This window comes from Drosophila suzukii (assembly GCF_043229965.1).
Source record: "Drosophila suzukii chromosome 2 unlocalized genomic scaffold, CBGP_Dsuzu_IsoJpt1.0 scf_2c, whole genome shotgun sequence".
Taxonomy (NCBI): domain Eukaryota; kingdom Metazoa; phylum Arthropoda; class Insecta; order Diptera; family Drosophilidae; genus Drosophila; species Drosophila suzukii.
In genome coordinates, this window is record NW_027255896.1 from 23,146,312 (window position 1) to 23,218,400 (window position 72,089).

General features: G+C 41.5%; 1 protein-coding gene across 1 annotated transcript; it reads left to right on the forward strand.

Moving 5' to 3' along the window:
- The first annotated feature begins 43,486 nt into the window (after positions 1-43,486).
- LOC139354363 (uncharacterized) lies at positions 43,487-44,584 on the forward strand. Its single transcript, XM_070998586.1, has one exon. The coding sequence runs from the start codon at positions 43,487-43,489 to the stop codon at positions 44,582-44,584; it is 1,098 nt and encodes a 365-aa protein (XP_070854687.1).
- The last annotated feature ends 27,505 nt before the right edge of the window (positions 44,585-72,089 follow it).

Sequence of the window (72,089 nt, forward strand, 5' to 3'; positions counted from 1 at the left end):
CTTCCTTCGGCAAACTGCTGATGCGTGATTTCTCCCATTCGAGTCTTTGGACGCTTTGGTTCGCACCCCTCCGAGTTCTTGTCGTTCTCATGTTGTCTTTGACGTGTTTCCTTGTACCTTTGTACACCCAAAAAAAAATCTTCGAGTGTCAATTTGATAAGTGTGAGTGAAAATGACACTACACCTAGGATCACATTTTTGGGATCAATTTGATCCTAAATGAGTGTCAAAAGTATACTACATTGTATGAAAAATCTTTTTTGGTCCTAATTAGTGTCATTTTGACCAAATCCAGGGTCTCGTCGATACCAATAATTATATTTTTTTTTATCTATTTTCGAAATTCGAAGTGCGCCTATCGTGCAGGCTCGTAGTTATCGATAAATCATTGTGAGCTCGACATTGTGTAAAAGACGACCAATATTTCAGTGCAAGGTGCTAGTGTTTATTGAATCAGGTAAGTATATTCCTAATAATATAATATGATACTAAATACATATTTTAAATGTGAGCGTGAGTGTGCAATTAAAAAAAGTGTAGGCAAAGTGCGCAAAAGAAAAAAAATATTAGATCGATATTTACATATGCACAATACATTATAAACAATACAGATTTAATGGGCCTGTTATGCTTAGTTTAAACTAATCTTATAGGAATTAATATTCATATTAATGGTTTAATGCCATTCTCATAAACAGCACATGTATATACATTTGTGTGTATATTTAAAACGCAGTTTTTAAGAATGCACAAGAATGTAGTTGGCGATTACATACATAAATAAATATTTACAAAGAATTTGTACCTATACGTTACTGCGATGAAATCGCTTGCAATTTTTATATGCAATTTGTTTTTTTTTCATTTAAGTTCATTATGGTGGACAACGTTGCTATGCAGAAAATGCTCAAATTTGTTAAAGAAACCAATTTGGACGAAAGAAGTCTAACAAATTTAAGTGGTTCGTTTGCCGTTACACAATTAATTCTACAATATTATAATAATAATATTTATTTAACTATATTTTTTAAATATTATTTATTTATTTATTTTACTATTTAGAAATAACTAAAGTCGATATATTTACTGGCCGGCCTATCCACGTACACCTGGCCGAAGGCAGGAAATGTATAAGATTAAAAATAATATAAAATCAATTTAAACTTCAATTAAAAAAAAACTTTTTATAAAAAAATGCAAAATAAATGTTGGTCCTACTTTTATTTATTTATTCGTGTCATTTTGAACGGTACCACGATGCTTCGCGCAGGTACTGTCGGAGTTCTCTTACTGTGGATGGTGGTTCTAGTTCGGCGATGGCTGCTACCTCTTCCAGATCCATGCCTAATCCTAGTCACTCGATGGCCAAGATAAAACAATTCTCTCTTGAAAACATGGCATTTTTCCGGGCTTAGTCTCAGATTGGTTCCTTCAGCCGCCGGAACACTTCTTTAAAATTCGCTTTGCGTTCTTCCGTTCACTATGATGTCATCCGAGTAGGAAAATGCATGCGGTGACATTTCTGGACCAATCACACGGTCCAGCACCCGTTGAAAAAACGCAGACGCCGAGTGAAGTCTGAAATGGTACTTTCCACGGAAATAAGCCATATATTACCTGTTTCCCAGGTACCCAGTACCCATCCTTCAGGTCCCAACTGATGATGTACGGTGCGTCCCTTAGTTGGTCGGAAAAATAGTATTAACCGACATCATATCATATTATTATTAGCTGTCGAACCCAGATAAATAATTAAATTGGATTTACTGGCCATCGGCCAAGGCAAGAACTTTATTCATTGACTTCCAAAATTAGAGTGTCTTACAACTAGCTATTCGCGGCAACGCTGCCTGCAAGCATTGGCAGCGGCCGTCATGTCTATATGAATGTATATGCTCAAAAAACTTAAATCGTATCAAGATGACCGCGAATGAGTATTTCGAAAATATCAAAATGACACCAAAATATTGTCAATTAGATGTTCTTCGTACCAGAGTTTTTTTGACACTCAATAGTATCACATTGACACCTTAATAATGGCATATTGATGACGATTTTTTTTGGGTGTAGTTACCTTGTAGTATTCTTGAAGATTCTTTGGGGTTACCTTGTAGTATACTTCGAGTCATTTCGTAGTATCCTTGGAGTTATTTTTTAGTATCCTCGGAGAATCCTTGGAGTTATCCTTGGAGTTATTTTGTAGAATCCTTGGAGAACCTTTGGAGTTATATCGTAGTATCCTTGGAGAATCCTTGCAGTTATATTGAAGTGTCCTTGGGTAATCCCTGGAGTCATCTTGTAGAGTCTTGGAATAATCCCTAGAGTCATCATGTAGTGTCCTTGGATAGTCTATGGACTTTCCCTGTAGTGTTCTTGGAGCATCCTTGGAGTTACCCTGAAGTGTCCTTGGAGAAACCTTGGAGTTATATTGTAGTGTGTTACGTGGGCATATTAGTGCCCGAGCCCTGACAAGGACTTGGGCCGAGGGAGAGGCGTCCGATGTTCAGGCACCATTTGCCGGCATAAGCTACGTCGTATTCGGGTCGTGGGATCTTGGTAAGCCTCTCACCTCTCCAACATAACGAGAATAAATATTAAAAGTGCCTGGAAAAATAATAATAGTCATCAAGTTCGTCAGTCATCAGTCCACACTGCCCAACAAGCTTAGCTGTCGCTTGATCGCAATACGATCGGGCTGTGTTTTGGCCATATTCCCTCCCCTTCACACATTCGTGTGCCAATGGATCGTCGCGGGCCGCACAATATGATCCCCTATTGTCAAGGTTGTCCGTCGAAAGTTATGTCATTGTTCTTGACCTACTTCACTCCTCGCGTCAGCACACCCCCTTTGTTAGAGTTCTAGCACACCATGGTTTCCACTTCTTTTTCACATTATAAATTTATTAAATAATATTTATGTCGGCGTGTGCCGGTGTTGAGTAACATAATATTGGTTAATTCATATAGGGATTAAATTAATTGACAATTATTGTATTAGCGGAAAGTATCGAATTTATCACCTATGAAGGTGCACACATCAGCAAAATACTGACTATTCACCACTACAAACGTCGCTCAGAGGGCCCTTGCAATTATCATATAACTACAAGCCTGATACTCGCCGCTGAAAAAGTTTATAGTAGTCTATAAAACTGTAGGATACTGCACGAATATTTATATATGTATGTTTATAAGAAAGGAACCGTGTCCCGACAAACTTACCCCCTCTTTAAATCCTGGGCGATGAGATCTCGACGCTCCGGATCCTGGGCTTTGGGAAAATATTATATTGGATATATATACATAAGTATACGTGCACCAAAATACGGCTGTTCTTAAGTATACCAATTCACTTAAACACTAAATATATATATATTATGCCACAGGCATGCGACTTCTTCAACGGCTGGTGGAGAGATTCGTCCTCTCTAATTGTTTATCATGATTCGCACTTTGTCTATTGATTCGGTTGGTTTAAATATATTTCAGTGCATGTTTGAATGCTTGATTTTCACTTTATATCCAATTGTATTATTTGAGGATATTGGTCCTTGGTTATGCATGAGTTCACTTTAGCTTTGGTTGGCTCGATTAACACATTTATATTGCATCACTACTTTCTCCGACGTATGCTATTGGTCGCTACGCTCTGAACGGATGGTTCCTACAGCTGAACAAATTTCAGGAGCATGGAGATCACGGATACTGCGTCCACAAACATCGCAGTATGTCGGATGTCGTCCTTATTGTTGATCTTCTCCACGTTCTTTGATGGCAATAGCGGCGCTGGTTCGACACAAGATTATTTCGAGCTGCAATTGTGTTCTCCTCAAGAACTGTTGGATATGGTGGCTGGTCCTGGTGGCAGAAGACTCCATGGACGACTGCCCCAGGGAAAGTTGCCTTCGCTCGAAGCTGCCGGCTTCCGTCAGCAAGACACCCAAATGGATTCTCTCCCTTTCTCTATTTGTCTAAGGTCTTTTATACCAGACTAGAGCTTTTACTTGGCTGCGGGTACGGATCGGATAAACTAGGTGTTCCCACCTAGAATTACTGTTTCTTGATATCTGCTATCTTGGCAGTCAACGGCCGGCTGTTGCCCTTTGCCAGCTACCGGAGTATGGTTACCAATAGGTCGATGGTGGCCGTTGTTCTGGTCACGCGACACCCGAGAATTGCCGAATTGCTTTTTCTTCTGCCTTTACCAGTATGAGTCTGGTTAGTCACATGCGCTCCTCCCCCTGGCTAAAGATTCGTCGTTGTTTCTCTATGTGAATCTTTCTATGTGGAGGGCGTACGTAATAGGCTCGAAGTGATCGATGCGGACCGCATGGAATGACTTCGCAAAAGGAATCTGCGTACGACCATCGTTGTCTGTTCCGTGTTTCTTCTCCTTTTTAGGCGCCCATTCACGTGTGGCTTCGACCCACTCCTGTGATCAAGAGTCTCATGTTTTATCGGCTGAGCTGTCCGGGCTGATATCTTCACTGCTGTTGCTTTATGTTAAAGGCTATTCTGTGCATTATTATCTTTCTTAAACTTGGTGCATGGAATCTGTGTTTTAATGTTTCCTCTTTTGATCCAACTGACGATCGATTAAAGCACATTTATTAGAAATGTTTTGATTTATATGTTTATAAGGTGTAAGAACTTTGTACTATTAGAAAAGCTTTGTAGTGCTGGGCATGTTTTTCGCAGTATTTTTTAACCAGCGGTGCACTCGGAGACCCTCCTTTTTGAACTCCGCTAACGAAGTCAATGGGGATGTTAGCAACAAGCCGCCCATCCGGGAGTTCATGTTGTCTTTCAAAAGCTCAACAAATTCATCTTCATCGATTTTATGCTTTAGTTTGAAATGCAAGTTGTGCATATCGGAGACATAATCGCTGAAGGTTTCGTGCTGTCCTTGCTTGCGTTCCATTAATTCCTTGACTTTCATAAGGTCACTTCCGGTAGTGGAAAATGCCCGTCCCATTTCTTGGGTCAATGAGTAGTAGTCAAAGTCGTAATCTTCTGCCTTGTCCTCCATTAGCTGCCAATACCATTTCGTGGCTGCACCTGCCAGCAGAAGGTGGAATTCACGAAAGACTTGTTGACGGCTGAGGTCATACAATTCTTGCAGTCGGTCCACGCGGAACAGGAAACTCTCAACTGTCATGCCGCGTCCGCTTCCATCGAAACTGTAGGATACTACACGAATATTTATATATGTATGTTTATAAGAAAGGAACCGTGTCCCGACAAACTTACCCCCTCTTTAAATCCTGGGCGATGAGATCTCGACGCTCCGGATCCTGGGCTTTGGGAAAATATTATATTGGATATATATATATAAATATACGTGCACCAAAATACGGCTGTTCTTAAGTATACCAATTCACTTAAACACTAAATATATATATATTATGCCACAGGCATGCGACTTCTTCAACGGCTGGTGGAGAGATTCGTCCTCTCTAATTGTTTATCATGATTCGCACTTTGTCTATTGATTCGGTTGGTTTAAATATATTTCAGTGAATGTTTGAATGCTTGATTTTCACTTGTTATCCAATTGTATTATTTGAGGATATTGGTCCTTGGTTATGCATGAGTTCACTTTAGCTTTGGTTGGCTCGATTAACACATTTATATTGCATCACTACTTTCTCCGACGTATGCTATTGGTCGCTACGCTCTGAACGGATGGTTCCTACAGCTGAACAAATTTCAGGAGCATGGAGATCACGGATACTGCGTCCACAAACATCGCAGTATGTCGGATGTCGTCCTTATTGTTGATCTTCTCCACGTTCTTTGATGGCAATAGCGGCGCTGGTTCGACACAAGATTATTTCGAGCTGCAATTGTGTTCTCCTCAAGAACTGTTGGATATGGTGGCTGGTCCTGGTGGCAGAAGACTCCATGGACGACTGCCCCAGGGAAAGTTGCCTTCGCTCGAAGCTGCCGGCTTCCGTCAGCAAGACACCCAAATGGATTCTCTCCCTTTCTCTATTTGTCTAAGGTCTTTTATACCAGACTAGAGCTTTTACTTGGCTGCGGGTACGGATCGGATAAACTAGGTGTTCCCACCTAGAATTACTGTTTCTTGATATCTGCTATCTTGGCAGTCAACGGCCGGCTGTTGCCCTTTGCCAGCTACCGGAGTATGGTTACCAATAGGTCGATGGTGGCTGTTGTTCTGGTCACGCGACACCCGAGAATTGCCGAATTGCTTTTTCTTCTGCCTTTACCAGTATGAGTCTGGTTAGTCACATGCACTCCTCCCCCTGGCTAAAGATTCGTCGTTGTTTCTCTATGTGAATCTTTCTATGTGGAGGGCGTACACACCAGACACCAAGGAACAGTCGAAACAGTGGACTTCACCCGTCGAACCTGCTCAGAAGAAGTCGAAGACTGTCCCATCGGCCGGATTCACAAGGTGTGATCTGCATCGACTACCTGGAAAAGGGCACTACCCGTCACAGGTCTGTACTATGCCGAATTGCCCCATTTGGCAAGAAAAAAGTGCTCTTCCATCATGACAACGCACCGGCTCACACTTCCGCCCTCGCCAAGGCTAAATGGGTCGAATTGGGCTACGAACTGCTACCCCATCCACCATATTCTCCAGATTTGGCCCCGTGTGACTTCTTTTTTTCCAAACTTGAAAAGTCACTCGCTGGACAGAAATTTGCGTCGAATTTGGCAGACCTCGAGAAAACATATTTTTCAGACGGGTTAAAGAAGTTGGGTCAAGTGTATCGAGCTAAAAGGAAATTGTGTTGAGAAATAAATCGCCGCTTTTCCAAAATTTTCGTTTTTCTTTTGGGGGCTAAGTACTTATCAAACAAAAACACCTCTTAACGAGGTAAAAAGTAGTGGCGGACGCGCCTTTAACAAAAATTTCTGATATCAACAATTGTGACGAAAAATGATGTTACATTCAATAAAATAAATAAACTTTATTAAATTTATGATTTCGGCCCGCAACAGTAAATATTTATTTACCTACACGTAAATTTTCTGTTGTAGCGTGCCGAATACATATATGTAATATAGTTTATTTATTTTATCGAATGTAATACCACTACTTCTTACCTCGTTAAGAGGTGTTTTTGTTTGATATCAGAAGTTTTTATTTGCACAAGAGTTAAGTACCCCAATACCATGACTAGGAGTCGTCCCCATGAATAATAAACTTTTTTAGTTTTATCGCTTCAATTACCTATATTAATAGCACAAGCTTGGAATCTCAAGGGCTGTATAGTTTCAGATTCCAAGAGAAACCTGTCGTTTCTTATATTTTCCGCCGAACTAGCGGGTTTTTCCAAAGTGCTAGAACAAATAGATCAAGTTTCCTATTTCGATTAGCTTCATGTAAGTAAAGGACCCTAAAACCATAACCGATTTTCCGTTTGATTAAATCTAATAAGAATATTTTTCATCAAATTGGTTTTTTTCTTGTTTATTCCAATAAGTATGAAATATTTCGTATACGGAGCTGAAACGAGTTGCACTTTTTATAGCTTAATATCTTTCAAACGGTAATTTTTAGGGCAAAAAGTGTTATATATCAAAAGTTGAGGAGTCTTAAGGGCTATATGAAATAATATTTAAAAAGAAATCGTTTGATTCAATTTTGAGAAAATAATCAAAAAGTAGCTTTAAAAAATTACTTTTTGTCATAACTCGAAATCTTTTATAGTTAGACCACTTTACTATATGAAGGGTATTTAGCAAATTAAATTATCTTTTCAGAAATATATAGCACGTTTCTGTAGCATTAGTTGTTTAGATACTATAGGCATTTTAAATCTGTTTTTTTTTTTTGATTTCCCACTAAACTAGCGGGTTTTCCCAACAAAGGGACAAACATTTTCATTTTGGGAAGAAGAAGAAAATCGTGTTTTTTGAATTACTTTTGAACGGGAAATCGGATTTTATTCGACGCGTATTATCAGTAAGAATAAAACAAGGGAGAACGCTATAGTCGAGTACCTCGACTATCAGATACCCGTTACTCAGCTTAAGGGACCAAAGGGAAATGGAGATATGCAAGCATCAAAGCGAGATTTAAATGCGCCACCTACCGGCGGAAGACAGATTTAAGCGTTGTGGGCGTTAGGGTAGGCGTGAAAAATTCATTATTCAATAGAATAAGTTAGCCGCGCACTTTGCTCTCTCTGAGCGCCGGCAATGCTTTTTTCTTTGCCGCTAAGTTCGGCCGGCAACTATTTACATACACACACATACACGCGTAAAAACATTTCGCATTGTCTGGCTCTGACGTCATAGCTTTTTTCTTGGGAGGTTTGTGGGCGTTAGAGTGGGCGTAGCAAAATTTTTTTTGGGTCAATCGATAGGTATTGATGAGAACAATACATTTCAGTTAAAATTTTCTATCTAGCATCAAAACTGTAGGAGCCACCATTTTGGGCGGTTTGTGGGCGTTAGAGTGGGCGTGGCAGTCTACTTAAATAAACTTGCGCTGCGTAAGAGGCTCAGGAATCTGCACGCCAAATCTCAATAGCCTAGCTCTCATAGTTTCCGAGATCTCAGCGTTCATCCGGACAGACGGACAGACGGACAGACAGACAGACGGACATGGCTAGATCGACTCGGCTAGTGATCCTGATCAAGAATATATATACTTTATGGGGTCGGAAACGCTTCCTTCTGCCTGTTACATACTTTCCGACGAATCTAGTATACCCTTTTACTCTACGAGTAACGGGTATAACTAGCTAAACAGCCGGCGGCTTTTATCCCCACCGTATCCAGCAGCTCCAATTTTCTAAATTTTTACTTTTACCGCTTTTTCTCCCAAACAAATCTATATTTCGAAAGTCTTGGTATGCAGTCTTCTTAGTTAGTGCGATACCTTTCACTCTTTATGATCGGACCATAATTGCAGATTTTCAATTCTGCGGCTATATATAGTAGTTGTCTTCGCACGCTCTCTTGCGCGCTTCGCCACTACGTGTACTGCCACGGATTGGACCACCCTCGTCTGAACAACTCCCCACTAATCTAAGCAGCAGCAGCAACAGATGGCCGGCCGCTTACCAGATACGCTGCGAATTCGCGTGGTAACGACCCGGCGAGGAGCGGTTGGAAAAGAGAGTTTGGAGACCAAGGATGGAGGACAAGAGAGTTTGGAGACCAAGGATGAAGAACAAGAGGGTTTGGAGACCAAGGATGGAGGACAGGAGAGTTTTGAGACCAAGGTGCGGATAATGAAAGAGTGGAGACTTGGCGGGATGAGCAAGAGTGCCGTGTGCAAAAGGGGATAACGGAACTCCACCGGACTTTGGACTCTGCCGAGAACTTTGGACCGGGAGAAGAAGTGCGTTGGAAGCTGTGCGTAAAAGACAAGTGGGTCAAACAGGAGTCACGGACTTTGGACCCGGAGTGGAGAGATCCAGCGGGCCGTGCGCAAAGGAAAGGAAGGGAAATAACGGTTCTGGATCAGTCTGGATCAGTCAATCCCAAAGAGTCAAACCATAAAGATCAGTTAAAGTACCAAGTGAACAGTCAGTAAACCAAGTAATCTACGAGGGAGCCACACCAAGGCGAGTCTTCGGAAGCAGCGCCGTGGGAAGCATACAAGGACCATGATCGCCACGTCAAGACGTTCGGTATTGGGACATCAGGAATCTCCGAATTGAGACACAAGTGGCTGAGGTCCGGAAGGAATCACACGGGTAAGCCAAGGCGTTTTCCAACTTTGTCACGGCCACACCCAGGCGAATCGCACGGCGGGTCTGTCAGAGTGAAGCGAAAGAGGCCTTCGACGAAGAATCGTGAGCTCGGGGAGGAAAGTTGTCTAAGGTGGATCGATTTGCGGTTTCAAGAGGAGAGGCTGGAGAGCCCGATTATCGGCGAAGTTCCCGAACAGCAACCGCCTAAATCCCCGGGTGCCAGAACGCCAAGCTGCTTGTCAGGAAGGGCGGGCGAACGACCCGTTGAAGCAGTCAAGAGGCGTTGTCCTGGAGAAGCCCAGCGGCAAGACAGGAGACAGCGCAGAGGACATCGGCAGCGACGCCAGCACACAGCACAGGTAGCCACGTTACCATCACCGCGCGGAGCTCATTGGGGAACGCAGGAGCGTCGCGGGCGTCGAGCATTAGGGTGAAGCCGGGTGGAACGTTCGTCTTCGCTAGGCGTAAAGCAAAGTGAACTGCTAGGCAGCTTCCTGGCGATAGCCTTGACTGACAGCGCGATCTGAGCAAGAACCTAGCGGGACCGTCCGGGACAGAGCAAGGGACAGGTATTGCCTCGAAAGGCGTTGGCCTGGAGAGCAAGGCTTTTTCACCCTAGTCTGAGAACGGTGATGCTTCCCTAAGCCCACTAGGCCGAATTCTGTGCGAGTCTAAGGCGCGACAAGCGACCCCGAGGCAGCGCGACGGCAAGCAAGCAGAAGCGGCCACTACGAGCGTGCCAAGACACAGGAGCCAGCGCACGTCGAGTCAACGCGCCGACAACCCAGGACGAGGAGCAGCAGCAGCCGGCGGAACCAGAGCAAGGAGATATCAAGGCCAGCCCAGCCACACACCCGTTGTACTAATAATACGAGAATAAATCCCACTGTTACCATTCGAACCCTGTGTTTCTCACTGATCTATGGGGCAGTCACGTCTTATAAATTTGGTGGGACGAACACACAATCTTCTGAGCTAGCCGCACGAATCTCGTAGCGAGCACACCAACAAAATTATGTACACCCGTATCTTGTGAACTACTACAGCTACAGGCTTGTGCTGTAAGCCGTTAGAAACATAGTTCGTCTAAATAGCAAGGTTTAAAAATTATGGGCCAAAGTTGTTTCTTATTTATATATTTTTTAAGCTCTTTTTCTGATTCTTCAAAAACGGCTCTAACGACTTCAAATTAAATTTTAAAATGGCCAAATTTACCAGCTCAGAACATCTAACAGTGACTGAGCATTGATTTTTTGTGCGTATCCAAACTTTATTTGAAGGTCCTGGAAATTTAAGATGATACTTAAGAGCTTACTTTAAGAAACTTTGAAAACAGTTAGAAATAGCTATATTTAATTATTCTAAAGATTTCTACCTCATTGAGAGGTGTTTTTGTTTGATTTGTTCTTCTTTTTCTTTTCTGTTTTCATTATGTGTTTCTAACATTTTCTCTCGAATTTTTTTTAAATATTTGAGGAATATCATCGTGTTCAATTTTATTATAAAGAATATCAAAAGGTTGTAACGAACTGATTTTATATGTCTGATCGCTACGAGATTCGTGCGGCTAGCTCAGTAGATTGTGTGTGTTCGTCCCACAAAATTTATATAAACGTGACCATCAAGTAGCTCAGTGAGAAGGCACAGAATTTTTTTTTGCGGGTATAATACTACGCGGCTTGGTGGCTCGGCTGGCTTTATTATCACCACACGTGGCCTTCGGTATCTCCGACGGCTCCTGGTCGCCTCGATGATTTCTCGCCTCGTCGACTCGGCGACTTTGCGCTGACAGTCCAAGTTACGCAAGCAGGATGCCTAGAGCTTCACTTCTCTTCTCAGCCGAGTGTATACGAACGTTCCACCCTAGTCTTGCGTAGCTTTCGTGTTGTGGTGGCTGGCTTGCTGCTGACGATGTCCTGCGCACTGCTCCTGGATGTGCTTGCTGTGCGGCTGGACGTAGCCATACACCGATCCGGGACTTCACGAGTCGAATCCGTAGGGCTCTCCTGGACTACTTTACTTGAGACCGTGCGCGATCGACCGCTCTCCCTTCTGGCTCATTACACTCGAGGTCTCGGACACACGCCGTTGCGGGCTCTTCTGGACTACTCCACTTGAGACCTTACGCGATCGACCTCTCTCCCTTTCTGGCTGATCGCGCCAGGACCTGCTTATTTTCTACTTCACGTACTGGGCTTACACCGTGACACGCCAAAGTAGTGCTTGAGTCGAGGTACACTGTGTTTGGACAGGCTTCTCCCGGAGCTCATGATTTAATGTCACAGGCCTTCACTGCTCAGAGTCTGACTGCCTCTCAAGGCATTATGCGAGGATTTAGTTGTGATATGTTTAAACAGATCGCCTTAACCTAGCTGTGTGATGCCCTCTGGATCTTTGTAGGCTCCCTCGGCGCTGCTTCCGACGACTTGTTGTGGTTCACTTGTAGTTTACTTGGTTGACTGATTTGTTCAATTTGTTCAATCCTCGTGATCGACTGATGATCGAACTGCGAGCGCCCTGCACTTTATATTGGGCCTCCGGGAACCCTTCTTCCCTTTTTTGCACGGTCCGCTGAATCTCTCCACCCCGAATCCAAAGTACGTGGTTCCTGCTTGACCCACTTGCCCCTTACGCACAGCTTCAAGCTGGAGTCCTGCCTACTGCTTCCGTCCCGCTGGTTCCCGTGATGCTTGTGGCACGCCTGTGTGCCGCTATACTACCGAGATGTGGCACTTCTTTTCCAGTTCCGTTATCCCCTTTTGCACACGGCACTCTTGCTCTGCTCGCCAAGTCTCCACTCTCTGATAATCCGCTCCTTGGTCTCCAAACAGTTCTGTTCTCTATCCTTGGTCTCCAAACTCTCTTGTTCTCCACCATTGGTCTCCAAACTCTCTTATTCTCCAACCTTGGTCTCCAAACTCTCTTCGCCGCGCCGTTTCTACGCGAATTTGCCGCGTATCTGGTAAGCGGCTGGCCATCCGCTGTTACGGCTGTTGGAATTTGTGGGGAGTTATTCAACTCCTCACATTCCCCCCTTACTTCGGAAAACATTTAAAACCAGTTCCTACTCTCCGGCGTTTCCTTAAATATCCTAGCCTTGGAGTCCTTGCGATGATCCTGCTGATTCCTTCAGCGCTCCATCGTTGCTCCCTCAGCGCTTTTAACTCCATTGAATTCCTACAGCGCTGGTCGCCCTCCTTGTAGCAATTTCAAATCCCACGCGCCGATCCTCCATCTGATCCCACCGGGCACCGATACCCATCAGCTATCGATAACCCAGCCGGCCTCCGTTCAAGTTTTCCACGTCGATCTTCCATCTGTTCCCACTGTGCACAGATAATTTTCTAAACTCCTTTCTATCTCCTTTTTCGCCGTTCACTCGTCCTCAGCTGGTTGCACGTGGCTTTTCGCTGGCAACATTCGAGAGAGACTGCGGTGAGGACTCCGCATTTGCTTCGCAACAGGTGAGCAATGTGGTGTTTGTTCTTCTGCTTCCTGGATTAACCTTTTCTTTCATTTCAGGTTGCTGATGCTGCTATGTATGCCCCTTTTTTCGACCCCTGTTTCCAGCCGCATTTCCCCAGCCTTATGACGGTTTACGTGTTCGTGTTTTGTTTTCAAATTTTCTTTTCCTTACTAATTGTAGTTCCACGAACACTCTCATTCCCGCGAGCCATAACCTCACCAGGATGCGGGCCTCCTTCACCGCCGTCGCCTCCGCGATCCCCACGGGCCATTTGTGCTTCGCGATCTCTCGCCACCGCTGGTCTTCCGGCGCCGACATCATCCGCGTCAACTTCGGGCGAGCCACCACCTCGGACACTTCAGGCGCACAGTGCCCCCGTTTGAACTGGGCACAGCCACCGTCCACGGGTTTGCGCCACACCTGGGGCCCCCTTTCCAGCGGCTCGTCCGGTACCGGTGCTGCCGTCGTGCCGTCCGTTGCTGCTGGTGTCGTCGGACCGGTGTTTGGTGTCGGTGGGTCGCTGGCTCCGGTCTGCCGCGGGTCCTCGGGTCTAATGGGCTCACCCGTAGGACTCCCTCCTCCCAGACTCGAGGCTCCTCCGCCGCCGCCGTATCCTCCGCGGGTCCAACCGGGCACTTCCAGAGTGCTGCCGCCACCTCACCCCTACGGCTACAAACGTCCGGGTGCTGTGGCTTGGAGATCCGCCGCGGGGCTCGGGTAGGACATCCTTGCCCCGGGCTGGATGCTTCGGACGGATTGTGGGCAGTCATCATCCTGCGCGCTTCGCTCCTTGTCAGTCGAGTACTCACGTAAGAGACGGTTTTTTTTAATGTTAATTTGATTAATGTTCATTTATTCGCGACAGCTCCTCGAAAAGTGAAAGAAAGTTAATATATTAAATGCAAACAAAATACAAAAACTAAACTGGTTAATTTCAGATAAGCGAAAGGACGCCAAAACTCAACGAAATTCAGGTTTCAACTCACAAAATCGGTGTAATTACTTAAACTAGCACATAATTATTTTATCTTATAATAATAAATAAGTGCCATGCTAATAAAAGCTCAATGAGCTACGAACAAAATAAAGAGCGACTAAGCTCCGCGAGCCGAAGACACGGTTACTTTTCGTATGTCTCAACGTGTGATGGCAAAGTGCACAAAACGACCATACTGTCGGTCGATAGCCAAAGAGCACGATCCTGCTCACCATGCATACCTACGGCTACCCCTACTCCGACGGCGTGGAGTCAACAATGAAAAACCCCCCACCATCAGTTTCGACCCCTAGCGTACCAACAACATGCAACGGTAAAACTTCTGCTACGGCAAAAAAACCAGCAATAACCACAGCTACTGATATTATATCGGAATCGACTGCAACCGCAGCTCTAAATACAACGGCAACAAGAACCACGACAACAAATCAAAACCAAAACTAAATTCAGCAAGCGGGTCCGGCCATACAGACCGGACAAGATCGGTACATCCATATCAAGCGTAAGCTTAGCCGAACACCGCGGTAGGTAACAAGTCAAAAATAAACCGTGTCCAAATAGAAAATGAATTACCCGGGAGATCCAACAGCAATAGATTTTCGCTTTTAGCAGAAAATGAACCAGAACAGGCTCAGGAGACCCAACCGAGACCTAAGCCCCCACCAATTTACATTAGGGAGAAAATCTCGAACGCCCTGGTCAACAAAATTGTTGCGCTGACCGGGGACGGAAACTTTCATATTGTTCTGAAGATCATTTCCAAACAGTATCCAAATACCTTGAGAAAGCTTTCCTAGCTTTCTACTTCACGTACCAACTAAAAAGGAGCAAGAGCCCTCAAGTGGTACTAAAAGGAATCGAGCCCGATGTAACCACCAAGGAAGTTATCGATGCTGTCAAGGAAAGAGGGTTTTCTGCAAAGAATGTCAGTAACATTATAAACAGGAAAAAAGAGCCGCAACCACACTTCACGGTCAAGGTGGAGCCAGACAGCAGAGTCTTGATGAAAAATGAAGTGTACCCCATTTATAACCTGCAATACTTTTTGCACCGAAGAATTAACGTGGAAGAGCCACATAAAAGGAACGGCCCAGTGCAATGCACAAACTGTCAGGAGTATGGACACACCAGGGCATACTGTTTACTTCGAGCAGTCTGTGTAGCTTGTGGATACTTCCACAATTCGGCTAACTGCCCTGCCAACAAAAAAGACCCCAAATAGAAAAAATGCGTTTACTGCTAAGGTAACCAGACAGCAAACTACAGGGGCTGTCCGATCTACAAGGAGATGAAAGACCGCATGCGAAAAGTGACAGCAACGCGTCATCAGAATACCGAAAATGCGTACACTTAATCGCGTACGACACCGGAAGAATTTTTCGGCACGGCTGCAAGATTCTCATTTGGTCAACTAATTACCCAGAAGGGCTTCTCAGCCAAAACCCACTCCAGTTTAATCTAGGAAACGCTCTGCAGATCCAAGTACAGTCACAAAGCACTATGGAATCTATGATGGTCACCATGCAACAAAGTATGATGGAATTCATATCATTCATGGTAACGACAGTGTTACAGCTAATTTCAGCTAAGCAGTCCAAATAACAGATGGCAAATCTACGATTAACAATGTGAAACACAATGGCCTTTCACGGCACAACCTTGAACTAACACAGTGCCTGAATGATAATCATATCGACATTATGCTACTGGTAGAGACGCACCTCACAAACAAATACAACTTCCAACTAAGAGGCTACACTTTCTAACGTACAGACCATCCAGATGGTAAAGCCCACGGCGGAACCAGCATCCTAATCAGGGAGCTCATCAAGTACCACTTTCACCAAAGGTTTGCAACTAATTAATTGCAAGCAACGTCTATCAAAGTGCAGTCAGGCAACGGAAACCTCACCATAGCCGCTATCTACTGCCAGCCTCGCTTTACAATTTCTGAAGGACAATTCATGGACTTCTACAACTTAATTGGAGATCGCTTTATACTCGTAGCTGCCGGGGACCATAATGCCAAACACACGCACTGGAGATCACGCCTTGTGACTCCCAAAGGAAGGCAATTATACAATGCAATTATAAAACCGAACAACAAATTAGACTATGTTTCCCCTGGCAGCCCCACATACTGGCCAACAGACCCCAGGAAAGTTGCAGACCTAATAGACTTTGCGGTGACAAAAAACATTCCTCGCAAAATAATAAGCGCCAAAGCGCTTTCGGACCTGTCGTCAGACCATTCGCCAGTGCTAATAACTCTTCTTCAAAGCACAAAAACCACAGATCACCCCCTTAGGCTGACGTCGCACAGAACCAACTGGTTAAAATATAAAAAGTATGTAAGCTCACACATCAAATTAACCCCTCACTTCAACATCGAAGCGGACATCGACTGCTCTACCGATGCTCTTGAAGAAGTATTCGTGGAGGCAGCCACTATCTCAACACCACAAGGCAGGGACGTGCAAGCCAACCACTTCAAAACTAATCTTAAAATTGAACGGTTAGTCCTAGGAAAGAGGCGCCTGCGACCTGATCGCCGTCATCAAAACAACGTCTTAAGGAAGCCACTCGCTCACTAAATCGAGCTCTAAAGCAAGAAACAGAAAATGCACAGCTGCAGTACATTAAAAAACTATCGCCAACCAGTACAAAACATCCTCTGTGGAGGGCTCACCCAAATCTGAGCTCTCCAATCGAAACAGTCACTCTGATAAGAAACTCATCTGGCATCTGGGCCCGCAGCGACGAAGATACAGCCGAAACTTTTGCTTTACATCTAAGAAACGTCTTCCAGCCGAACCCTGCCACTGGTTCATTTTTCCTACCACAAATCGAATCTGAATCAGATCGCGAAAGTCATTGGGGAACTGAAACCGAAAAAGGCCCCTGGCGGTGACCAAATAACCCCAAAAATGTTAATTGAACTTCCAAACTCTGCCATTGAGGTTATTTGTAAGCTCTTCAATGGGATTATATCTCTCGGCTACTATCCGAAAAAATGGAAAAAATGTATTATCATTATGATACCGAAGCCCGGAAAAGACCACACAATTCCGTCATCCTACAGACCAATTAGTTTATTATCGTGTCTGTCTAAGCTGTTCGAAAAATGCCTTCTAACTCGCATAACACCATATCTAGGAGCACACAATGTTATCCCTGCTCATCAATTTGGATTTCGTCAAAACCGTGGAACAGTGGAACAAGTTAACAGAATAACATCAGAAATACGCACAGCCTTTGAGCATCGGGAATACTGTAGCGCAAAATTCCTCGATGTATCTCAAGCCTTCGATCGAGTATGGCTAGATGGCCTCATGCACGAAATCAAAACACACTTGCCTGGTTACACTCACAAGCTTCTTGAGTCGTATCTATACAACAGGACCTTCGCAGTAAGATGCAATACAACAACATCAGACGACTACATTATCAAAGCTGGAGTCCCGCAAGGAAGCGCGCTAAGGCCTACTCTGTTCATCCTATACACAGCGGATATTCCCACGAACGAGCAGCTAACAACATCTACGTTCGCTGACGACACCGCAATTTTAAGTCGCTCGAGGTGCCCAGGCCGAGCCACAACACAGCTAGCAAACCACCTCCTCGTAGTAGAGAGGTGGCTATCTGATTGGCGGATTAAAATAAATGAACAAAAATGTAAACACATAACGTTTACTCTCAACAGGCAAACATGCCCTCCATTATCATTAAATAATAAGCAGATTCACCAAGTCAATGATGTGACGTATTTCGGCGTCCACCTTGACAGACGACTAACCTGAAGACACATCGAACGCAAGAAAGTACATCTAAAACTAAAAGCCAGCAGCTTCCACTGGATTCTTAACGCTCGTTCGCCCCTGCGTCTGGACTACAAGGTTTTGCTCTACAACTCCACTCTCAAGCCCATCTGGACATATGGCTACCAGCTATGGGGGAACGCCAGCAGCAGCAACATAGACATTATACAGCGCGTTCAATCGAAAATCCTGCGAACTATCACTGGGGCATCATGGTATATTCGCAACCAAAACATCCACAAAGACCTAGGCATTCTTACCGTGAAAGAAGAAATAGACAAACAAAAAGCGTCCTACAATTAAAATCTCTCTGTGCACCCCAATCGCCTCGCAGAGGCTTGACTTGGGTTTCCAGCCAATCTCGTCTACAACGCAACGACCTGCCAAGCCAGCAATAACTTTCGGGCCCCCTTTAGCACAATATCAGTCATATGACTGTTAGCTAAAATAATTAGTTTTAGATTTGATACACTTATTGTTAATAACCGAAGGGAGAGGATTTAATAAATAAATAGGAAAGCAATTAAAAAAAAACAAAAACAAAAATTTGAAGATGGGCTCCCTTCACGACAGCTTGGTTCCTTCCTCTTTGCTCGATACAGCTATTTTCTTCGGCCTCTCCTTCTTCCAATCCAGACATTACGGTACAGTTCTCTGATCTGTGCCGACTTCCCCCTTCCTTCGGCAAACTGCTGATGCGTGATTTCTCCCATTCGAGTCTTTGGACGCTTTGGTTCGCACCCCTCCGAGTTCTTGTCGTTCTCATGTTGTCTTTGACGTGTTTCCTTGTACCTTTGTACACCCAAAAAAAAATCTTCGAGTGTCAATTTGATAAGTGTGAGTGAAAATGACACTACACCTAGGATCACATTTTTGGGATCAATTTGATCCTAAATGAGTGTCAAAAGTATACTACATTGTATGAAAAATCTTTTTTGGTCCTAATTAGTGTCATTTTGATTAAATCCAGGGTCTCGTCGATACCAATAATTATATTTTTTTTTATCTATTTTCGAAATTCGAAGTGCGCCTATCGTGCAGGCTCGTAGTTATCGATAAATCATTGTGAGCTCGACATTGTGTAAAAGACGACCAATATTTCAGTGCAAGGTGCTAGTGTTTATTGAATCAGGTAAGTATATTCCTAATAATATAATATGATACTAAATACATATTTTAAATGTGAGCGTGAGTGTGCAATTAAAAAAAGTGTAGGCAAAGTGCGCAAAAGAAAAAAAATATTAGATCGATATTTACATATGCACAATACATTATAAACAATACAGATTTAATGGGCCTGTTATGCTTAGTTTAAACTAATCTTATAGGAATTAATATTCATATTAATGGTTTAATGCCATTCTCATAAACAGCACATATATATACATTTGTGTGTATATTTAGAACGCAGTTTTTAAGAATGCACAAGAATGTAGTTGGCGATTACATACATAAATAAATATTTACAAAGAATTTGTACCTATACGTTACTGCGATGAAATCGCTTGCAATTTTTATATGCAATTTGTTTTTTTTTCATTTAAGTTCATTATGGTGGACAAAGTTGCTATGCAGAAAATGCTCAAATTTGTTAAAGAAACCAATTTGGACGAAAGAAGTCTAACAAGTTTAAGTGGTTCGTTTGCCGTTACACAATAATAATATTTATTTAACTATTTTTTTTTAATATCATTTATTTATTTATTTTACTATTTAGAAATAACTAAAGTCGATATATTTACTGGCCGGCCTATCCACGTACACCTGGCCGAAGGCAGGAAATGTATAAGATTAAAAATAATATAAAATCAATTTAAACTTCAATTAAAAAAAAACTTTTTATAAAAAAATGCAAAATAAATGTTGGTCCTACTTTTATTTATTTATTCGTGTCATTTTGAACGGTACCACGATGCTTCGCCCAGGTACTGTCGGAGTTCTCTTACTGTGGATGGTGGTTCTAGTTCGGCGATGGCTGCTACCTCTTCCAGATCCATGCCTAATCCTAGTCACTCGATGGCCAAGATAAAACAATTCTCTCTTGAAAACATGTCATTTTTCCGGGCTTAGTCTCAGATTGGTTCCTTCAGCCGCCGGAACACTTCTTTAAAATTCGCTTTGCGTTCTTCCGTTCACTATGATGTCATCCGAGTAGGAAAATGCATGCGGTGACATTTCTGGACCAATCACACGGTCCAGCACCCGTTGAAAAAACGCAGACGCCGAGTGAAGTCTGAAATGGTACTTTCCACGGAAAAAAGCCATATATTACCTGTTTCCCAGGTACCCAGTACCCATCCTTCAGGTCCCAACTGATGATGTACGGTGCGTCCCTTAGTTGGTCGGAAAAATAGTATTAACCGACATCATATCATATTATTATTAGCTGTCGAACCCAGATAAATAATTAAATTGGATTTACTGGCCATCGGCCAAGGCAAGAACTTTATTCATTGACTTCCAAAATTAGAGTGTCTTACAACTAGCTATTCGCGGCAACGCTGCCTGCAAGCATTGGCAGCGGCCGTCATGTCTATATGAATGTATATGCTCAAAAAACTTAAATCGTATCAAGATGACCGCGAATGAGTATTTCGAAAATATCAAAATGACACCAAAATATTGTCAATTAGATGTTCTTCGTACCAGAGTTTTTTTGACACTCAATAGTATCACATTGACACCTTAATAATGGCATATTGATGACGATTTTTTTTGGGTGTAGTTACCTTGTAGTATTCTTGAAGATTCTTTGGGGTTACCTTGTAGTATACTTCGAGTCATTTCGTAGTATCCTTGGAGTTATTTTGTAGTATCCTCGGAGAATCCTTGGAGTTATCCTTGGAGTTATTTTGTAGAATCCTTGGAGAACCTTTGGAGTTATATCGTAGTATCCTTGGAGAATCCTTGCAGTTATATTGAAGTGTCCTTGGGTAATCCCTGGAGTCATCTTGTAGAGTCTTGGAATAATCCCTAGAGTCATCATGTAGTGTCCTTGGATAGTCTATGGACTTTCCCTGTAGTGTTCTTGGAGCATCCTTGGAGTTACCCTGAAGTGTCCTTGGAGAAACCTTGGAGTTATATTGTAGTGTGTTACGTGGGCATATTAGTGCCCGAGTCCTGACAAGGACTTGGGCCGAGGGAGAGGCGTCCGATGTTCAGGCACCATTTGCCGGCATAAGCTACGTCGTATTCGGGTCGTGGGATCTTGGTAAGCCTCTCACCTCTCCAACATAACGAGAATAAATATTAAAAGTGCCTGGAAAAATAATAATAGTCATCAAGTTCGTCAGTCATCAGTCCACACTGCCCAACAAGCTTAGCTGTCGCTTGATCGCAATACGATCGGGCTGTGTTTTGGCCATATTCCCTCCCCTTCACACATTCGTGTGCCAATGGATCGTCGCGGGCCGCACAATATGATCCCCTATTGTCAAGGTTGTCCGTCGAAAGTTATGTCATTGTTCTTGACCTACTTCACTCCTCGCGTCAGCACACCCCCTTTGTTAGAGTTCTAGCACACCATGGTTTCCACTTCTTTTTCACATTATAAATTTATTAAATTAAATTAAATTAATTGACAATTATTGTATTAGCGGAAAGTATCGAATTTATCACCTATGAAGGTGCACACATCAGCAAAATACTGACTATTCACCACTACAAACGTCGCTCAGAGGGCCCTTGCAATTATCATATAACTACAAGCCTGATACTCGCCGCTGAAAAAGTTTATAGTAGTCTATAAAACTGTAGGATACTGCACGAATATTTATATATGTATGTTTATAAGAAAGGAACCGTGTCCCGACAAACTTACCCCCTCTTTAAATCCTGGGCGATGAGATCTCGACGCTCCGGATCCTGGGCTTTGGGAAAATATTATATTGGATATATATACATAAGTATACGTGCACCAAAATACGGCTGTTCTTAAGTATACCAATTCACTTAAACACTAAATATATATATATTATGCCACAGGCATGCGACTTCTTCAACGGCTGGTGGAGAGATTCGTCCTCTCTAATTGTTTATCATGATTCGCACTTTGTCTATTGATTCGGTTGGTTTAAATATATTTCAGTGCATGTTTGAATGCTTGATTTTCACTTTATATCCAATTGTATTATTTGAGGATATTGGTCCTTGGTTATGCATGAGTTCACTTTAGCTTTGGTTGGCTCGATTAACACATTTATATTGCATCACTACTTTCTCCGACGTATGCTATTGGTCGCTACGCTCTGAACGGATGGTTCCTACAGCTGAACAAATTTCAGGAGCATGGAGATCACGGATACTGCGTCCACAAACATCGCAGTATGTCGGATGTCGTCCTTATTGTTGATCTTCTCCACGTTCTTTGATGGCAATAGCGGCGCTGGTTCGACACAAGATTATTTCGAGCTGCAATTGTGTTCTCCTCAAGAACTGTTGGATATGGTGGCTGGTCCTGGTGGCAGAAGACTCCATGGACGACTGCCCCAGGGAAAGTTGCCTTCGCTCGAAGCTGCCGGCTTCCGTCAGCAAGACACCCAAATGGATTCTCTCCCTTTCTCTATTTGTCTAAGGTCTTTTATACCAGACTAGAGCTTTTACTTGGCTGCGGGTACGGATCGGATAAACTAGGTGTTCCCACCTAGAATTACTGTTTCTTGATATCTGCTATCTTGGCAGTCAACGGCCGGCTGTTGCCCTTTGCCAGCTACCGGAGTATGGTTACCAATAGGTCGATGGTGGCCGTTGTTCTGGTCACGCGACACCCGAGAATTGCCGAATTGCTTTTTCTTCTGCCTTTACCAGTATGAGTCTGGTTAGTCACATGCACTCCTCCCCCTGGCTAAAGATTCGTCGTTGTTTCTCTATGTGAATCTTTCTATGTGGAGGGCGTACGTAATAGGCTCGAAGTGATCGATGCGGACCGCATGGAATGACTTCGCAAAAGGAATCTGCGTACGACCATCGTTGTCTGTTCCGTGTTTCTTCTCCTTTTTAGGCGCCCATTCACGTGTGGCTTCGACCCACTCCTGTGATCAAGAGTCTCATGTTTTATCGGCTGAGCTGTCCGGGCTGATATCTTCACTGCTGTTGCTTTATGTTAAAGGCTATTCTGTGCATTATTATCTTTCTTAAACTTGGTGCATGGAATCTGTGTTTTAATGTTTCCTCTTTTGATCCAACTGACGATCGATTAAAGCACATTTATTAGAAATGTTTTGATTTATATGTTTATAAGGTGTAAGAACTTTGTACTATTAGAAAAGCTTTGTAGTGCTGGGCATGTTTTTCGCAGTATTTTTTAACCAGCGGTGCACTCGGAGACCCTCCTTTTTGAACTCCGCTAACGAAGTCAATGGGGATGTTAGCAACAAGCCGCCCATCCGGGAGTTCATGTTGTCTTTCAAAAGCTCAACAAATTCATCTTCATCGATTTTGTGCTTTAGTTTGAAATGCAAGTTGTGCATATCGGAGACATAATCGCTGAAGGTTTCGTGCTGTCCTTGCTTGCGTTCCATTAATTCCTTGACTTTCATAAGGTCACTTCCGGTAGTGGAAAATGCCCGTCTCATTTCTTGGGTCAATGAGTAGTAGTCAAAGTCGTAATCTTCTGCCTTGTCCTCCATTAGCTGCCAATACCATTTCGTGGCTGCACCTGCCAGCAGAAGGTGGAATTCACGAAAGACTTGTTGACGGCTGAGGTCATACAATTCTTGCAGTCGGTCCACGCGGAACAGGAAACTCTCAACTGTCATGCCGCGTCCGCTTCCATCGAAACTGTAGGATACTGCACGAATATTTATATATGTATGTTTATAAGAAAGGAACCGTGTCCCGACAAACTTACCCCCTCTTTAAATCCTGGGCGATGAGATCTCGACGCTCCGGATCCCGGGCTTTGGGAAAATATTATATTGGATATATATATATAAATATACGTGCACCAAAATACGGCTGTTCTTAAGTATACCAATTCACTTAAACACTAAATATATATATATTATGCCACAGGCATGCGACTTCTTCAACGGCTGGTGGAGAGATTCGTCCTCTCTAATTGTTTATCATGATTCGCACTTTGTCTATTGATTCGGTTGGTTTAAATATATTTCAGTGCATGTTTGAATGCTTGATTTTCACTTGTTATCCAATTGTATTATTTGAGGATATTGGTCCTTGGTTATGCATGAGTTCACTTTAGCTTTGGTTGGCTCGATTAACACATTTATATTGCATCACTACTTTCTCCGACGTATGCTATTGGTCGCTACGCTCTGAACGGATGGTTCCTACAGCTGAACAAATTTCAGGAGCATGGAGATCACGGATACTGCGTCCACAAACATCGCAGTATGTCGGATGTCGTCCTTATTGTTGATCTTCTCCACGTTCTTTGATGGCAATAGCGGCGCTGGTTCGACACAAGATTATTTCGAGCTGCAATTGTGTTCTCCTCAAGAACTGTTGGATATGGTGGCTGGTCCTGGTGGCAGAAGACTCCATGGACGACTGCCCCAGGGAAAGTTGCCTTCGCTCGAAGCTGCCGGCTTCCGTCAGCAAGACACCCAATCGGATTCTCTCCCTTTCTCTATTTGTCTAAGGTCTTTTATACCAGACTAGAGCTTTTACTTGGCTGCGGGTACGGATCGGATAAACTAGGTGTTCCCACCTAGAATTACTGTTTCTTGATATCTGCTATCTTGGCAGTCAACGGCCGGCTGTTGCCCTTTGCCAGCTACCGGAGTATGGTTACCAATAGGTCGATGGTGGCTGTTGTTCTGGTCACGCGACACCCGAGAATTGCCGAATTGCTTTTTCTTCTGCCTTTACCAGTATGAGTCTGGTTAGTCACATGCACTCCTCCCCCTGGCTAAAGATTCGTCGTTGTTTCTCTATGTGAATCTTTCTATGTGGAGGGCGTACACACCAGACACCAAGGAACAGTCGAAACAGTGGACTTCACCCGTCGAACCTGCTCAGAAGAAGTCGAAGACTGTCCCATCGGCCGGATTCACAAGGTGTGATCTGCATCGACTACCTGGAAAAGGGCACTACCCGTCACAGGTCTGTACTATGCCGAATTGCCCCATTTGGCAAGAAAAAAGTGCTCTTCCATCATGACAACGCACCGGCTCACACTTCCGCCCTCGCCAAGGCTAAATGGGTCGAATTGGGCTACGAACTGCTACCCCATCCACCATATTCTCCAGATTTGGCCCCGTGTGACTTCTTTTTTTCCAAACTTGAAAAGTCACTCGCTGGACAGAAATTTGCGTCGAATTTGGCAGACCTCGAGAAAACATATTTTTCAGACGGGTTAAAGAAGTTGGGTCAAGTGTATCGAGCTAAAAGGAAATTGTGTTGAGAAATAAATCGCCGCTTTTCCAAAATTTTCGTTTTTCTTTTGGGGGCTAAGTACTTATCAAACAAAAACACCTCTTAACGAGGTAAAAAGTAGTGGATGGTTATGCATGAGTTCACTTTAGCTTTGGTTGGCTCGATTAACACATTTATATTGCATCACTACTTTCTCCGACGTATGCTATTGGTCGCTACGCTCTGAACGGATGGTTCCTACAGCTGAACAAATTTCAGGAGCATGGAGATCACGGATACTGCGTCCACAAACATCGCAGTATGTCGGATGTCGTCCTTATTGTTGATCTTCTCCACGTTCTTTGATGGCAATAGCGGCGCTGGTTCGACACAAGATTATTTCGAGCTGCAATTGTGTTCTCCTCAAGAACTGTTGGATATGGTGGCTGGTCCTGGTGGCAGAAGACTCCATGGACGACTGCCCCAGGGAAAGTTGCCTTCGCTCGAAGCTGCCGGCTTCCGTCAGCAAGACACCCAAACGGATTCTCTCCCTTTCTCTATTTGTCTAAGGTCTTTTATACCAGACTAGAGCTTTTACTTGGCTGCGGGTACGGATCGGATAAACTAGGTGTTCCCACCTAGAATTACTGTTTCTTGATATCTGCTATCTTGGCAGTCAACGGCCGGCTGTTGCCCTTTGCCAGCTACCGGAGTATGGTTACCAATAGGTCGATGGTGGCTGTTGTTCTGGTCACGCGACACCCGAGAATTGCCGAATTGCTTTTTCTTCTGCCTTTACCAGTATGAGTCTGGTTAGTCACATGCACTCCTCCCCCTGGCTAAAGATTCGTCGTTGTTTCTCTATGTGAATCTTTCTATGTGGAGGGCGTACACACCAGACACCAAGGAACAGTCGAAACAGTGGACTTCACCCGTCGAACCTGCTCAGAAGAAGTCGAAGACTGTCCCATCGGCCGGATTCACAAGGTGTGATCTGCATCGACTACCTGGAAAAGGGCACTACCCGTCACAGGTCTGTACTATGCCGAATTGCCCCATTTGGCAAGAAAAAAGTGCTCTTCCATCATGACAACGCACCGGCTCACACTTCCGCCCACGCCAAGGCTAAATGGGTCGAATTGGGCTACGAACTGCTACCCCATCCACCATATTCTCCAGATTTGGCCCCGTGTGACTTCTTTTTTTCCAAACTTGAAAAGTCACTCGCTGGACAGAAATTTGCGTCGAATTTGGCAGACCTCGAGAAAACATATTTTTCAGACGGGTTAAAGAAGTTGGGTCAAGTGTATCGAGCTAAAAGGAAATTGTGTTGAGAAATAAATCGCCGCTTTTCCAAAATTTTCGTTTTTCTTTTGGGGGCTAAGTACTTATCAAACAAAAACACCTCTTAACGAGGTAAAAAGTAGTGGCGGACGCGCCTTTAACAAAAATTTCTGATATCAACAATTGTGACGAAAAATGATGTTACATTCAATAAAATAAATAAACTTTATTAAATTTATGATTTCGGCCCGCAACAGTAAATATTTATTTACCTACACGTAAATTTTCTGTATATATATGTAATATAGTTTATTTATTTTATCGAATGTAATACCACTACTTCTTACCTCGTTAAGAGGTGTTTTTGTTTGATATCAGAAGTTTTTATTTGCACAAGAGTTAAGTACCCCAATACCATGACTAGGAGTCGTCCCCATGAATAAGAAACTTTTTTAGTTTTATCGCTTCAATTACCTATATTAATAGCACAAGCTTGGAATCTCAAGGGCTGTATAGTTTCAGATTCCAAGAGAAACCTGTCGTTTCTTATATTTTCCGCCGAACTAGCGGGTTTTTCCAAAGTGCTAGAACAAATAGATCAAGTTTCCTATTTCGATTAGCTTCATGTAAGTAAAGGACCCTAAAACCATAACCGATTTTCCGTTTGATTAAATCTAATAAGAATATTTTTCCTCAAATTGGTTTTTTTCTTGTTTATTCCAATAAGTATGAAATATTTCGTATACGGAGCTGAAACGAGTTGCACTTTTTATAGCTTAATATCTTTCAAACGGTAATTTTTAGGGCAAAAAGTGTTATATATCAAAAGTTGAAGAGTCTTAAGGGCTATATGAAATAATATTTAAAAAGAAATCGTTTGATTTAATTTTGAGAAAATAATCAAAAAGTAGCTTTAAAAAATTACTTTTTGTCATCTTTTATAGTTAGACCACTTTACTATATGAAGGGTATTTAGCAAATTAAATTATCTTTTCAGAAATATATAGCACGTTTCTGTAGCATTAGTTGTTTAGATACTATAGGCATTTTAAATCTGGTTTTTTTTTTTTGATTTCCCACTAAACTAGCGGGTTTTTCCAACAAAGGGACAAACATTTTCATTTTGGGAAGAAGAAGAAAATCGTGTTTTTATACCCGTTACTCGTAGAGTAAAAGGGTATACTAGATTCGTCGGAAAGTATGTAACAGGCAGAAGGAAGCGTTTCCGACCCCATAAAGTATATATATTCTTGATCAGGATCACTAGCCGAGTCGATCTAGCCATGTCCGTCTGTCCGTCTGTCCGTCTGTCCGTCTGTCCGTATGAACGCTGAGATCTCGGAAACTATGAGAGTTACAATACTGGGATTAGGCACGCAGATTCCTGAGATTCCTGCGCAGCGCAAGTTTGTTTCAGTAGAGTGCCACGCCCACTCTAACGCCCACAAACCGCCCAAAACTGTGGCTCATACAGTTTTGATGCTAGATAGAAAATTTTAACTGAAATGTATTGTTCTCATCAATACCTATCGATTGACCCAAAAAAAAGTTTGCCACGCCCACTTTAACGCCCACAAACCGCGAAAACCTGTGTCGCCCACAATTTTCATGCTAGATAAAAAATTTTAACTGAAATGTATTGTTCTCATCAATACCTATCGATTGGTCCAAAAAAAAGTTTTCCAGGCCCACTTTACCGCCCACAAACCGCGAAAACCTGTGACGCCCACAATTTTCATGCTAGATAAACAAATTTAACTGAAATGTATTGGTCTTGTCAATACCTATCGATTGGTCCAAAAAAAAATTTGCCACGCCCACTCTAACGCCCATAACGCTTAAATCTGTATACCGCCGGTAGGTGGCGCATTTTAATCTCGCTTTGCTACTTGCATATCCCTATTTAGCTGAGTAACGGGTATCTGATAGTCGAGGTACTCGACTATAGCGTTCTTCCTTGTTTGAATTACTTTTGAACGGGAAATCGGATTTCATTCGACGCGTATTATCAGTAAGAATAAAACAAGGGAGAACGCTATAGTCGAGTACCTCGACTATCAGATACCCGTTACTCAGCTTAAGGGACCAAAGGGAAATGGAGATATGCAAGCAGCAAAGCGAGATTTAAATGCGCCACCTACCGGCGGAAGACAGATTTAAGCGTTGTGGGCGTTAGGGTAGGCGTGAAAAATTAATTATTCAATAGAATAAGTTAGCCGCGCACTTTGCTCTCTCTGAGCGCCGGCAATGCTTTTTTCTTTGCCGCTAAGTTCGGCCGGCAACTATTTACATACACACACATACACGCGTAAAAACATTTCGCATTGTCTGGCTCTGACGTCATAACTTTTTTCTTGGGAGGTTTGTGGGCGTTAGAGTGGGCGTAGCAAAATTTGGGTCAATCGATAGGTATTGATGAGAACAATACATTTCAGTTAAAATTTTCTATCTAGCATCAAAACTGTAGGAGTCACCATTTTGGGCGGTTTGTGGGCGTTAGAGTGGGCGTGGCAGTCTACTTAAATAAACTTGCGCTGCGTAAGAAGCTCAGGAATCTGCACGCCAAATCTCAATAGCCTAGCTCTCATAGTTTCCGAGATCTCAGCGTTCATCCGGACAGACGGACAGACGGACAGACAGACAGACGGACATGGCTAGATCGACTCGGCTAGTGATCCTGATCAAGAATATATATACTTTATGGGGTCGGAAACGCTTCCTTCTGCCTGTTACATACTTTCCGACGAATCTAGTATACCCTTTTACTCTACGAGTAACGGGTATAACCAGCTAAACAGCCGACGGCTTTTATCCCCACCGTATCCAGCAGCTCCAATTTTCTAAATTTTTACTTTTACCGCTTTTTCTCCCAAACAAATCTATATTTCGAAAGTCTTGGTATGCAGTCTTCTTAGTTAGTGCGATACCTTTCGATTGGCGTATCACTTGTTATGATCGGACCATAATTGCAGATTTTCAATTCTGCGGCTATATATAGTAGTTGTCTTCGCACGCTCTCTTGCGCGCTTCGCCACTACGTGTACTGCCACGGATTGGACCACCCTCGTCTGAACAACTCCCCACTAATCTAAGCAGCAGCAGCAACAGATGGCCGGCCGCTTACCAGATACGCTGCGAATTCGCGTGGTAACGACGCGGCGAGGAGCGGTTGGAAAAGAGAGTTTGGAGACCAAGGATGGAGGACAAGAGAGTTTGGAGACCAAGGATGAAGAACAAGAGGGTTTGGAGACCAAGGATGGAGGACAGGAGAGTTTTGAGACCAAGGAGCGGATAATGAAAGAGTGGAGACTTGGCGGGATGAGCAAGAGTGCCGTGTGCAAAAGGGCATAACGGAACTCCACCGGACTTTGGACTCTGCCGAGAACTTTGGACCGGGAGAAGAAGTGCCACATCTCGGCAGTGGAGCGGCACACAGGCGTGCCACAAGCATCACAGGAACCAGCGGGACGGCAGCAGTGGGCAGAACCTCGGTTGGAAGCTGTGCGTAAAAGACAAGTGGGTCAAACAGGAGTCACGGACTTTGGACCCGGAGTGGAGAGATCCAGCGGGCCGTGCGCAAAGGAAAGGAAGGGAAATAACGGTTCTGGATCAGTCTGGATCAGTCAATCCCAAAGAGTCAAACCATAAAGATCAGTTAAAGTACCAAGTGAACAGTCAGTAAACCAAGTAATCTACGAGGGAGCCACACCAAGGTGAGTCTTTGGAAGCAGCGCCGTGGGAAGCATACAAGGACCATGATCGCCACGTCAAGACGTTCGGTATTGGGACAACAGGAATCTCCGAATTGAGACACAAGTGGCTGAGGTCCGGAAGGCATCACACGGGTAAGCCAAGGCGTTTTCCAACTTTGTCACGGCCACACCCAGGCGAATCGCACGGCGGGTCTGTCAGAGTGAAGCGAAAGAGGCCTTCGACGAAGAATCGTGAGCTCGGGGAGGAAAGTTGTCTAAGGTGGATCGATTTGCGGTTTCAAGAGGAGAGGCTGGAGAGCCCGATTATCGGCGAAGTTCCCGAACAGCAACCGCCTAAATCCCCGGGTGCCAGAACGCCAAGCTGCTTGTCAGGAAGGGCGGGCGAACGACCCGTTGAAGCAGTCAAGAGGCGTTGTCCTGGAGAAGCCCAGCGGCAAGACAGGAGACAGCGCAGAGGACATCGGCAGCGACGCCAGCACACAGCACAGGTAGCCACGTTACCATCACCGCGCGGAGCTCATTGGGGAACGCAGGAGCGTCGCGGGCGTCGAGCATTAGGGTGAAGCCGGGTGGAACGTTCGTCTTCGCTAGGCGTAAAGCAAAGTGAACTGCTAGGCAGCTTCCTGGCGATAGCCTTGACTGACAGCGCGATCTGAGCAAGAACCTAGCGGGACCGTCCGGGACAGAGCAAGGGACAGGTATTGCCTCGAAAGGCGTTGGCCTGGAGAGCAAGGCTTTTTCACCCTAGTCTGAGAACGGTGATGCTTCCCTAAGCCCACTAGGCCGAATTCTGTGCGAGTCTAAGGCGCGACAAGCGACCCCGAGGCAGCGCGACGGCAAGCAAGCAGAAGCGGCCACTACGAGCGTGCCAAGACACAGGAGCCAGCGCACGTCGAGTCAACGCGCCGACAACCCAGGACGAGGAGCAGCAGCAGCCGGCGGAACCAGAGCAAGGAGATATCAAGGCCAGCCCAGCCACACACCCGTTGTACTAATAATACGAGAATAAATCCCACTGTTACCATTCGAACCCTGTGTTTCTCACTGATCTATGGCAGTCACGTCTTATAAATTTGGTGGGACGAACACACAATTTTCTGAGCTAGCCGCACGAATCTCGTAGCGAGTACACCAACAAAATTATGTACACCCGTATCTTGTGAACTACTACAGCTACAGGCTTGTGCTGTAAGCCGTTAGAAACATAGTTCGTCTAAATAGCAAGGTTTAAAAATTATGGGCCAAAGTTGTTTCTTATTTATATATTTTTTAAGCTCTTTTTCTGATTCTTCAAAAACGGCTCTAACGACTTCAAATTAAATTTTAAAATGGCCAAATTTACCAGCTCAGAACATCTAACAGTGACTGAGCATTGATTTTTTGTGCGTATCCAAACTCTATTTGAAGGTCCTGGAAATTTAAGATGATACTTAAGAGCTTACTTTAAGAAACTTTGAAAACAGTTAGAAATAGCTATATTTAATTATTCTAAAGATTTCTACCTCATTGAGAGGTGTTTTTGTTTGATTTGTTCTTCTTTTTCTTTTCTGTTTTCATTATGTGTTTCTAACATTTTCTCTCGAATTTTTTTTAAATATTTGAGGAATATCATCGTGTTCAATTTTTTTATAAAGAATATCAAAAGGTTGTAACGAACTGATTTTATATGTCTGATCGCTACGAGATTCGTGCGGCTAGCTCAGTAGATTGTGTGTGTTCGGCCCACAAAATTTATATAAACGTGACCATCAAGTAGCTCAGTGAGAAGGCACAGAATTTTTTTTTTCGGGTATAATACTACGCGGCTTGGTGGCTCGGCTGGCTTTATTATCACCACACGTGGCCTTCGGTATCTCCGACGGCTCCTGGTCGCCTCGATGATTTCTCGCCTCGTTGACTCGGCGCTCCCCAAAGATCTTTCTACTCAGTTTGCGCTGACAGTCCAAGTTACGCAAGCAGGATGCCTAGCGCTTCACTTCTCTTCTCAGCCGAGTGTATACGAACGTTCCACCCTAGTCTTGCGTAGCTTTCGTGTTGTGGTGGCTGGCTTGCTGCTGACGATGTCCTGCGCACTGCTCCTGGATGTGCTTGCTGTGCGGCTGGACGTAGCCATACACCATACAAAATACAAAAACTAAACTGGTTAATTTCAGATAAGCGAAAGGACGCCAAAACTCAACGAAATTCAGGTTTCAACTCACAAAATCGGTGTAATTACTTAAACTAGCACATAAATATTTTATCTTATAATAATAAATAAGTGCCATGCTAATAAAAGCTCAATGAGCTACGAACAAAATAAAGAGCGACTAAGCTCCGCGAGCCGAAGACACGGTTACTTTTCGTATGTCTCAACGTGTGATGGCAAAGTGCACAAAACGACCATACTGTCGGTCGATAGCCAAAGAGCACGATCCTGCTCACCATGCATACCTACGGCTACCCCTACTCCGACGGCGTGGAGTCAACAATGAAAAAACCCCCCACCATCAGTTTCGACCCCTAGCGTACCAACAACATGCAACGGTAAAACTTCTGCTACGGCAAAAAAACCAGCAATAACCACAGCTACTGATATTATATCGGAATCGACTGCAACCGCAGCTCTAAATACAACGGCAACAAGAACCACGACAACAAATCAAAACCAAAACTAAATTCAGCAAGCGGGTCCGGCCATACAGACCGGACTAGATCGGTACATCAATATCAAGCGTAAGCTTAGCCGAACACCGCGGTAGGTAACAAGTCAAAAATAAACCGTGTCCAAATAGAAAATGAATTACCCGGGAGATCCAACAGCAATAGATTTTCGCTTTTAGCAGAAAATGAACCAGAACAGGCTCAGGAGACCCAACCGAGACCTAAGCCCCCACCAATTTACATTAGGGAGAAAATCTCGAACGCCCTGGTTAACAAAATTGTTGCGCTGACCGGGGACGGAAACTTTTATATTGTTCTGAAGATCATTTCCGAGCAGTATCCAAATACCTTGAGAAAGCTTTCCTAGCTTTCTACTTCACGTACCAACTAAAAAGGAGCAAGAGCCCTCAAGTGGTACTAAAAGGAATCGAGCCCGATGTAACCACCAAGGAAGTTATCGATGCTGTCAAGGAAAAAGGGTTTTCTGCAAAGAATGTCAGTAACATTATAAACAGGAAAAAAGAGCCGCAACCACACTTCAGGGTCAAGGTGGAGCCAGACAGCAGAGTCTTGATGAAAAATGAAGTGTACCCCATTTATAACCTGCAATACTTTTTGCACCGAAGAATTAACGTGGAAGAGCCACATAAAAGGAACGGCCCAGTGCAATGCACAAACTGTCAGGAGTATGGACACACCAGGGCATACTGTTCACTTCGAACAGTCTGTGTAGCTTGTGGATACTTCCACAACTCGGCTAACTGCCCTGCCAACAAAAAAGACCCCAAATAGAAAAAATGCGTTAACTGCTAAGGTAACCAGACAGCAAACTACAGGGGCTGTCCGATCTACAAGGAGATGAAAGACCGCATGCGAAAAGTGACAGCAACGCGTCATCAGAATACCGAAAATGCGTACACTTAATCGCGTACGACACCGGAAGAATTTTTCGGCACGGCTGCAAGATTCTCATTTGGTCAACTAATTACCCAGAAGGGCTTCTCAGCCAAAACCCACTCCAGTTTAATCTAGGAAACGCTCTGCAGATCCAAGTACAGTCACAAAGCACTATGGAATCTATGATGGTCACCATGCAACAAAGTATGATGGAATTCATATCATTCATGGTAACGACAGTGTTACAGCTAATTTCAGCTAAGCAGTCCAAATAACAGATGGCAAATCTACGATTAACAATGTGAAACACAATGGCCTTTCACGGCACAACCTTGAACTAACACAGTGCCTGAATGATAATCATATCGACAATATGCTACTGGTAGAGACGCACCTCACAAACAAATACAACTTCCAACTAAGAGGCTACACTTTCTAACGTACAGACCATCCAGATGGTAAAGCCCACGGCGGAACCAGCATCCTAATCAGGGAACTCATCAAGTACCACTTTCACCAAAGGTTTGCAACTAATTAATTGCAAGCAACGTCTATCAAAGTGCAGTCAGGCAACGGAAACCTCACCATAGCCGCTATCTACTGCCAACCTCGCTTTACAATTTCTGAAGTACAATTCATGGACTTCTACAACTTAATTGGAGATCGCTTTATACTCGTAGCTGCCGGGGACCATAATGCCAAACACACGCACTGGAGATCACGCCTTGTGACTCCCAAAGGAAGGCAATTATACAATGCAATTATAAAACCGAACAACAAATTAGACTATGTTTCCCCTGGCAGCCCCACATACTGGCCAACAGACCCCAGGAAAGTTGCAGACCTAATAGACTTTGCGGTGACAAAAAACATTCCTCGCAAAATAATAAGCGCCAAAGCGCTTTCGGACCTGTCGTTAGACCATTCGCCAGTGCTAATAACTCTTCTTCAAAGCACAAAAACCACAGATCACCCCTTTAGGCTGACGTCGCACAGAACCAACTGGTTAAAATATAAAAAGTATGTAAGCTCACACATCAAATTAACCCCTCACTTCAACATCGAAGCGGACATCGACTGCTCTACCGATGCTCTTGAAGAAGTATTCGTGGAGGCAGCCACTATCTCAACACCACAAGGCAGGGACGTGCAAGCCAACCACTTCAAAACTAATCTGAAAATTGAACGGTTAGTCCTAGGAAAGAGGCGCCTGCGACGTGCCTGGCAAACCAACAGATCGCCGTCATCAAAACAACGTCTTAAGGAAGCCACTCGCTCACTAAATCGAGCTCTAAAGCAAGAAACAGAAAATGCACAGCTGCAGTACATTAAAAAACTATCGCCAACCAGTACAAAACATCCTCTGTGGAGGGCTCACCCAAATCTGAGCTTTCCAATCGAAACAGTCACTCCGATAAGAAACTCATCTGGCATCTGGGCCCGCAGCGACGAAGATACAGCCGAAACTTTTGCTTTACATTTAAGAAACGTCTTCCAGCCGAACCCTGCCACTGGTTCATTTTTCCTACCACAAATCGAATCTGAATCTATTTCCCTACCACCATTGTTTCAGCCAAAGGAGATCGCGAAAGTCATTGGGGAACTGAAACCGAAAAAGGCCCCTGGCGGTGACCAAATAACCCCAAAAATGTTAATTGAACTTCCAAACTCTGCCATTGAGGTTATTTGTAAGCTCTTCAATGGGATTATATCTCTCGGCTACTATCCGAAAAAATGGAAAAAATTTATTATCATTATGATACCGAAGCCCGGAAAAGACCACACAATTCCGTCATCCTACAGACCAATTAGTTTATTATCGTGTCTGTCTAAGCTGTTCGAAAAATGCCTTCTAAATCGCGTAACACCATATCTAGGAGCACACAATGTTATCCCTGCTCATCAATTTGGATTTCGTCAAAACCGTGGAACAGTGGAACAAGTTAACAGAATAACATCAGAAATACGCACAGCCTTTGAGCATCGGGAATAGCGCAAAATTCCTCGATGTATCTCAAGCCTTCGATCGAGTATGGCTAGATGGCCTCATGCACGAAATCAAAACACACTTGCCTGATTACACTCACAAGCTTCTTGAGTCGTATCTATACAACAGGACCTTCGCAGTAAGATGCAATACAACAACATCAGACGACTACATTATCAAAGCTGGAGTCCCGCAAGGAAGCGCGCTAAGGCCTACTCTGTTCATCCTATACACAGCGGATATTCCCACGAACGAGCAGCTAACAACATCTACGTTCGCTGACGACACCGCAATTTTAAGTCGCTCGAGGTGCCCAGGCCGAGCCACAACACAGCTAGCAAACCACCTCCTCGTAGTAGAGAGGTGGCTATCTGATTGGCGGATTAAAATAAATGAACAAAAATGTAAACACATAACGTTTACTCTCAACAGGCAAACATGCCCTCCATTATCATTAAATAATAAGCAGATTCACCAAGTCAATGATGTGACGTATTTCGGTGTCCACCTTGACAGACGACTAACCTGAAGACACATCGAACGCAAGAAAGTACATCTAAAACTAAAAGCCAGCAGCTTCCACTGGATTCTTAACGCTCGTTCGCCCCTGCGTCTGGACTACAAGGTTTTGCTATACAAATCTACTCTCAAGCCCATCTGGACATATGGCTCCCAGCTATGGGGGAACGCCAGCAGCAGCAACATAGACATTATACAGCGCGTTCAGTCGAAAATCCTGCGAACTATCACTGGGGCATCATGGTATATTCGCAACCAAAACATCCACAAAGACCTAGGCATTCTTACCGTAAAAGAAGAAATAGACAAACAAAAAGCGTCCTACAATTAAAATCTCTCTGTGCACCCCAATCGCCTCGCAGAGGCTTGACTTGGGTTTCCAGCCAATCCCGTCTACAACGCAACGACCTGCCAAGCCAGCAATAACTTTCGGGCCCCCTTTAGCACAATATCAGTCATATGACTGTTAGTTAAAATAATTAGTTTTAGATTTGATACACTTATTGTTAATAACCGAAGGGAGAGGATTTAATAAATAAATAGGAAAACAATTAAAGAAAAACAAAAACAAAAATTTGAAGATGGGCTCCCTTCACGACAGCTTGGTTCCTTCCTCTTTGCTCGATACAGCTATTTTCTTCGGCCTCTCCTTCTTCCAATCCAGACATTACGGTACAGTTCTCTGATCTGTGCCGACTTCCCCCTTCCTTCGGCAAACTGCTGATGCGTGATTTCTCCCATTCGAGTCTTTGGACGCTTTGGTTCGCACCCCTCCGAGTTCTTGTCGTTCTCATGTTGTCTTTGACGTGTTTCCTTGTACCTTTGTACACCCAAAAAAAATCTTCGAGTGTCAATTTGATAAGTGTGAGTGAAAATGACACTACACCTAGGATCACATTTTTGGGATCAATTTGATCCTAAATGAGTGTCAAAAATATACTACATTGTATGAAAAATCTTTTTTGGTCCTAATTAGTGTCATTTTGACCAAATCCAGGGTCTCGTCGATACCAATAATTATATTTTTTTTATCTATTTTCGAAATTCGAAGTGCGCCTATCGTGCAGGCTCGTAGTTATCGATAAATCATTGTGAGCTCGACATTGTGTAAAAGACGACCAATATTTCAGTGCAAGGTGCTAGTGTTTATTGAATCAGGTAAGTATATTCCTAATAATATAATATGATACTAAATACATATTTTAAATGTGCAATTAAAAAAAGTGTAGGCAAAGTGCGCAAAAGAAAAAAAATATTAGATCGATATTTACATATGCACAATACATTATAAACAATACAGATTTAATGGGCCTGTTATGCTTAGTTTAAACTAATCTTATAGGAATTAATATTCATATTAATGGTTTAATGCCATTCTCATAAACAGCACATATATATACATTTGTGTGTATATTTAGAACGCAGTTTTTAAGAATGCACAAGAATGTAGTTGGCGATTACATACATAAATAAATATTTACAAAGAATTTGTACCTATACGTTACTGCGATGAAATCGCTTGCAATTTTTATATGCAATTTGTTTTTTTTTCATTTAAGTTCATTATGGTGGACAAAGTTGCTATGCAGAAAATGCTCAAATTTGTTAAAGAAACCAATTTGGACGAAAGAAGTCTAACAAGTTTAAGTGGTTCGTTTGCCGTTACACAATAATAATATTTATTTAACTATTTTTTTTTAATATCATTTATTTATTTATTTTACTATTTAGAAATAACTAAAGTCGATATATTTACTGGCCGGCCTATCCACGTACACCTGGCCGAAGGCAGGAAATGTATAAGATTAAAAATAATATAAAATCAATTTAAACTTCAATTAAAAAAAAACTTTTTATAAAAAAATGCAAAATAAATGTTGGTCCTACTTTTATTTATTTATTCGTGTCATTTTGAACGGTACCATGATGCTTCGCCCAGGTACTGTCGGAGTTCTCTTACTGTGGATGGTGGTTCTAGTTCGGCAATGGCTGCTACCTCTTCCAGATCCATGCCTAGTCCTAGTCACTCGATGGCCAAGATAAAACAATTCTCTCTTGAAAACATGGCATTTTTCCGGGCTTAGTCTCAGATTGGTTCCTTCAGCCGCCGGAACACTTCTTTAAAATTCGCTTTGCGTTCTTCCGTTCACTATGATGTCATCCGAGTAGGAAAATGCATGCGGTGACATTTCTGGATCAATCACACGGTCCAGCACCCGTTGAAAAAACGCAGACGCCGAGTGAAGTCTGAAATGGTACTTTCCACGGAAATAAGCCATGTATTACCTGTTTCTCAGGTACCCTGTACCCATCCTTCAGGTCCCAACTGATGATGTACGGTGCGTCCCTTAGTTGGTCGAGAATAAAGTATTAATCGACATCATATCATATTATTATTAGCTGTCGAACCCAGATAAATAATTAAAGTGGATCTAGTGGCCATCGGCCAAATCAAGAACTTTATTCATTGACTTCCAAAATTAGAGTGTCTTGTGGCCACACGAGTTTAACAGCCGGGATTTTTGCATTTGTTTAAGTACACTATAACCCAATGTTGGCATCGGTACAGTGGGTACTCGTTACAATGAAAAATAATATGAATGTAACGACGTTATTTTCGAAAGAATATGTTTTTATACCCGTTACTCGTAGAGTAAAAGGGTATACTAAATTCGTCGGAAAGTATGTAACAGGCGGAAGGAAGCGTTTCCGACCCCATAAAGTATAGCCGGGTACAGCCTAGTCGATCTAGCCATGTCCGTCTGTCCGTATGAACGCTGAGATCTCGGAAAATATAAGAGCTGCAATACTGGGATTGGGCCTGCAGATTCCTGAGGTTCCTGCGCAGCGCAAGTTGGTTTCAGCAGGGTGCCGCGCCCACTCTTACGCCCAAAAACCGCCCAAAACTATGGCACCCACAATTTTCATGCTAGCTAAAAAATTTTAACTGAAATGTATAAGTCTGGTCAATATCTATCGATTGATACAAAAAAAATTTTACCACGCTCACTCTAACGCTTAAATATGTCTACCGCCCACATAACCATTGAGATCACGGGTAGGTGGCGCATTTCCATCTCGCTTTGCTGCTTGCATATCTCTGTTTTCCTAAAAAAAAATATAAAAACTGGAAAACATTTTATTATTAAAAAGAAAATGTTGTTTGAATCATAACATATTCATATGTTATATCGTCAAATTGTTATTATTATCAACAAAAAAATGTTTTTTTATTTATATACTTGTTAATGGTTATGTAGTGCTATACGCACAAATTGTATAAAAGTGATTATGAAATAAAAATTTTTAACCCACCTTTATCAACGTTTGGTTCTTTGCTTTTAATATTTGAAATTCTTATATTATCGTTTTTTCCTGCGATCAGTGTTGGATCAGATTATTAACAAAATACTGTATAGCCCTAATGTCTACATATGTACAGCTGTAAGCCCTCTTATAACTCTATCCGCTCTGCTCGGTTTTACGAGCGTTTGGAAATAAAGGCAGTAGCATATCATCTTTAAAAAAGAATAATCGTCTTCGTCTTGAGTTTTGCTGTATATGCTCTATAATTCACCATTCATTTTGGCGCCCAAACGTGGGACAGTGTTTGCAAATTTAGAAGTTATAAACCATTGAACAATTCCTAATTTATCGTCGTGAAAATTTACGGCCGCTGTAGACGCTCATTTTCTCATTTCTTCGTCACGCTGAGGCTGTGAACGCAGTCAGCTCTACTCTCGTCGCATCGCAAAGCTCTTCACAAGAGCATCCGACTCATCGGTGCTACACAATTACAGTTAGCCCATTCCTTTACTGCTCGCCTGTTGTCAAACTTCAGTTTTGCTGCGCGCCTTTCGTCGCCGCTATTGCCAATCTTCAGCTCGCTCTCGTCGCTACTGAAACTTCAATTGGCTTCTACATTTATTGCATTTGCACACCTTTCGCACCAGGATCGCTGCCCGCCGCACTTTAAAAATTTAACGCCGTTTATCATTGCCTTAAGTTATATCTACGATGTCAACTATTGAGCAATGTTAACGCCAATGGACCAACATTAGAATATAGCTCGCATTAAAAGCCTTGTAACAACAAGCGCTGGCGAAGACACCGGACTTTCCAGCGCGGAGCTGCGATGCCGGCTAGGAATTCTGGAGTCTTAATTCACTCAAGCAATGGCATTCCAGTCTGAGATTGAGACGTTGGAGCCCAACGACAGTGGTCGCGGAGAATTGGAGGACAGTTATGTCGAGACCAAAGTAGCCATCAAGGATCAGCTTGGTGAAAGACTCAACATCACCAGACCACAACATTCACCGTTTTTGCTGGCCCAATCCAGTTCGATTGTTCTGTCGTCGTCGAAGTTGCCCCGCCTTACCTTGCCAACGTTCGACGGAAAATTTGCAGAATACAAAAATTTCATCAACTCGTCCCACAAACTATCGCTCGTGAGGCAACCACGTCCAATCAAGAAAAGTTGAACTATTTGCTGCACAGCTTAATAGGGCCAGCATTAGACGCAATCAACGCGTTTCCAATAACCGACGATAACTATCCCAAGGCTTTGCAGCGGCTTAATGAGAGATTTGATAATTCAACACTTATCTTTCTAGAAACTATAGCTGCGTTATTTAAACTCCAACAAGTCGTGAAATCAAAACTCAATACAGTTTCAAGGCTTGGTGGACAAGGTATCTGCTATGTATGGAGCACTGGAATCCCTTGGTACCGGCTCAGATATTGCCCAGGCCATGTTGATCTACATCGTGATCATAATAGCCGCAACAAATGGAACGAGTCGTTGGATTTTTAAAAATCTGCCACACTGGAAGGATTGTTCGAAGCTACTGGAACGTTAGTGTCAATATTTTCAATCAAGCAACCCCACATTGCCCAGTCCATCCAAGCAAGCCGTCTCGAAATCTGTCGTATGGGCATAAACCATCGTTCGCAAACCTTAATCTGCAAGTGCACTATGCTCGTCAGCTGCCCACAAACTGTTGGATGCCTAACATTCAAATCAATGACAATACCTGATCGGCTTGAAACAGTTAATAAACTTAACTTATGCCTCAATTGTCTCGGCAGTGGTCATCGAATCGTTCAGTGCTCATCAGGGACTCGTTGCCGCAGCTGCAATCAAGCTCATCACATACAGTTGCATCATGACAAGGACATTCCGGCCATAGAAGCGCGTCCTGACAGCCGCTCAGACTGTCCAGTACAGCAAAGTAATCCGATAACATTCTCTCATCTGCACACTCAACCGGGAAATGTTATCCTAGCCACGGCCGTGGTTCCGGTCAAAGACGCATCAGGAACATACAGGCCTGGCAGAGATTGCTTTATGTATGTTCTCAGGTAATTCTCATCAACGAGAAGTTCGCCCAAAAACTTCGTCTTCGTCATGAAAAATTTAACATGGGAATCCGCAGCGTTGGAGATTCGTTAACTATATAAACCACTTGGCCACAACAACCATCCAATCGCGTATTTAAGATTGTCACTTCTCACTGGAGTTCTGTGTCATCGGCCACATCTCGTATCAGCCAGACTCTGAGATTGACATCTCTTCTTGGAATTTACCCACCAACACACCGTTGGTAGATTATAGATTTCATGAATCTCGTCGCATCGGTCTTTTATTTGGCGCTAAAGTCTTCTACCATTCGCTTGCCGTTAGGCAAATAAAGCTCGCACCTCACTTGCCAATACTTCAAAAAACATTGTTCGGCTGGGTCATCGCCGGTCGATGTCAACAACAGCAGCAGCAAGTTTCGGACTGCTTTATGCCAAACACAGTCTCCATTGATACCGCTTGCAGAAGCTTTGGGAGCTGGAATCCGCCGCTTTCTCACCTGAGAGTCTACATCCGCATCACCAAATCTGTGAGGCGCTCTATACAAGCACTACAGTTCAGGATTCCTTCCCTTTAAGGATGATCCATCTCGTCTTTGGAAACTCCGCTGAAGTGGCTCGACGATTCTACGCAATAAAACGTTGCAAGCTGAAACTCCCTGAGTTGAGATCCCAATAAGTCTCATTCATGCAGGAATATCAGGCGTGTCATGTCATGTCATTGGTGACCAATCCAGCCCTTCACGAGTCGCATTACTATATACCCCACCAGTGCGTTTTGAAGCCATCGAGTATGTCTACCAAATTGCGAGTGGTTTTCGACGCCTCGTGCACAACAACTTCGCAACTGTCGCCTAATGACCTACTGCTTGTGGGACCCACTGTGCAAACTGATCTTTATTTGCAGCTTCTCAAATTCAGACTGTTTCAATATGCCGTGACAGCTGACGTGACAAAAATATTCAGGCAAGTCCTCGTCGATCAAAGCCTTTGAAAATATCAATACCTATTTTGGCGAGATTCCCTAGATGCAGAACAGCAGACGTTCCAGCTTAATACCGACACTTACGGACCCGCCGCTACACCGTATCTAGCAGTGCGCAGTTTACACTATTTGACTGATAAGTATAAGGAGGAGTTTCCGACCGGCGCATCGGTTATCAAATAATTGTTTTACGTGGAGCTGACGACATACACAACTTGCAACTCATCAAACCAGAAGTCATCGAAGTTCTTCAAAAGGGGAACTTTCCGTTGACCAAGTGGCACTCAAACCACCCTGAGTTCACTGATTGCAAGCCCACGAAGAGACTCAACATCTGTAAAGACAATGATGATGCGTTTCTGTTCACCTTTGCTTCCAAACAACCAACCTTGCCAGCTACAAAGAAATCCATCTTATCCATCGCATCATCACTCTTTGCCCCCTTGGCCTTCTGTCACCGATAATCATCGTGACGAAAATGATTCTTCAGGCACTTTAGGTACTCAACCTTAATTGGGACGAATCGGTTCCGCAATCCCAACATGATTCATGGGCCGACTACTTCGAATCCTTGAACATGTTGCCACCTCTTCAAGTACCTCGGTGTTGCCTGCAAAATGCCAATATCAACATTCAACTGCATTCACCGTTCGGTTGTGGACATCAAAGTCTAGAGTAGCCCCTGTCAAGAAACAATCGCTCCCGAAACTGGAACGGTGCGCCGCACACTTACTCGATCAACTACCCAACAAGGTAAAAGGATTGTTCGGCGAAAGACTCATACCATCTTACCTGATCAGACTCACAAATAGTACTCCAATGGATCCAGCAGCCGCCAAATGGAGATTCGTGCCCACCCAAAGCAACCCAGCCGATATTGTCTCTCGTGGTTGCACTGTCACCGAAATGGACGCATCAATATGGTTCACCGGTCATCCGTTTTTTAATGAAGGAATATCAAAGTGGCCTGTTGCAAAAAATGCTGCCATCGATTTGGATATCGTTGACTACAAAACACGGAAACACATATTTTCAACCACAGCTACAAACAAATATCTGCTGGCGTCACTCGAAAAGCACAGCTCATGCACCTTTTGTCTACGCAGTGTCGCATGGATGTTTCGATTCAAACACGTCGTTTGGAAATCATCTAGGTTCAAGGGTCCAACCCTAAGTCCGGAAGAACTTCGATACCTCTGGAAAAACCAAGTACTTAAAGGTCCGCTAAAGATTCTTTCTCTATCGCCACCTTCACCCTCGAAACTTCCATGCCGGACCAAAGGCGTTGGTGGCGCTACTTTGTCTGAAATTCTGGATTATCAATGCAAGGGATTTAGCGCGCCGTATCATTTGAGCCTGTTCCCACTGCATTCGATATCCCGTACTACTGCAGCATTACCCAAGGCAAGATTGACAATCAGTAAACCCTTCAGCAAATGCGGGGTTGATTTCTGCGGACCTATACACACATATCTCCGAACACGCAGAAAGCCTCGATCAAAGAGCTATCTCGCCGTGTTCGTATGTCTCGTCGTCAAGAACGTGCATATTGAGGTGGTCACAGATTTGAGCACAGAAACATTTCTGGGGGCTCTGAAGAGATTCTCTGGGCGTCGCGGACTCCCCAAAGATATTTACTGTGACAACGCGACCAATTTCGTTGGCGCCTCCAATCCGCTGTACAACCTAAGGAAGTTCCTGTTCAATGAGAAGACTCAAATCGCAATTCAAAAATTTTGTGCGGCTGACTTCATCAGCTTTCACTTCATCCCACCCAGAGCTCCGCAATTTGGTGGGCTGTGGGAAGCGGCAGTGAATAGCGCAAAAGGCCTACTCAACAGAACCTTTGTAAACACCAAGCTTACGTACGAGGAGCTTTCAACAGTCCTCAACTCACGCCCTCTCATACCGATGTAATCAGATGCGAACGATCTCTCAGCTCTTACAGCAGGTCACTTTTTGACGGGAAGATCACTGCGTTCCATGCCAGACTCTAAAGCCAGCACATCGCATCGATTTGAAGCAGTCACGGCATTAAAGCAGTCCTTTTGGCATCGCTGGTCCACAGACTATTTCAACGCACTCCGATCAATAACTAAATGGACTTCCCCATCGCCAAACGCCGCTGTCGGTACCATGGTGCTTATTCACGAAGATAATGTACCCCCTCAGCACTGGAGAATGGGTAGGATCGAATCCCTAGGGTATGGGCGCGACAACAGAGTCCGAGTCGTTCAGCTGCGCACCGCCAAGGGAACCTGTTGCCGCCCTGTTCACAAGCTCTTTGTACTTCCAATGTCTTGAAAGTATACCCTGTCAACGGGCCGGGATGTTGGATTAGACTATTTACAAAATACTGTATAACCCTAATGTCTACATATGTACAGCTGTAAGTCCTCTAATAACTCTCCGCTCTGCTCGGCTTAACGAGCGTTCGGAAATAAAGGCAGTATCTTATCATCTTTGAAACAGAAAAGTCGTCTTGGTCTGGATTTTCGATTGTTCGATCAGTTTATACTTAAAATTTCCTGCACCCCCATACTCTGATTTCAATGAGCAATAATTATAGAAAACGCTCTATACTTCACCGTTCGATCAGTGTTAACAGTTAAATATTTGCCATAAATATATGGTCGAAAATGTGTAATTTCCCAATGAATTAGTTCCTGTTTTGTAGTGCTTTTATTGCTATTACAGTTTTTGTAAATGAACGTGATGCATATGCTATCGGGAGTTGGAATCCGTTGTAGTCCGCTCTACATGCTTGTTTACTTGCATTCCATATTTTACAAAATTCTTTAAGGAAATCATGATATTGTAATAAAGTAGGTTTTATAAAATAATCTTTTAAATATTGGAATGAATTTCGACATTCGGATGACCATTCATATGGAACATTCTTTTTTCATAATGTAGGTATGTGCCGTGAATAGTCGGCGAAGTTTTTAATGAAACGTCTATAATAATTGCAAAATGCTATAAATAGTCTAGCGCTTTCTGAATCATGTGGGACTGGATAGTTTTTTATGAATATGTTATATTTCTGGTAACCTGGTAAGATTCCTTTGTCTGTGCATTTATGACCATGGAAAGTCACTTCACGTTGTGGCTATATGGTGTTTCATAAGTAATGGCAAAAGCTTGTGGAATTCGAGAATCTGAAAATATCCAATCATGTTGTGTTATTTGTTTTGTTGTGTGATAATCATTGATTGAAAAAAAGTTATAGGCATTCAAATGTTCCTCCAGAATATATTTTGCAGTAGTCTTCAGGTGTAAAATATATGGTAGACCCTGAGTTTCAGAGGTCTTCATGTTTTGGGCATGCCTAAGAGTTGATTCTCGACTTCTTTCAGACATATTAGCTGATTTAACTGTATCTACTGCAGTTGATACAAATTCTTCAGTTCTAATTTGGGCAAGTTTTAGGGAGTTGTAATGGTTTACGTCAGCAAGAACAGAATAAGTGAATTGCGTCGTCAGGAACATCGGTTACTGGAAGAACTCTTGTCCTGAAAATCTCAATATCTGCATCTGTCATTGTTGGAGTTTGCATGTTCAAATATACAAAAGTATATATATATATATATATCATGTTTACATGAATGTATGTGTACGAGAGGTAGACGCACATTCCGATGTCTTGGTTTCCTAGGCAACCGCTTAAGGAAACGGGACTATCGTGCTTCTTTTTCCTATCTTCTCGTTGTTCTTTTTCTCTCTTGATATTCTCGTTCACTTCGATTCTGGCGTTGAGAGCGTGCGGTTCACACAATCTAAGTTTGCATTATTATTTGTTCATTGGGAGGTTGTCTGTTTAATACTTAATTGTATTACATCTATTCATCAACAAAACCATAGGTTATGGGCCCAGACACAATTGCAGTGAATAAATAATAGTGTTTTAATTGTTACAATTTGAAAGTGCATAAAAGTGAACTAATTATATGTGTGTGTGTGAATTCGAATATGCGCATCTACATGTGTATGTACATACATATATGTACATACGTGCGGAGTGGTCCATGAAGAACAAAAATGAATTCCTGAACAATAAAGAGGATTAAATTAGTTTTGTGTATAACGCTGCGACCAATTCGTGGCAAAACATTTTTCTATTTCCAGGAAAAAGCGCATACATATCACCAATTCGCCGTGATCTTTCTACAACACACTTATGAATTCGCCGAGAAATCTTTCCTGAACACACACATACAAACGCTTCGACAAATTTGCCGCAAATCTCCACGTTGCGACGGGACAGTGTTGCCAGACAGTGCTGCTGCTGAAAGACATTGTTGCTGGACAGTGTTGAGCGACGTTAATGCTTGTAACGAACTGATTTTGTATGTCTGCTCGCTACGAGATTCGTGCGGCTAGCTCAGAAGATTGTGTGTTCGTCCCACCAATTTTATATAACGTGATTGCCCGTAGATCAGTGAGAAAACAAAGTGTTCAAATGGTAACAGTGGGATTTATTCTCGTGGTATTGGTACAGCGGGTGTGTGGCTATGCTGGTTTCTGTATCTCCTTGTTCTGGTTCCGCCGGCTGCTGGTGCTCCTCCTTCTGGCTTCTCGACGCGTTGACTCGTCCTCCTCTGGATCCTGGGTCTCGGGACGCTCGTAGTGGCCGCCTCTGCTTGCTTGCCGACGCGTTGCCTCGGGGTCGCTTGTAGCGCCTTAGACCCGCAGAGAGTTCGGCCCTGTGGGCTTAGGGAGGCGTCACCGTTCTCAGACTAGGGTGAACAAGCCTTGCTCTCCAGGCTGACGCCTTTCGAGGCAATACCTGTCCCTTGCTCTGTCCCGGACGGTCCCGCTAGGTTCTTGCTCAGTTCGCGCTGACAGTCAAGGCTGCCGCCCGGAGGCTGTCTAGCGGTTCACTTCGCTTTACGCCTAGCGCAGACGAACGTTCCATCCGGCTTCACCCTAATGCGTGACGTCCGCGACGCTCCTGCGCTCCCCAATGAGCTCCGCGCGGCGATGGTAACGTGGCTGCCGGAAATGTCTGCTGGCGTTGCTGTCGATGTCCTCTGCGCTGTCTTCTGACCAGTATCTCGTTGTTCTGGCGCTCGGGGAGCTGGGCGGTCGCTGCTCGGGAACTTCGCCGGTAATCGCAGGGCTCTCCAGGCTGACGCCTTTCGAAACCACAAATCGATCTACCGCTCGTCCGTCACGCCAGGTCCTGCTTGGTCGGGCAAGGTACGCTGGGTCGCAGACAACTTTCCTCCCCAAGCTTACGGCTCTTCGTCGTAGGACTCTTTTGCTTGTCTCTGACAGACCCGCCGGGCGACTCGCCAGGGTGTGGTCGTGACAAAGTTAGAAAACAAACGCCTTGACTTAGCCGCGTGATGCCTTTCAGAACTCAGCCACCTGTGTCTCAATTCGGAGATTCCTGATGTCCTAATCCCGAACGTCTCGACGTGGCGATCTTGCTCCTTGTATGCTTCCCACGGCGCTGCTTCCGACGACTCGCTTGGTTGTAGCTCCCTCGTAGATTACTTGCTTGACTGACTGTTTCTTTGGTACTTTAATTGATCTTGAAGGTTCGAATCCTCGTGATCGACTGATCCTGCTGCCAGCGCTCTGCGGCCTTATATAGGGCCTCCAAGCACCGTTATTTCCCTTTTGCGCACGGCCCGCTGGCTCTCCACTCTGGGTCCAAAGTTCGTGCCTCCTGGATGACCCACTTGTCCTTTGTGCACCGCTTCCAATAGATGTTCCGCCCACTGCTGCCGTTCCGCTGATTCCCGTGCCGCTTGTGGCACGCCTGTGTGCCGCTCCACTGCCGAGATGTGGCACTTCCTCTCCCGGTCCAAAGTTCACGGGAGAGTCCAAAGTCCAGTGGAGTTCCGTTATCCCCTTTTGCATACGGCACTCTTGCTCTGCCCGCGAAGTCTCCATTCTCTCTCGATCTCCATCCTTGGTCTCCAATCTCTCTCGCTCTCCTTCATTGGTCTCCAAACTCTCTCGCTCTCCTTCGTTGGTCTCCAAACTCTCTCGATCTCCATCCTTGGTCTCCAATCTCTCTCGCTCTCCTTCATTGGTCTCCAAACTCTCTCGCTCTCCTTCGTTGGTCTCCAAACTCTCTCGATCTCCTTCATTGGTCTCCAAACTCTCTCGATCTCCACTTTTGGTCTCCAAACTCTCTCGTTCTCCTCGCCGCGCCGTTACTACGCGAATTCGCCGCGTATCTGGTAAGCGGCCGGCCATCTGCTGCTGGTTCTATTTGTGGGGAGTTATTCAACTCCTCACATTCCCCCCTTACTTCGGGAAACATTTAAGACTGGTTCCTACTCTCCGGCGTTTCCTTGCTTATCCTAGCCTTTGAGTCCTTGTGATTCCAGCGGCGCTCCCTCGTTGCTCCCTCGATGCTCCCTCGACGCTCTTAACTCCCTTGAGTTTCTACAGCGGGGGTCATCCTCCTCGTAGCAACTTTGAATCTCCCGCGCCGATATTTCCTTTAGACGCCGGAACACTTCCCTCAGGTTTCTTTTGTGTTCTTCCAGCGTGCGACCGATCACTATTATGTCATCCTGGTAAGCGAATGCGTGAGGTGACATCTCGGGGCCGATTACTTGGTCCAAGACTCGCTGAAACGTTGCCGACGCCGAGTGAAGTCCGAACGGCATTACCCTCCACTGAAACAGACCTTTGCCTGGTACCGTAAATGCTGTATATTGCCTGCTACTTTCTTCTAGTGGGATCTGCCAGTATCCATCCTTCAGGTCCAAACTGCTGATGTACCGCGCTTCTCTTAGTTGATCTAGGATGTAGTTTATGCGGGGCATTGGGTAGGCATCCTTCACTGACTTCGCGTTGATCTGCCTGAAGTCGACACACAGTCTCCACTTGCCTGTCTTCTTTTTCACCATCACGATGGGGGAGCTGTATGGGCTCTTTGAATGCTCTATGAACCCCATTTGGAGAAGCTCGTCCACCTTTGCGTTGATTTCCCCTTGAATTTTTGGGTTCTTTGGGTAGTATCTCTGCTTGATTGGCTTGTCGTCCTTCATTTTGATCTGGTGTTCTGCCATATTCGATGTTCCCGACATTGTGCTGAAGTCTGCCAGCTCTGTTTCAAGGAACGCTGTAGTATCGTCCAACTCGTTTACTTGTTGAACGACTGCTACTGATAGCTTTTCCTCGAGCCATCCATTGTGTCGGTTCCTGGCTGGTATTATTATTTCGTGTCCAGCACACCTTATCTCGGTTCCGACTTGTTTCAGGAAGTTCCATCCCAACACTAATGGATCCACTACCCCGGGTAAAATCAACAGGCTCATGGTCACTTGTTTGTTGCCGAATTTGACCTCCACCTCGAGCTGCGCATTAATTCCGCCGCACCTTCCATCTGCCAACCTAACTTGCCGTCTCGTCCTTGTAATCTTTCCTAGAGCAGCAATATTGTCCGCCAATTCTTCGCTAACGAAGCTTGCCGTTGCTCCGGTGTCGATTGTGGCTTTGTAGCTTTTCCCACCAATCATCACAGCTGCGGACAACTGCTGCTCCTCCTCGATTAGCTCGCCCGTTAGTTCGGAGAGGTGGCATTGTGCGATCCCCGCTCGCCTCTCTGCGGCTGAGATCGCTGGCCATTTCCCGATCGTTGGCAGCAATCGACGCTCCTCACACCCACCTTGCCGCATATCCAGCAAAACAGCAGCCGCTGGTTACGACATCCTCTAGCCCAGTGTCCGTTCCCACCGCATTTCCGACAGGCCTCCTGCGGGTCTGTGATATGGGTGGCATCTTGTGGCCTCTGTGTGTTGCTTGGCGGCCTCCACAAGGTATTGTTTGGCTGTCTCTGTTGCTGTGGGGGTGGTGCCCAATGGCCTCCGCGTGGTGCGTCTGTTGCCTGCTGTCGTCTGGCTTGGTGTGGTGGTGACCATTGGTCGTTTCCTCGTGTGTCCTGGTTATCTTCCTCCTCACATCTCCTGCATGTCACCTGTGTTGGTGACGCCGACTTTGTCTTTGAGAACTTGTTCTCCTGTGCGAAGACTTCCCGTTCCTTTTCGAGTTCTTCGTACTCATCGGCTAGGATCATTAGCGTGTCCAGGACCGACACTTTGTATGCTCTTAAGAACATTCGTAGGCTTGGGGTGCAGTTCTCTTTAATGACCCTTAACGTCTCTTTCGTAGAATCGTTAAGTGGCCTCACCATCGTCTACATGTCGATCATGTAGTCCTTGAACGACTCGCTGAAGCCTTGCTTCCTTTGCCGGACCTGGTCCGCCAGCCTGGTTAAGAAGTCTCTTGGCAGGAAATATGTGTGGAAGCTTTCAATGAATTCTGCCCATGTTCTCCATTGCTTATTGTTGGCGATGAACCATTTCAAGGCCCTTCCTTTTAGCAACTCCGGCATCGCTCGAGGGATCATATCAAGCTCCAAACCGTACGTGTTGGCGGACCATTCTACCTGCTCCAGGAACTCGAATGGTTTTTCCGCCCCGTCGAACCTGAACGACCATTCGCGGACCTGCTTAGCGACCTTTGCATAGTCCGACTGGCTTGGTCTCGGGATCAGCGCTGCTGCTTTCTTTTCTTGGCTTGACTCTCTCCTGTGGGCCTCTTTCTGTATGTTGTCAACGCTCAGGCTTGCCACCAGGTTGTCCCCTTCAGCGTTCGTTAACGTAATGCTTGGGCCGGCTCTGTCGTAGTATGTCGCCTCTAGCTCGGCCCAGATGTCGACGAGTTGTGGATCGTTCTCTGTTTCGGAGTAGTATTCTGATAGTGCCTTCCTCATGTCGTCTAGCCTGCCCTCCAGGGCGACGTTGAGTCTCTGTGCGACATGGGCGAAGTCTTCCTTCTTGAGGCGGTAAATCCACTTCTTTCCCATTTTTTCTGTGCTGTTCTCACTGTTGGGACAATCACGTTGGGCGCCAGATGTAACGAACTGATTTTGTATGTCTGCTCGCTACGAGATTCGTGCGGCTAGCTCAGAAGATTGTGTGTTCGTCCCACCAAATTTATATGACGTGATTGCCCGTAGATCAGTGAGAAAACAAAGTGTTCAAATGGTAACAGTGGGATTTATTCTCGTGGTATTGGTACAGCGGGTGTGTGGCTATGCTGGTTTCTGTATCTCCTTGTTCTGGTTCCGCCGGCTGCTGGTGCTCCTCCTTCTGGCTTCTCGACGCGTTGACTCGTCCTCCTCTGGATCCTGGGTCTCGGGACGCTCGTAGTGGCCGCCTCTGCTTGCTTGCCGACGCGTTGCCTCGGGGTCGCTTGTAGCGCCTTAGACCCGCAGAGAGTTCGGCCTTGTGGGCTTAGGGAGGCGTCACCGTTCTCAGACTAGGGTGAACAAGCCTTGCTCTCCAGGCTGACGCCTTTCGAGGCAATACCTGTCCCTTGCTCTGTCCCGGACGGTCCCGCTAGGTTCTTGCTCAGTTCGCGCTGACAGTCAAGGCTGCCGCCCGGAGGCTGTCTAGCGGTTCACTTCGCTTTACGCCTAGCGCAGACGAACGTTGCACCCGGCTTCACCCTAATGCGTGACGTCCGCGACGCTCCTGCGCTCCCCAATGAGCTCCGCGCGGCGATGGTAACGTGGCTGCCGGAAATGTCTGCTGGCGTTGCTGTCGATGTCCTCTGCGCTGTCTTCTGACCAGTATCTCGTTGTTCTGGCGCTCGGGGAGCTGGGCGGTCGCTGCTCGGGAACTTCGCCGGTAATCGCAGGGCTCTCCAGGCTGACGCCTTTCGAAACCACAAATCGATCTACCGCTCGTCCGTCACGCCAGGTCCTGCTTGGTCGGGCAAGGTACGCTGGGTCGCAGACAACTTTCCTCCCCAAGCTTACGGCTCTTCGTCGTAGGACTCTTTTGCTTGTCTCTGACAGACCCGCCGGGCGACTCGCCAGGGTGTGGTCGTGACAAAGTTAGAAAACAAACGCCTTGACTTAGCCGCGTGATGCCTTTCAGAACTCAGCCACCTGTGTCTCAATTCGGAGATTCCTGATGTCCTAATCCCGAACGTCTCGACGTGGCGATCTTGCTCCTTGTATGCTTCCCACGGCGCTGCTTCCGACGACTCGCTTGGTTGTAGCTCCCTCGTAGATTACTTGCTTGACTGACTGTTTATTTGGTACTTTAATTGATCTTGAAGGTTCGAATCCTCGTGATCGACTGATCGAGCTGCCAGGGCTCTGCGGCCTTATATAGGGCCTCCAAGCACCGTTATTTCCCTTTTGCGCACGGCCCGCTGGCTCTCCACTCTGGGTCCAAAGTTCGCGCCTCCTGGATGACCCACTTGTCCTTTATGCACCGCTTCCAATAGATGTTCCGCCCACTGCTGCCGTTCCGCTGATTCCCGTGCCGCTTGTGGCACGCCTGTGTGCCGCTCCACTGCCGAGATGTGGCACGCATTAGTCGAAATTCCATAGTCGAAATTCCATATCATTACTGAAAAATGATTTTACAGTGTTCAAATGATCATCAACTAAATTAAAAGCTAGGGTATCTAAACTTGATAGCATAAATCTATATGTATCGAGAAAACGAATTTCAAAACTATTTCCACTTAAACATTTTTTTTTGAGACAGAAATATAGTTTTCCTAATTCATTGCTATTACGGTAATTTCACCGGGAATCTTTCCTAACTCTTGAATAGATAAATGACAGTCGTATTTCAAACAAGAAAGGAAGTTAACTTCGGCAAGCCGATGCTTGTATACCCTTGCAGGTCTAATTATTAAATTTAAAAATACAAAAAATTGTGTTCCCAATTGTATAAGATAATATACCAGAAAACACCGAAGCTATAATTTGTTTCATATTATTTTCCCACCAATTTTTCGATCGTTCCTAAGGCAGCTGTATGATATAAAATTAAATTCGAAATTCAGAACTAATTAAAAATGTTATTTCCAAGCGTAGGAGGTTATATGTTAAAAAAACACCGAAGCTATAATTTTTTTCATATTATTTTCCAACCAATTTTTCGCTTGTTTCTATTGCAGCTATATTATACAGTCGTCCGATTTTGATAAAATTAAATTCCAAATTTAAAACTAATAAAAAATTGTTATTTCCGAGCGTAGGAGGTTATATGTTAAAGAACACCGAAGCTATAATTTGTTTCATATTATTTTCCCACCAATTTTCCGATAGTTCCTATGGCAGCTATATGCTATATTCGTCCGATTTTGTATAAATTTAATTCGAAATTTAAAACTAATTAAAAAATGTTATTACTAAGCTTAGGAGTTTATATGTTAAAAAACACCAAAGAAATACTTTTTTTAGTTCTTTTTCCGATTGTTCCTATGGAAGCTATAAGATATAGTTGTCTGACCCGGCTGGTTCCGACTTATAAACTACCTGCAAAAGATATAAGACTTTTGGGAAAGTTTCAGCCCAATAGCTTTAAAACTAAGATACTAGTTTGCGTGGAAACGGACGGACAGACGGATATGGCTAGATCGACTCGTCTAGTCATGCTGTAACCAACATCCGCTAAATAAAAAAAAAACCGGTCCAAAGTTCACGGGAGAGTCCAAAGTCCAGTGGAGTTCCGTTATCCCCTTTTGCATACGGCACTCTTGCTCTGCCCGCGAAGTCTCCATTCTCTCTCGATCTCCATCCTTGGTCTCCAATCTCTCTCGCTCTCCTTCATTGGTCTCCAAACTCTCTCGCTCTCCTTCGTTGGTCTCCAAACTCTTTCGATCTCCATCCTTGGTCTCCAATCTCTCTCGCTCTCCTTCATTGGTCTCCAAACTCTCTCGCTCTCCTTCGTTGGTCTCCAAACTCTCTCGATCTCCTTCATTGGTCTCCAAACTCTCTCGATCTCCACTTTTGGTCTCCAAACTCTCTCGTTCTCCTCGCCGCGCCGTTACTACGCGAATTCGCCGCGTATCTGGTAAGCGGCCGGCCATCTGCTGCTGGTTCTATTTGTGGGGAGTTATTCAACTCCTCACATGCTGTTGAAAGTTGCTGGCCGCTGTTGCTAAACATTGCTGTGAGGGGTTGCTGTTTGGTGTTGCTGAGGAGGTAGTTGTTGGGGTGCTGTTTTTTGATAGAGAACCATACAATGGATAAAGGGAAAAGAAATATCAAACCGTTTGACGGTGAAAAATATTCAATATGGAAGTTCAGAGTGAGAGCGCTGTTAGAAGAGCACGATCTTTTGAGGGTCATAGATGAAACTCATGCAGAAGTGACTGATGAGATAAAAAAGGCAGAACGAAACGCAAAAAGTTTAATAATTGAATATTTAAGTGATGCTTTCTTATCTTACGCTAACAGTGAAAGCACTGCTAAGCAGATTTTTGCAAACTTAGATGCAATTTATGAGAGAAGAAGCTTGGCATCGCAACTATCTCTGCGAAAGAAACTTTTAGCCATGAAATTAAACGGTGACACTTCACTCCTTAATCATTTTAATTTCATCGATGATCTCATTACTGAACTTATCGCGTCAGGAGCAAAGTTAGATGATATGGATAAAATTTCCCATTTACTCCTAACTCTTCCACCCAGCTATGATGGAGTTATAACCGCAATAGAGACTCTATCTGAAAGTAACTTAACATTAGCTTTTGTAAAAACACGACTTCTTGACCAAGAGATTAAGCTTAGGAATATAAGCAAGGATACGAGTGTTAAAGTTTTGCAAGCAGTAAGTAAAAAGGAGTTAAAAGATATAAAATTTATAAATATTCCAATGCAGAAGTTCAAGAAGATTCAGTTTAAGCCAAGTTTCAAACCGAAACCAAAATGTTTTCATTGCGGTAAGCCAGGTCATTTAAAGAAAGATTGTTTCCTTTTGAAAAGGCAGCCGAATCAGAACTTTAGAGAAAATAAAAGAAAGGATGGGCGGGCTCAGATGGCAACAGCAGCAACAGCCCAAGCAGAGCGTAGTTTTGCCTTCATGTTAAGAAATGCAACTTCCAATTCAAAGTCAAGCGAGGCTGAGTTTATCCTAGACTCAGGAGCATCGGACCACCTTATAAATGACACAGCATTGTTCTCCGAATATGAGTGTTTGCAATCAAATGTGGCCATCGAGATTGCCAAACGCGGAGAGTTTATATACGCTACAGCCAAAGGAGTGGTCAATCTTAACAGCTGCGGAAACAAAATCACCTTGCAAAACGTTTTGTATTGTAAGGATATTCCACACAACCTACTATCGGTAAAGAAGATGCAGGATGCAGACATGACCATCGAATTTAACCCTAAAGGTGTAAAAGTATCTTAAAATGGTAAATTGGCCTTTAATGGAATATGTGAGTACAATGTACCTATTATAAAACTTCAATTGAACAGTAAAATATTTACGTCTAAAATTTCTAATAGTGCTGAGTATCGATTATGCCATGAAAGATTACGCCACATAAGTGTAGGAAAATTTTTAGAAATAAAACGAAATAGTCTTTCTAAAGATACTAATATATTAAACAATATTGATTTAAACCATGAATTATGCGAGGCTTGTATAAATGGCAAGCAAGCTAGATTAAAGTTTCAAAAATTTAAAAATAAAGAAAATATTACGCGACCATTGTTTGTTGTCCATTCCGATGTCTGTGGTCCAATAACACCCTCTACCATTGATAATAAGAACTACTATGTAGTCTTTATTGATCAGTATACACATTACTGTGTGACCTATTTAATAACTTATAAGTCGGATGTGTTTTTTGTTTTCAAAGACTTCGTAGCGAAGAGCGAGGCTCACTTCAATTTAAAAATTGTGAATTTTTATATCGATAATGGAAGGGAATATCTTTCTAACGAAATGCGTGATTTCTGTGTCGAAAAAGGCATCAGCTATCATTTAACGGTTCCTCATACTCCACAATTGAATGGTGTATCAGAACGGATGATTCGAACAATCACCGAAAAGGCTCGATCTATGATCAGTTGTGCTAAGCTCAATAAGCATTTTTGGGGTGAGGCTGTTTTAACAGCAACCTATTTAATTAACAGATCCCCAAGTAGAGCATTGCAAAAGATTAATAAAACACCATTTGAGATGTGGCATAACAAAAAGCCCACGTTGAAATATCTTAAAATATTTGGTTCGACGGTATATGCTTTGAATAAATTACGAAAAAGAAAGTTTGACGAAAAGTCAATCAAAGCTATACTTGTTGGATATGAACCAAATGGTTATAAGTAGTGGTCTGAGGAATCGAGGAAATTTATGACAGCAAGAGATGTTGTGGTTGTTGGTTTTTCCTTTGATAGAAAATAATGAATCTTTTGATTCTGAGTTAATGTTTCTCAATGAAAATTCCACATGTCTAGAGAATGCCGATCCAGTTGTTAAAGCTGGTGATAAATTAAAAGAAAATAAAAGTGAAGAAGAAATCAGACGCAGTGAAAGAATTAAAAGTAGACCCAAATTATCATATCGATTTTTAGAAAGATGTCTCATGAATACTCAAATATGCTTAAATGATATTCCTAATACCTTTGATGAAATTAAGTTTCGTGAGGACAGATCTTTCTGGGAGAAAGCTATACAAGATGAACTTAATTCTCATTTTCAAAATAATACTTGGTCCTTAGTGCATAAGCCAGAAAATAAAAACATAGTTGATTGCAGATGGGTATTTAGTATAAAACGAGATGAATTTGGGAACTAAGTAAAGTACAAAGCAAGACTTGTAGCGCGGGGCTTCACTCAAGAATATATGACTGATTACGATGAGACATTTGCACCAGTTGCACGAATTTCCAGTTTTAGATTTTTGTTGGCACTTTCAAATCAATACGATTTATGGTTCATCATATGGACGTAAAAACGGAACTCTAAAGGATGAAATCTACATGAGCGTTCCAAAAGCCCTGAATCACTCTTATGAAAATAAAGTATGTAAACTTAATAAAGCTAGATGTTGGTTCGAAGTTTTTGAAAGTGTGTTGAAGGATGTTGGATTTAAAAACTCAGGAGTTGATCGGTGTATTTATATTTTGATATTTCGAGAAATATATACGAGTATGTCTTGTTATATGTGGACGATGTAGTAATTGCTACAAACAAATCTGATACAATGTCCAATTTTAAATCTTACCTTCATGACAAGTTTCAAATGACCGATTTACGTGAAATTAGACACTTTATTGGCATAAAAATTGATAGAACTAATGGAGAGATTTGTGTTAGTCAGTCAGCATATATTAACAAGGAAGAACGCTATAGTCGAGTACCTCGACTATCAGATACCCGTTACTCAAAGGGAAATGGAGATATGCAAGCAGCAAAGCGAAATTAAAATGCGCCACCTACCGGCGGTAGACAGATTTAAGCGTTATGGGCGTTAGCGTGGGCGTGGCAAAATTATTTTTGGATCAATCGATATGTATTGACGACACCAATACATTTCAGTTAAAATTTTTTATCTAGCATGCAAATTGTGGGCGTCACAGGTTTTCGCGGTTTGTGGGCGTTTTAGTGCTATTGATGAGATAGGTATTGATGAGAACAATACATTTCAGTTAAAATTTTCTATCTAGCATCAAAACTGTAGGAGTTACAGTTTTGGGCGGTTTGTGGGCGTTAGAGTGGGCGTGGCAGTCTACTGAAACAAACTTGCGCTGCGTAAGAAGCTCAGGAATCTGCACGCCAAATCTCAATAGCCTAGCTCTCATAGTTTCCGAGATCTCAGCGTTCATCCGGACGGACAGACAGACGGACAGACGGACAGTCGGTCAGACGGACAGACGGACAGACGGACAGACGGACATGGCTAGATCGACTCGGGTAGTGATCCTGATCAAGAATATATATACTTTATGGGCTCGGAAACGCTTCCTTCTGCCTGTTACATACTTTCCGACGAATCTAGTATACCCTTTTACTCTACGAGTAACGGGTATAAAAATGTATTGAGAAAATGTAATATGGAAGAGTGTAATTCAGTTAGTACTCCCCTCCCAAGTAAGTAAGACTATACAGCTCAGCAATCAGAAGAATTATGTGATGCACCGTGTAGAAATTTAATTGGTTGTGTGATGTACATAATGTTATGTACACGGCCCGACTTAAGTACTTCAATAAGTATTCTAAGCAGATATACAAACAACAACAATAAGGAACTATGACAATGCCTTAAGAGAGTTCTTAGATATCTGAAGGGAACTGTTAATATCAAGCTTAGATTCAAGAAGGTAGCTAATTTTAATAACATTCTTACAGGCTATGTAGATTCCGATTGGGCTGGAAATGAAACTGACAGAAGAAGTACCACTGGGTACCTTTTTGAAATGTTTGAAAATTGTTTGGTTTCATGGAGTACCATGAAGCAAAAGTCGGTTGCTGCTTCATCTACTGAAGCAGAATACATGGCCTTGTTTAAAGGTGTAAGAGAAGCTCTTTGGCTAAAATCACTAATAAATGAGATTAATCTAGAATGAAGTGAGTAGTAGGGAAAGACGGGTTCTGGGACAATTAGCATATTAATGGCCCCCGCCCCCTTACTAATTAGCATATTAATGACCCCCGCCTCTCACTAATTAACATATTAATGACCCCCGCCTCTTCATTAATGTATGCGGGTTCTGGGACAATTAACATAATCCATAAATTATCTGATTTTAAGGGGTTTAGATGTCATAAAAATGTCACGATCATATCCATAAAGAGTATACTAAATTGCCCCCCCAACCCCACACCACCATGTGACAATACTGATCACGTGACCTTTTTGCCTCATTATCAGCAATTAATATTCAGCAGGTGTTGCTGTACACGGGAGAAAGGTCGCACACTTTCCCCACATCTCCATGTGACAATATTGATCACGTATCCTTTTCCTCATTATCAGCAATTAATATTCAGCAGGTGTTGCTGTGCACGTGAGAAAGGTCGCAAACCCAAAACATCTAAAGCTGGTTGCCTTAGAGGGACATGTCCGATCATGTTGGGGAATAACGTTTCCTATGATTGTAAAACTAATTTAGAAATCAAAAGAACCCCAAATAAAATAAATCCCACAAGTTAATGATTCTCAGATGTCGAATATTTTTAAACAGACTTTTTTTTTCGCCCCAGAATGTTTAACTGGTAAATTTTTTCAAGATCTCTCCTTTCTACAAACGGGTCATAAACATATCATAAAAGGGATTCAAGCAAGAGCTACCCGAACATGCGCACCTGTCTATTACCTGACCGGAATAAAAGGGACACATGCACAAGTCTGAAGGCGCACGCCCATTGACAAAATCATGAGCCTCACGCCAACGACCTCACGGCTAAGTGCGAGCTCTAATACGTTCCCATAATAGGGGTTGAAGTCACGACCGCGCAACAACTCGCAAGTAGCCGACATATCTCAGTCAAGGAAATATTTTCCATTCTCCGTACCTGTAATTTTAACTCGAAATAAAATGTCAGAAGTTTATTTTGTACCATAAAAATACATTTATTCATTTACATTTATTTATTTTGGTATTGCGAACATTTGTTTTTTTATATATAGAAATTTATTTTCTGCTATGATTCCGGCGATTTGCATAGAAGAAGCAGGCGCACGTTTCCGACGTCATTTCTGGATTACAAAATGTAAAGTGTTCACCATAATTCGTAGTTTTGAGGTCATGTCCACCTCGATTCATGAACATAGTTTTTGTGTTTAGAAGGTATTGAAAATGCTGACCAATTATCTCTCCTTTAAATTGTTCAATAAATTGGTCAATTTCCTCATGAAACTTAATTTGGTTAATTTTGTTTTCTTGCACATCCTTACACATCTAGTCTCAACTTTAAAATAATGTATAAAAATTATTTTATTGTTTTGAAGCTACTTTTAAAAAATGTCAAAATAATGTATGCATTGTTTAGAGCACAAACCCCGCCCTTAAGGTGTGTTTCACAATAGGGAAACCGGTTTCCTTTAAACCTGTTTAATGACGGACAGCCCATTTCCTCGACATTAATGAGCTGACGACTCCCAAAAAACGTCTGTAGAAATCGTTTCTTTTCCACACCTTTACAAATAATTTGTTTTCCGCTTGTAATTGTCCTTAGATACTTTCGAGTTTGTGGAAAACTATTTTCTCCATCGTTCCAAAAAATTTTGTGATGTGTATTGGTTAACCAAATTGCAGTCTTTCGAGATTTTGTATTTAGCAAAGTAAAATCATATGGTGGTTCTATTAAAAAACTATTATTCAAGTTTGGATCTTTTTCGAATACAATTCCAATTTCCTTTAGAATAAAATTATTATTATTATCAAAGAAACCTTGAACATCAATCGAAACAGTATCTTTCAACATTTTTCTAATGTTAAACAACTCGTTGTACTAGTCCGTTTAGTGGGTTATATTCAACTAAACGGTCTTGTATGAGGAGACAATATTCTTGGGTATTTTCATGACTTGGTGTCTTTAGTTCTATTGAAATTCTCACATCAATAGGACCAATTTTACTGATTCATTTTGATATGAAAGATCAACCACAATAATAGGGGTCTTCAATTTAAATTCATTTGGGGTCAAAAATGGTTGTGATTCACGATTAACTAGATTGAAATCTTGTATACATTTCATATAGGTGAGCATACTAATTCTTACTAAAATCAACATTCAGATTATCACATGGATATGACTCAGAATTCAAGTGAACTTTCAAGTTTGATAAGTTATTTGTGATAAGTTCTCCATTTAGTGTAAATCCAATTATGGCAAATCTTGGTTTTTTGCGGTTAGCCGACAATTTCACATTCCAGCTGTGTTGACTTCCATACCCCAATTTGGCGTTAACATATGAATCCCAACTCCGGAATGCGATTGGTAGGTTTACACCACTTTTAATAATATCGTACATCTTAATTTTTTGCAAAATCGCTCAGAGTTACATGGAGAATTTTCCAGATTTTATTCGTAATTTCCAACTTAAAAGTTTGTTCATTTCTGGTTTGCTCAAACACATCACCAAGATTCTTAGTTAGCATCAACACTAGTTCATGCTTACAATTTAACAAAACTTTTTTATAATCCTCAGTCAATCCCAACAAATTTTTTAATGGTACAGAAAAATTTTAATTGGGGATCCCGTAGAAATTTCGTCTCCACTGCTCCATCCAGAATTTAATAGGTATTGACTTTGAAGATTATCCAGAGATATACAATTTTTAGGGTACTAGCCATACCGACATAGACTTGACACGTTGGACTCGTTGTATTTAGTTGTTACCTAGCAGTATTTTGATGGTTACTTTCTTTTTAGTCTTGCTTTTGGATGGTTACTTTTTGTATAGTACCTGTACAGTACTTGATTTTGGATGGTTACTATCTGTATAGTATCTGTAAAGTACTTGGTTTTAGATGATAACTAAATGTTAACAAGTATTATGAGTCGCTATAGTCTCTTATTAAGAACTATCAAAGTACACAAGTTAAAGTTTCTAAGATGTGTTAGCCAAACACACTTGCAGTGAACTATCATTACCTGACCGTCATCAAAGTCACATGCCCAAGACCCAAGGACATTGAATAAAATACTTCCCCTTCATTTGTACCTGGAGTTTTAATTACAGTCAGATACAAAATTTGTAGGATTATTCAATATTTCTTTATATATTTTATTATTGTAAACATATTTCATTAAATTCATAATTAATTATATTTTATGTATATTTGTATATAATTAATTTTCTTACTTCAGCCCTCTGTAAGAAACATGTCGCTTATTAATCTTCGTTCCAAGCGTAGATTTTCGCTTGGTTCCCATAGATAGATGTAAAATAGTTCTCACAATGTAATCTTTCTCAGATGCTGAATTATTTTTAAAGCATTCATTTGTTCCATCCCATAATAATATTGTAACATATTTCGAAGGCATCATTAGCTAGCATAGGAGCGCCTATCAATTTAATTTTTGATTGAAGTTTATGATAGAGGTGTTGGGACCTGATAATATCGGTTTTTGTTGTCAACTATTTTTCTAGTTCTAGTTTTCTAATTCTATTCTATTTGTATACTATTTGTATGAGTAAGGCATCATTGTCTAAGATTCTGAATAAGTTTAATAAACTCTTTAATTACAATACTGATTAGCTGGTTACTATATATTTAGTAGATGTATACAAGTTGTTTAGTATCTGGTTTGATATGTTTAATAGATGTATACAAGTTGTTTACTAGATGTATACAAGTTGTTTACTAGATGTTTAGTATCTGGCTACTATATATTTAGTAGATGTATACAAGTTGTTTAGTATCTGGTTACTATATATTTAGTAGATGTATACAAGTTGTTTAGTATCTGGTTTCTATATGTTTAATAGATGTATACAAGTTGTTTACTAGATGTATACAAGTTGTTTACTAGCTATTTAGTATCTGGTTACTATACATTTAGTAGATGTATACAAGTTGTTGAGTTCTGGTTACAATATATTTAGTAGATGTATGCAAGTTGTTTAGTGTCTATGTTTAGTAGATGTATATAAGTTGTTTACTAGATGTATACAAGTTGTTTACTAGCTGTATAGTATCTGGTTTCTATATGATTAGTAGATGTATACAAGGTGTTTAATAGATGTATACAAGTTGCTTACTAGCTGTTTAGTAACTGGTTTATATATCTTTAATATCTGTTTACTTGATGTTTACTATTTATTAGCTGGTTACTAGTTGTTATTAACGTCTACGAGCTTTTATAGTCTTTTGTTAAGAATGATCAAAAATTCTTGATCACTAGACGACTTTCGATGTGAAGAAAAAACTTACACTCTGATTTTCAGTGTGTTTGCTATGTACGTAAGAAAGAATGCAAAGCCAAAATAGCTCAAGATTGATATATAAATCTTAGAGGAACATGTCCGATTATGTTGGGGGAAGATGTGTCCTGTGATTGTAAAACTAATTAAGATATAAATTGTTCACAAGTTGTCTAAAAGCTGTGTAGAAGCTGCTTTGATAAACAATTTTGATTCATAATTACAGATATTAAGAATATATAATAATATCATCCACTTTAACTAGTATATTGTTAAAATAAAACATTTCCATTTTTCATATTCTTTCATCTTATGTAGGTATAATAAATGTAATCTTAACTACGATAGCTAGCCTTACATCCCATAACTATAGTTATTAGCTACAATAAAATGTCTAGAAAGAACAAAATATATGAATGTCCAAAAACCATTTAAAACTAACTATAATTGGGAAAGTAATTGAAATCGCTCCGGCGTAATACAGTAAAAAACAAAAAACACTGTGGTTATCCCATTTTCTATCACCATAACAAATGTGTATACCCACACCTAAATGACCAATTATATCCTTTGTCCAAAAATGTCTGTGACTTTCACTTATAAATTTGTCACCGATAATTTAAATCCCATTAAGCAAACCACCCATTGCTAACCGTACCATAACCCCAGAGTCAAGTTGGTTACCTACAATAAACATAGGTGGTGGTGTAAAGGATTGCTAAAATGCCTCGACGCAGGCGCAAATGTCATAAAAAATGATCATAAAAATATAATTAGGAAAGTATTTTTTATTTGCGAACCATTTATAACTGTTACCAACAACACAAATAGTTATGTTACAAAGGATTTGCTTCAATGCCTCGACGCAGGCGCAAAGGTCAAGGTATTGGAAAAAAATTCATGGAATATTATCCCTTCATAAAAGAGGTCATATAATATATAATTAGGAAAGTATTTTTTATTTGCGAACAATTTATAAATGTTACCAACAACACAAATAGTTGTTACAAAGGATTGCTAAAATACCTTGATGCAGGCGCAAAGGTCAAGGTATTGGAAAAAAATTCATGGAATATTATCCCTTCATAAAAGAGGTCATAAAATATATAATTAGGAAAGTATTTTTTATTTGCGAACAATTTATAAATGTTACCAACAACACAAATAGTTGTTACAAAGGATTGCTAAAATACCTTGATGCAGGCGCAAAGGTCAAGGTAAAGGAAAAATTCATGGAATATTATCCCTTGACCAAAAACGAAAGTTTCTTCTATTTGGATAATAAAAAAATATATATTAATTCAATACTTTGATTTTTCCATCAAAATGCTTGATAAATCTAGTTGTTTGATATTCTCTAACTAATTGAGTAATATGTTTTCATGTGCCTATTTAATTTACCAAAAACAGTATTAGTCTTCTCTCATAAAATCCCTCTAATTCCCCACCGGTGAAATATATGTTCCTCATATTTAATAATGATGGTTTGTCATAGATGGGTACTTGTAATTCATATTTAAGATACTTACATCCTTCTCTAACTAATATCCTTTTATCCATCATGTAAACTGGTTTAGAATTGTATTGCGTGCTTCAACCCCTAGCCACACCCACCACTGTAACAGATTTCACTTTTCCAATGGCTGCCCCAGCTACCTAAACTGTACATTTCTTTTGATTTTCTCTTTTCCTTTCTAAGCAATGTACACAATTTTTAAACTGGTTCTGACCTCCCTCTTTAATGGCATCCTCTACTTTATTTTCGTTATATTTCTGATCTTTTCCTAACAGTAGGTTGTTAAACTTTTATTATTTTATGGGATTATTGAGCACCCGAAATCCCTGATATTAAGTCATAACATGTAACTAGCAGAATATAGTAAAAGACATTAGACTCTAAAAAGACTAGATTTACCTACAATTCAATTTACCATCTACAATCCCTGGAGAAGAGCTTAGTATTTGCAGTTTAATTTTCAAATTTATTGATTTCACAGATTCCCGCTGGTAAATACCAATTTTTAACAAATGGCTGCCAACTCCATACCATTCAGACACTGGTTTACAACCTCATAGAACTGACTCTCAAGGTATCTGTAATGCACAATATATTTCTGTCTCTTTTCTTCTAATCAATATTAAAAAATTTCATAAACTGGTTTTGGAGTTCATTTTATTCTTAGAATTAAATTATTAAAAATTATTAAGCCAACAGAGATAATAATGATTTTGTGATAGTATCCCGTTAATAATACATACATAATTCTTATTTGTATATTTTCAAATTTTTTTATTTTAGAAAATTATTCATTAATCACATTCAAATAATATTCATAATATATCTTACAATTTTTTAAATTTATCAATAATGTTTCCCAATTATTAATATTAAATGATATTGCATCATATCTATTTTTAAGATTAAATATTAAGAATAAAAATTCTTTTCCACTCCTCCTACTTAATGATGACCATTATAAAATTATAATTATCAACAACTATTATATTAAATACAATTAAATGTATGCGTACTCATATAACAACAGTTCCCAATATCGATATATGCTGGCCTACAATCTTACTTTGCCTTTGATTTCCGGTTTCTTATGTATTCTTCTTCTCACTTTGACACAGTATGGAATGGTTTTACTTAAGCCAATCGCATAGGATGGTGGTTTGATTCTTGGGGGAGGGGGTTTGATCCTTGGATATAAAGTACCTGCTCGATTCTACGTTCTCTCTTTTCCTGGTTGATGAGATTACAAAACCTAAAACAGTACAAAATTTGAATCGAAGGACATAAGATGACTGAAATCAACAAGCAAATCAACCACTGTGATTTTAAAATAAATGAAGATTTGTTGGTTGAGATAGGAATCTTCAAGGAAATTTTAAAGGTTTCCAAAGAGTCGCGGCGAGAATTCGGTAGTATCTATTATGATACTATAGAAGAGTTGGACATCCTGAAATGGCGCTTGGTGGATTTGCAGAGCGAAAACAATAACGATTCCCATCTCTTTGATATTGAGAACGTGGAAAATCGAATCACCGAGCTGATGATGGAGACAACCAAGTTTCAACAGCAAATTGATCTTCACGATGCGGAAATCGAAAATAATCCGCTCTCACGACTGCTCCTGGAAGTTAAGGAGATGATTTTTCGTATAAGGGATTCAATATCAGACTTAGAGTATCTTAAATTTAATGGTGAGGCAGAGCAATGTGAGTTGGTCAGCGCTATGTCTCGCGAGGACGACCCCATCTTAATATTTAATCTTAAAAATAGATATGATGCAATATCATTTAATATTAATAATTGGGAAACATTATTGATAAATTTAAAAAATTGTAAGATATATTATGAATATTATTTGAATGTGATTAATGAATAATTTTCTAAAATAAAAAAATTTGAAAATATACAAATAAGAATTATGTATGTATTATTAACGGGATACTATCACAAAATCATTATTATCTCTGTTGGCTTAATAATTTTTAATAATTTAATTCTAAGAATAAAATGAACTCCAAAACCAGTTTATGAAATTTTTTAATATTGATTAGAAGAAAAGAGACAGAAATATATTGTGCATTACAGATACCTTGAGAGTCAGTTCTATGAGGTTGTAAACCAGTGTCTGAATGGTATGGAGTTGGCAGCCATTTGTTAAAAATTGGTATTTACCAGCGGGAATCTGTGAAATCAATAAATTTGAAAATTAAACTGCAAATACTAAGCTCTTCTCCAGGGATTGTAGATGGTAAATTGAATTGTAGGTAAATCTAGTCTTTTTAGAGTCTAATGTCTTTTACTATATTCTGCTAGTTACATGTTATGACTTAATATCAGGGATTTCGGGTGCTCAATAATCCCATAAAATAATAAAAGTTTAACAACCTACTGTTAGGAAAAGATCAGAAATATAACGAAAATAAAGTAGAGGATGCCATTAAAGAGGGAGGTCAGAACCAGTTTAAAAATTGTGTACATTGCTTAGAAAGGAAAAGAGAAAATCAAAAGAAATGTACAGTTTAGGTAGCTGGGGCAGCCATTGGAAAAGTGAAATCTGTTACAGTGGTGGGTGTGGCTAGGGGTTGAAGCACGCAATACAATTCTAAACCAGTTTACATGATGGATAAAAGGATATTAGTTAGAGAAGGATGTAAGTATCTTAAATATGAATTACAAGTACCCATCTATGACAAACCATCATTATTAAATATGAGGAACATATATTTCACCGGTGGGGAATTAGAGGGATTTTATGAGAGAAGACTAATACTGTTTTTGGTAAATTAAATAGGCACATGAAAACATATTACTCAATTAGTTAGAGAATATCAAACAACTAGATTTATCAAGCATTTTGATGGAAAAATCAAAGTATTGAATTAATATATATTTTTTTATTATCCAAATAGAAGAAACTTTCGTTTTTGGTCAAGGGATAATATTCCATGAATTTTTCCTTTACCTTGACCTTTGCGCCTGCATCAAGGTATTTTAGCAATCCTTTGTAACAACTATTTGTGTTGTTGGTAACATTTATAAATTGTTCGCAAATAAAAAATACTTTCCTAATTATATATTTTATGACCTCTTTTATGAAGGGATAATATTCCATGAATTTTTTTCCAATACCTTGACCTTTGCGCCTGCATCAAGGTATTTTAGCAATCCTTTGTAACAACTATTTGTGTTGTTGGTAACATTTATAAATTGTTCGCAAATAAAAAATACTTTCCTAATTATATATTATATGACCTCTTTTATGAAGGGATAATATTCCATGAATTTTTTTCCAATACCTTGACCTTTGCGCCTGCGTCGAGGCATTGAAGCAAATCCTTTGTAACATAACTATTTGTGTTGTTGGTAACAGTTATAAATGGTTCGCAAATAAAAAATACTTTCCTAATTATATTTTTATGATCATTTTTTATGACATTTGCGCCTGCGTCGAGGCATTTTAGCAATCCTTTACACCACCACCTATGTTTATTGTAGGTAACCAACTTGACTCTGGGGTTATGGTACGGTTAGCAATGGGTGGTTTGCTTAATGGGATTTAAATTATCGGTGAAAAATTTATAAGTGAAAGTCACAGACATTTTTGGACAAAGGATATAATTGGTCATTTAGGTGTGGGTATACACATTTGTTATGGTGATAGAAAATGGGATAACCACAGTGTTTTTTGTTTTTTACTGTATTACGCCGGAGCGATTTCAATTACTTCCCCAATTATAGTTAGTTTTAAATGGTTTTTGGACATTCATATATTTTGTTCTTTCTAGACATTTTATTGTAGCTAATAACTATAGTTATGGGATGTAAGGCTAGCTATCGTAGTTAAGATTACATTTATTATACCTACATAAGATGAAAGAATATGAAAAATGGAAATGTTTTATTTTAACAATATACTAGTTAAAGTGGATGATATTATTATATATTCTTAATATCTGTAATTATGAATCAAAATTGTTTATCAAAGCAGCTTCTACACAGCTTTTAGACAACTTGTGAACAATTTATATCTTAATTAGTTTTACAATCACAGGACACATCTTCCCCCAACATAATCGGACATGTTCCTCTAAGATTTATATATCAATCTTGAGCTATTTTGGCTTTGCATTCTTTCTTACGTACATAGCAAACACACTGAAAATCAGAGTGTAAGTTTTTACTTCACATCGAAAGTCGTCTAGTGATCAAGAATTTTTGATCATTCTTAACAAAAGACTATAAAAGCTCGTAGACGTTAATAACAACTAGTAACCAGCTAATAAATAGTAAACATCAAGTAAACAGATATTAAAGATATATAAACCAGTTACTAAACAGCTAGTAAGCAACTTGTATACATCTATTAAACACCTTGTATACATCTACTAATCATATAGAAACCAGATACTATACAGCTAGTAAACAACTTGTATACATCTAGTAAACAACTTATATACATCTACTAAACATAGACACTAAACAACTTGCATACATCTACTAAATATATTGTAACCAGAACTCAACAACTTGTATACATCTACTAAATGTATAGTAACCAGATACTAAATAGCTAGTAAACAACTTGTATACATCTAGTAAACAACTTGTATACATCTATTAAACATATAGAAACCAGATACTAAACAACTTGTATACATCTACTAAATATATAGTAACCAGATACTAAACAACTTGTATACATCTACTAAATATATAGTAGCCAGATACTAAACATCTAGTAAACAACTTGTATACATCTAGTAAACAACTTGTATACATCTATTAAACATATCAAACCAGATACTAAACAACTTGTATACATCTACTAAATATATAGTAACCAGCTAATCAGTATTGTAATTAAAGAGTTTATTAAACTTATTCAGAATCTTAGACAATGATGCCTTACTCATACAAATAGTATACAAATAGAATAGAATTAGAAAACTAGAACTAGAAAAATAGTTGACAACAAAAACCGATATTATCAGGTCCCAACACCTCTATCATAAACTTCAATCAAAAATTAAATTGATAGGCGCTCCTATGCTAGCTAATGATGCCTTCGAAATATGTTACAATATTATTATGGGATGGAACAAATGAATGCTTTAAAAATAATTCAGCATCTGAGAAAGATTACATTGTGAGAACTATTTTACATCTATCTATGGGAACCAAGCGAAAATCTACGCTTGGAACGAAGATTAATAAGCGACATGTTTCTTACAGAGGGCTGAAGTAAGAAAATTAATTATATACAAATATACATAAAATATAATTAATTATGAATTTAATGAAATATGTTTACAATAATAAAATATATAAAGAAATATTGAATAATCCTACAAATTTTGTATCTGACTGTAATTAAAACTCCAGGTACAAATGAAGGGGAAGTATTTTATTCAATGTCCTTGGGTCTTGGGCATGTGACTTTGATGACGGTCAGGTAATGATAGTTCACTGCAAGTGTGTTTGGCTAACACATCTTAGAAACTTTAACTTGTGTACTTTGATAGTTCTTAATAAGAGACTATAGCGACTCATAATACTTGTTAACATTTAGTTATCATCTAAAACCAAGTACTTTACAGATACTATACAGATAGTAACCATCCAAAATCAAGTACTGTACAGGTACTATACAAAAAGTAACCATCCAAAAGCAAGACTAAAAAGAAAGTAACCATCAAAATACTGCTAGGTAACAACTAAATACAACGAGTCCAACGTGTCAAGTCTATGTCGGTATGGCTAGTACCCTAAAAATTGTATATCTCTGGATAATCTTCAAAGTCAATACCTATTAAATTCTGGATGGAGCAGTGGAGACGAAATTTCTACGGGATCCCCAATTAAAATTTTTCTGTACCATTAAAAAATTTGTTGGGATTGACTGAGGATTATAAAAAAGTTTTGTTAAATTGTAAGCATGAACTAGTGTTGATGCTAACTAAGAATCTTGGTGATGTGTTTGAGCAAACCAGAAATGAACAAACTTTTAAGTTGGAAATTACGAATAAAATCTGGAAAATTCCCCATGTAACTCTGAGCGATTTTGCAAAAAATTAAGATGTACGATATTATTAAAAGTGGTGTAAACCTACCAATCGCATTCCGGAGTTGGGATTCATATGTTAACGCCAAATTGGGGTATGGAAGTCAACACAGCTGGAATGTGAAATTGTCGGCTAACCGCAAAAAACCAAGATTTGCCATAATTGGATTTACACTAAATGGAGAACTTATCACAAATAACTTATCAAACTTGAAAGTTCACTTGAATTCTGAGTCATATCCATGTGATAATCTGAATGTTGATTTTAGTAAGAATTAGTATGCTCACCTATATGAAATGTATACAAGATTTCAATCTAGTTAATCGTGAATCACAACCATTTTTGACCCCAAATGAATTTAAATTGAAGACCCCTATTATTGTGGTTGATCTTTCATATCAAAATGAATCAGTAAAATTGGTCCTATTGATGTGAGAATTTCAATAGAACTAAAGACACCAAGTCATGAAAATATCCAAGATTATTGTCTCCTCATACAAGACCGTTTAGTTGAATATAACCCACTAAACGGACTAGTACAACGAGTTGTTTAACATTAGAAAAATGTTGAAAGATACTGTTTCGATTGATGTTCAAGGTTTCTTTGATAATAATAATAATTTTATTCTAAAGGAAATTGGAATTGTATTCGAAAAAGATCCAAACTTGAATAATAGTTTTTTAATAGAACCACCATATGATTTTGCTTTGCTAAATACAAAATCTCGAAAGACTGCAATTTGGTTAACCAATACACATCACAAAATTTTTTGGAACGATGGAGAAAATAGTTTTCCACAAACTCGAAAGTATCTAAGGACAATTACAAGCGGAAAACAAATTATTTGTAAAGGTGTGGAAAAGAAACGATTTCTACAGACGTTTTTTGGGAGTCGTCAGCTCATTAATGTCGAGGAAATGGGCTGTCCGTCATTAAACAGGTTTAAAGGAAACCGGTTTCCCTATTGTGAAACACACCTTAAGGGCGGGGTTTGTGCTCTAAACAATGCATACATTATTTTGACATTTTTTAAAAGTAGCTTCAAAACAATAAAATAATTTTTATACATTATTTTAAAGTTGAGACTAGATGTGTAAGGATGTGCAAGAAAACAAAATTAACCAAATTAAGTTTCATGAGGAAATTGACCAATTTATTGAACAATTTAAAGGAGAGATAAT

What these genes read in the sequence shown, in the direction of transcription:
- LOC139354363 (XM_070998586.1), top strand. Translation starts at nt 43,487, where the DNA reads ATGGATCCAGCAGCCGCCAAATGGAGATTCGTGCCCACCCAAAGCAAC.